The 72,089-nt window shown below is 38.7% G+C and overlaps 1 protein-coding gene and 1 pseudogene across 3 annotated transcripts; both read right to left on the reverse strand.

Moving 5' to 3' along the window:
* Window positions 1–2,127: 2,127 nt before the first annotated feature.
* FEM1C (fem-1 homolog C) lies at window positions 2,128–40,671 on the reverse strand. Of its 3 annotated transcripts, XM_036279322.1 has the most exons (4): window positions 40,522–40,642; window positions 39,353–39,686; window positions 38,958–39,139; window positions 2,128–6,810 (listed from the first exon to the last, which is right to left on the reverse strand). In XM_036279322.1, exons 2-4 carry the CDS (start codon window positions 39,499–39,501, stop codon window positions 5,501–5,503), a joined length of 1,641 nt encoding a protein of 546 aa, XP_036135215.1. In that variant the 5' UTR covers window positions 39,502–39,686; window positions 40,522–40,642; the 3' UTR covers window positions 2,128–5,500. The 3 variants fall into 3 exon arrangements, with proteins under 3 accessions (XP_036135215.1, XP_036135213.1, XP_036135214.1); XM_036279320.1 differs by having other exon boundaries at window positions 2,132–6,810; window positions 38,958–39,686; window positions 40,522–40,671; XM_036279321.1 differs by lacking the exon at window positions 40,522–40,642 and having other exon boundaries at window positions 2,132–6,810; window positions 38,958–40,415.
* Window positions 40,672–54,975: 14,304 nt separating this feature from the next.
* On the reverse strand, window positions 54,976–55,670 carry LOC118642060 (annotated as a pseudogene).
* Between the last annotated feature and the right edge of the window lie 16,419 nt (window positions 55,671–72,089).

Here is a 72,089-nt window from a genome sequence, read left to right on the forward strand (position 1 = left end):
AAACTCGTCATGCTCTCCCACCACCACACGGACACCAGAGTCACTTCCGCCTAGACATCCTGGAGGACAAGTGGTCAGCCCTGTGTATGACATCAGAACCAGCCTGCTCTGCATTCAGGTCCTGCTGGGGAGAACTCAACATCAATAGCTCTTTGAACACACATGCAGCAGTTCTGGAAACACCCACAATCTTTGAAAACCTGCAAGAGACCTACTCAGAGCAGGTCTCCCTCCAAGAGCCCTGACCAGGCTGCCCAGACTGCCTCCCTGTGTTGTCTTTATTTTCTCCCCAGATGGTCTCTCCTTTCTTTGATTTCTGTGTAGGACTCTATTATATTAAGCTGTGGTGTCATTTTTGTTTTGTTTTGTTTTTTAAATGTCTCCAATTGAGCCCTTGTAACAAAGACATTAAAGTTTTTAAAAAATCTAAGTGCCTGCTAAATTTTACAACTAATCACAAGTTTTATAATCTACAAAGACATTCAATTATAAGGATGAAAGGATTTTAAAAATAAACATCAATTCTATGATCAATCAGCACAGCTTATGTAGTAGACAAGGGGGTAAACCTCCCAAAGTTATATTTGGTCTTTCAGAAAAAAGTAAATAAGGCTCAAATATGTCTTTAAATAAATCAAGTAGATTTCACTTTGTAAGGGACTATTGACTGGAAAGTTTTAGAAATAACTTTTTCTATAATAGACTGAAACTTTTTTTCCATTTTTATTTTTGGCAATAATGTCAAATACTTTAAACCACTCCACTCCTTGACTTACACCAAAGTATACAGTGGTTAATAAGCACTTAAATTGTTTTAGTTTAACTACTACTTATCAAATACTTAATTAATGTGAATGTGTCTTAAATGTATTCCTTTTATGAGTTTAAAATTTCAATTTTTAAGGCAGAGAACCATATCGTTTCATTTTTATATCAAATAAGAAAGTAAATTATAGAATTGAGATAATTATATAAAGCTGTTAATTTTACTAGAGAAAATCGTATTTAAATCTTTACAATACACAAAATGTAACGTAACATGGCACCAAGGAACCAATTATTTCACAATTCCCACAATCCAGAATTACTCAAGAAACTGCTGATAGTACAGAAATTGGAAAAATAATAAAAAAATTTTTTTGAGAATTAGAGTATCTTGAGGACATAAGACTTTTCTTTGTTCAAATCCTTAAAAATACAATATCCTTATCCTTTTAAATATATTGATGTTGGTGTTCCGGGACAACCACAGAACCAAGGGTAAAGAAGACTAAGGTTTAAAAGGGTCCTGTCAAATGTTATGCAGCCTCAAGAAAGATCTCTTACTCCTTGAGATGACTTGGAGGGACCTGGAGAGTATTATGCTAAGCGAAATAAGCCAGTCAGAGAAAGACAAGTACCATATGATTTCACTTATTATGGAATACATGAACAAAATAAGCTGACGATCAAAACAGATCCAGAGACATGGAAGTAGGAAACAGATTGACAGACCTCAGAGAGAAGAGGGATGGGGGTAGAAGGTTACAGGAAGAGATAAACCAAAAAACTTATATGCATATATGCATAACCAATTGACACAGACAATAGAGTGGAGTGGAGCGGGAATGGGGAGGAGGGGGTCAATGAGGTAAAAAGTGGTGACCTCAGTAATACTTTCAATAAAGGTAAAAAATAAAATGAAAACGTCCTGTCAGAAGGATGACAAAGCTTGTACTTGGTTATGGATACAGCAGGTTAATGATTCAAAAGAGGAAATTCTACCCAATTGGATATTTCAGTCTGTTTGGAGTTTAGAAATTACAGCCAGCATTTTCTAAACATATTAAAGCTTTTTGTATTAGGAGCTTACATATAGGGAAAAGACAAGAAACACTTAGATTTTATGATTTAAAAGTGATAGAAATAAATTTATAAAACTTACCTTCATAGTAATATAGTTATGGCATGCTTCTGATATTTAATACCAAAACAGTTTAAAAAGAAAAACAAGAACAGGAGTTAAAAGCGATCCCTGTATCAAGCATTTGACAACAAAAGTCTTCCCATCTTTAGTTTCTATGATCTTCACTGGAAAAAAGTTCAGAATGAACTGTACCTAAATCTTCTTTTTTATAAAGAAGAATTAGTAATAAATGATATCTCTTAAGTTCCAACTGACTATAAATTGTTTTTTGAAGCAGGAGTCTATCAAAAGCATTAAGATAACATCAATAAAATATTAAGAGTTAATAAGAATACACTTGTATCTGGTGCAAATTTAATTTTATTAAACCTTACAATGAATGTTGTGGCATATCATTTTCCATTGTGTGACAATTTATTGGCTGGCACCTGAATACAGTACTTCTTCTGAAAAATACACAATGGGAACTGACAAAAGGGAGAGAAACTAGTTGTTTAATGACATATAAGGGGGGAAAAAGGTGATGACCAATTATTTTAGCTTCCTTAGTATCTAACTCTAAAATGGTTAAAGTTCCAAGCAATAATGCTGTTACAGTGCACAAGAATGGTTATCTCATTCAGCCCCAACAATGCTGAGAAATTAATTTACAAGGATTATTATACCTGTAAAATTCAACCAAAGGTTTCTGCTGGGCAATATGATTTTAAAGAACTACTTTTTCAAATATAGCCTTAACAATTTTCCAAAGTCACAGTAGATGGGGGGGTCTCTAAAATATTATGCATTAGGTAGTCACTTAAAAAGTGAGCAATTACTGAACTTCAAAATCATACCGGGTAACAAATCATCTCTTGCTGATTTGGGCTTATGAGCCTGTCATATTTATAGATAAGAAAATGACAGTCTTTTACATCTATAATCCACTTGTCTTTATAAAGTAGATTAGTATCAAATCTGAGTTAAGTGACCACTTCTTCTACAGTAATGATTACTAGTGGAACATCTAAAATTCAGCAGGCCTTAACAGGGCATTTTTATAGAAATGTAATAAAAACTTACATATTAACTCCAGCCAACATCAACATGCTACAGTGTAAAGTTTAGATGGACTCAAATGAGTACAATTAGCTCATTAAGTATTAAATTACTCATCTGTGGTTTAAAAAATTTTTAATTTTATTCAGTCTCAACAATTTTAAGAATATTTTCTGACAAAGGCCTAAACAGTGTCTGAGGTCACATTTATTAACCAACCGCCTCTAAAAATCATGGACAATTTTTAGCTATTAAACGAACTGATTTTTCAATCATTCCTAATGGCATTTGGGGAGATGGCAAACAAAGAATTGCATCCTAAGTGAAATAAGGCATTTCAGTTATCAAGACTGAGAAATAGTTCTAAGTTATCTATATTTAGTGGTGGAAAATGCTAAGTAAAGAAATTCTTATTTTATACTCGAGTTGTACAATTCAAGTTCACCTATAAAACAGTGTGAGATGTGCCTTACTATATATAAGAGCATGTAGGCCCTCCTACCCCCTCCCAAAAAAAGAGGAAATAGTAAATCACTGAAAAATCTAATTGCTCACCTTTTACCCCAAATTACTGAGATCAACCAATGCAGATTTATTTTATTGGCAAAGGTTTCCTTTTTTTAAAAAAGGTAGCACATGCAAATATAATTCTTAATATATGTGGCAGTTCAAATATTTCATCAAATGTGCCCATGGTAAATATTAAAATCTCTTCATCTAAAGGTTGGCGAGTGACCATTTAAATCCAATTCACTTTTTTTTTAGTGGTGAGATTAAATTTACAATCTAGTAAAACAAGTCAGGATATCTTCTTAAAAATTAAACCTCAATTATTTAGCCACAAAGTCTAACACTGTTTTGTTTACTACTCTCCATCACAAGTTTTTTTTACTAAATAAAGATGAGATAGAAATAAACAGATGAAATAAACCTAATGTGACTATTTGCAATGATGACTCCTCAAATACCATTACATCAACCCTCAGAATAAAAATGTCAACACAAAAAGCCAAGTGATCCAGCTCACTAAACTCACAGGTAAACTGAGTTTTTCTCAAACCAATAAGGAGTTTTTATTTATCACAATTTCATTAAGTAAGACATTTGCAGGGCAAATATGCCATCATAAACTTTATTCTGAATAACAATAAAGTGCTGAATGATAATTACCTGAATCTTTTTTAGTACTTTTTATTTATCTTAAGTTAAAAGAGCCCTTTCTGTGGCATTAGCAAAGCTGTTTAAAAAAAACATAAAAAAAAAACAAAAAGGGGAAAGAAAAGTTCACTTTCAGTAAGGGAAAAAGGAAGCGCTGCAACCTTTTGTGTTTAACTATGGTGACAAATAATTGAGACCAAAATAATTCATGCAAGTTATCTTTAAAGGTATACTGAAGCTTGAAGAAAGAAAGAACACTGTTACTGACCATTGATACTATGGCAGTAAATTGCATACTAAAATACCTTAATTATCCTAGATGTCTAGATCTGGCTTGGCAAGCATCATGCCACTGACATGCTTTAGCTCTTTTTGTAACTAAAAGTAGTTTGCAGTTCAATTACTGAATATTTCAATGTGGCTGATTAAGCTGTATGATAAACTTCAGGTTAAATTTAAGCGAATTCTCTACACCTAATCACATCATCAGCACAAGCAGAACAATGCTGGCGCAGCATGAAAGGTGGGTCGCTTTAAAAAGATTCTTCCTTTTACTGCATGATATATTAAGATGACAGACCTAAATTTCAACTGGGTTAATGAGTTAGAATAGATTTGTTTCCCAAATTTAGCACACAATAATTTCAGTGGATTAGAGAAAGAAATCTCAGATGTAAAAAAATAAAATAAAAATAAAAAGCTTGAGTTCAGGTAGCTAACCAATAGCTCTAAAAATCGTCATGCTACAAGAGTACTTTCATAAAATGAACTTTGTGACAAACTCAACAGTGTTTTGAGTTGAAGTTGACCAATTGCTGCATAGAAAGTATGCTAACATACAACAGTCAAGTTTAAGCCGGTGCGTAGAGAAGATAAAGCACTTATGGTAACTGCATATGATAACAAGTCCATAAAGTTTGTACAACCTAGCATGGGTCCATAAAGGGGTAGGGGGATGGATGATAAGTAGAATGGTTAGGGGGAAAAAAGTGGAAATGGGAGAAGCTTGGAAAAGAGAAGGAAGAAGCAGAAAAGAAAGACCTTCAATTGTATAAAATTCACAAACCAAAAGAGTATAATGATACCACTGAATGGTTAACTCTGTCCCAAACACCCAACAGCAAACAAAACCAGAATGAATAAGCCTTTGGCAGACAATTTTAGAAATTTGAATTATGACATTACATTTCTCAATAATTCACAAACAATATATTATATGGTACATTTATATTAAATACTGGGAAACCAATCCTGTAAATTTGATGCTTATAATGCTTTAGCCAATGAGAGCACGAGGATATCAAGCTAAATGAATGCTGGTGTTATCACAACAGTGCTCATTTATGAAACAACTGTTAACAATTCGTGCTTTAACAGTGCTAAAATACAGTCAAATTATCATCTATGAAGTGAAACAAAGGTCTCTAGCTTTTCTGGAATATGCCCCTTATAATATATTCTATGATTCACTATGACACGAGCAGCAAGACACTGCAACGTGGTATGATTTATGGGCTGGATCAAATTTTTAGCTATTTCTTTCTCGTCCAACAAGTCACTAGCAGTTTGTTTGTGCAAGTTTGTGGCATCAAAATGTGCACCTGATTTGATAAGGAGATTCATGATGTCTGGATGGTTGTTCAAAGCAGCAATATGTAAGGGACTGTTGTCATCGGAGTCTCTGACGTTCACATCAGCACCACATTCTATCAGTATGGCAGTAACTTGCAGAGATGGAAACTTACAAACAGGGTAGCGCCCTACACATGTAGTATTCTTGTCCACAGCCAGATGAAGAGGGCTGAAGTTATTCTTTCCCCTTGGATGCAGCTTAAGAAATCTGTATATAGTCTGCTTTTTGAAATGGTCCTGTTCTAGAGTACAAGGAACTTTTTCTAACAAGCAAATTAAGTGCAAAATGATGGAAAGAGCTTTATTTAACTGTAATGGGTCAGCTGGACACTGAGTCTGTTTGATTGCTCGCTCTATTTCAAGGACACTTTTGCACAATATGCCCATAAGATCATCAAATGTAACAGTGGTGCCCAGCAGGCCTTTAGCCCTATCCTGTAGCATAAAAGAGAACAGTTCTGCAAAAGATAATAAGCTGCTGGCGGTCATGGGGCTTAAAGGGTCCAAATTGTTCTGCTGCATATCCAAAGCATACTTCCAAAGGTTGATGCATCGTTTGAAATTTCCAGAGTCTGCATAGACAGCACCTCTATATCTAATATAGTAAGAGGTATCAGGATGAGAAGGACCAAGAATACGTTCTCTAATTAATAGTGCCTGCATTCTCATCTCATCAGGATCAGCAATAAGACCTTCTAGCTCTTCTGAACTGTTTACCTCCTTGGCATAATCATAAGCCATTATTAGTGTCTGAGGCACTGGTTTGCTAATTATATTAGTCCGATCACTGTACCTCATGTTCATTGCCTTTTTCCAGTATTTTAAAGCCCCAAGTAGATCTCTTTTTTTGTCTACAAATGTAGCTCCCAGAAGCTCTAAAGCATTGATCCGCTCTGTCTTGCTGGTCTGTGCATGGTGAGTCAGAAAATCCACAATATTTGTGTGACCGGTCACACTTGCTGAGAGAAGGGGAGTCATTCCATAACCATCCTTTTCCATCTTGGCACAATACATAAGAAGCATCTTCATGATGTCCAAACTTCCAGATTCTGCGCAATCATGCAATGCAGTATTACCTTAAAGGGAGGAAAAGAGAAAAAATACTTTGAGGGACCAGGATTCAGTGTAATACATGCATATACTTTAGAACCTACAGAACAACAGGCAGCTCCAAGCCATCCTAGATGGGACATACTTTAATGTGATTACAAATAAAATAAAAAACCCAATACCCAGCACCTAAAACTAGTGTCTGACACAAAGCAACTTGTTAAATTTGCTGAATAAATGAAATGACCAAATTAGGCATGAAAAGATATCTAAGGATGAAATTCAAAATTAATCCATGGCCTCTTGGTATTTTTAAATAATGTTTTCAAGTGCATATTCTATAACTAAAACTTGATGAGGTGAAATTAACCAGAAATTCAGTTTTACTGATAGTCGCTTAACTTCCTGGGTCAGCTTCCACATTTGGAAATGAGAAATCTAGTCTATAATATCTAAGATTATCCTATTTGATTCTAATAGGAATCAAAATTATTTTTTCATCATTTCTGATTGCCAAAAGAACTCACTATTTTAGTAAAAATTCTTCGTAACCAAGTACTTTCCTCAAAAGCTTCCTAAGAAAAACAAGTCCACTGAAATCTGAAAAATGTGTGGGTGGTTCAATATGAACTTTAAAAGGAGACATCTGAAATGTCCTTTCATAATAGATTATTTCCCATTGTAACTTAATTTTTAAACAATCTTTTTGGATGTACTGAATGTTCTAACACTGTCTTGTTCTTCCCACATAATAAACTGACAACAGGCACTGGCACATTGGTAAAAACCTACATGGAACATATTAGACATTATCACCACCCAAGCATTTTAGCTACCTAAGTTTAATAATAGCCCTGGCCGGTTTGGTTCAGCGGTTAGAGCGTCGGCCTGTGGTCCTGAGAGACCTGGGTTCGGTTCCCGCTAGGGGCACGTACCTCGGTTGCAGTTTGTCCCCGGCCCTGGTCAGTTGTGTGGGTGGCAGCCACTCGATGTGTTCCTTTCACATCGATGTTTCTCTCTCTCTCTCTGTTCCTCTCTCTCCCTCCCACTCTACCTGAACAAAAAATGGAAAAATGTCCTCGGGTGAGGATAAAAAAAAAAAATAATAATAATAATAATAAAAAACATTTTACTAATTATCAAACAAAAATCATCATGCAGACCTTTGACACTCACATACAATGTTTAGAGAAAATTTCAACAGTCATTTTAGGTATGTATGTGGAAAAAAGTTAACATAGCTGACTGAGACAGCTATCCTTAGAAACAGCTGCCTATAAGGCCACTGGCTGGCATCTGAGAACCACCTGGGAAACAGTTCCAAGACATAAAACTTTTCCTAAATGATAAGGGAGGCTTATTGTGTAAATAATGCAATTTATGCTGAACACCTGCATTCCTTCTGGGAGTTTAGAATTTTGAATATGTGCTCAGGAAAGAGTGCCTATATGACCAGCACCTAATAAAAAATCTTGGGTGCTGAGTCTCTAGTGGGTTTCCCTCGGCAGAAACATTGCACACGTGCACTTGTGTTGCTAGGAGAAGACTATGACCTCTCATGAGGAGAAAACACAAGAAAGCCTGCACACAGATGCCTCTAGACCTTACCTGTGCCTTTCTCATATGATCCATCTGTATCTCAGACCTTACCTGTGCCTTTCTCATATGATCCAACTGTATCTCAGACCTTACCTGTGCCTTTCTCATATGATCCAACTGTATCTCAGACCTTACCTGTGCCTTTCTCATATGATCTATCTGTATCTCAGACCTTACCTGTGCCTTTCTCATATGATTCATCTGTATCTCCTTTTTACATCACTGTAACAAATCTTAGTTGTGAGTACAATTAAATGCTGCCTCAGCTCCAAACATGGGGGTAGCCCTGGGGACCCCTGACAAAGCATGTATACTAGAAAATGGTTTAAACTTGAACACTTCACATAACAAATCTACAACTAAAATTCCAAAACAGTAAAAGTAATAATACGCTAGGACTTTAATCTCTCCATAAGTTTATTCTGTTTAGTCTTCCATAACATCTACAGAGACTAAATAATTATCTAGATATGTTTATTCTGACCCAGGATCTCAGTGGTCTACAATGGAATGGTGTCTGATAGAAATGTTTTAGCAATATGTATGGTAACCAAGTACTAAAAGAGACCAGAACTTCGGACTACTGATGTTCATTTGCTCCAAATAATTTCAATTAAACATGACTACAACACTAAGTATATTTTTTAAACTCTTAAATGAAGAATTCCTAATATTCTCATTTTTCTCTAAGAAATAGACAATATAAGAGAAATATAAATTCAAGGGTGGTCAAAAGTAGGTTTGCAGTTGTTCATATGGAAAATAATATAATAATTAATAATAATACAAGAATAAACTGTGTTTTGTTTATACTCACAACTGTAAACCTACTTTTGCCCACCAAATATAAAGAGAAGGCTTAAATGGCATTCTTTTTTTTTTTTAATCCTCACCCGGGAATACTTTTTTCATTTTTTGTTCAGATAGAGCAGGAGGGAGAGAGAGAGAGAGAGAAATATCGATGTGAAAGGGACACATCGAGTGGCTGCCACCCGCACGACCCAACCAGGGCCAGGGACAAACTGCAACCGAGGTACATGCCCTCAGCGGGAACTGAACCCGGGTCTCTCTGGACCGTAGGCCCACACTCTAACTGCTGAGCAAAACCAGCCAAGGCTTAAATGGCATTCTTTATTCACAGTAACAAAATCAATAATAATAATAATACATCAAAAGCCAGTTTTTTTGTTTTTTTTTTCAATGAACTGAGTTGAATTATTGGGAAAATACTGAATATCTATATTGTGAATACCCCACATATTTTTAAAAAAATGGTAGTTTTAAAAAAAAGGATAAGAAAGACGTTCACATTTAGAACTGGCAGAGGTAATATGATTACCCTCCCACTAAGAACTATAAAAGCAAAAAAATGTAGTTTTCAAAATCTGTTTGACACTATGTAAGAGCTAACAAGGAAACAACATCCAGGAAAATAAAGAAAATTAGAGAAGTCAAGACCACAATTTGGGGAAGCTTCCCCCAATGGCCTCTACCAATTCTAGAGGCAGGTGAAAAACTGAGTAGAGCTTTTGACAACCTTACAGGGCTAGAGAAGAAAACTGGAGTCCAGAGCCCATTAAGAAGGGAACTTTGAAATCCCCCGATACTTTGGATTATAGATCTGAAGGTCTACACTCTAAAAGTTACGGTGAACTGCAAACAGACCAGCCATCATAGGAACTAAAAGCCAATTTTAAATCATCTCAATATGAAAATAATCCAGGATTGCTCATATACATAATCAAAAGCCAAAAGCAAATACAAATGCTATTTAGAAGAAGATATTATCATACTAAGGCTCAAATTATATTCTTCATATATAACGTTTGGTATCCAATAAAAAATAATGGACAGAAAAAAAAAAAACAAGGAACCATAATAGAAAAACCAAAAGAAATAAGAACTGACAGAAAACCCATCCGAAGATCCAGATAATACACTTATCAGATATAAACTTTAAAATACTTTAAAATAACTATGCTTAGCATATTTGGAGAAATGAAAAAACAATTTTGAGAATTAGACGGAAAATTGGAAACTACAAAAGAAGAAACCTTTCTAGAACTCAAAAACTCAGTAGGTAGCTTTAACAGCAGACTACATACAGCTGAATAGAGAAGTGGTGAATGAGAAAATAAAAGAAGCATAGAGGTGAAAGGAAGGCAAAGCAGGAGACTGTAAGAAAAAGAGGAAATGTTGTCAGAAGGGTTAACATACTTAAAACCAGAATTCTAGTGGAAGAAAGTTGGTCCAAAGCAATACCTAAAATGATAAAGTCTGAGAATTTTCTGAAGCTTATCAAAGATTAAATTATAAATTTAATACATCTTAAAAACATCAAGAGCCCTGGCCAGTTTGGCTCAGCGGTTGGAGTGTTGGCCTGCGGACCAGACAGTCCTGGGTTCAGTTTCCGCTAGGGGCACGTACCAAAAAAAAAATTAATAAAATAAAATAAAAACATCAAGATACATTTTTTAAAAACCACTTTGAGGCACACTACTGCAAAATTGATGAAAACTAAAGATAAAAAAGAATCTTAAAATCAGAGAACAGGTGGAAATAACCTGCAAAAGAGCAACAACTGGATGATGGGAAAGTTTTCATCAGGAAAAACAGAAGCTAGGAGTCAACATAAAAGCAAAAAGGGAAGGGGGGGACATCTGTAATACTCCCAAAAAGAAAAGATTAAATAAATAAATGCAATAAAGGAAAATAACTGCCCACTTAGAATTCTATACGCACATCAAGAATAAGAAATAGTCTCAAAGGATAAGAGATCTTTCTTTCTTACAGCTGCGTAGTACTCCATTGTGAGAAAGAAAGATCTCTTATGCTTTGAGACTACGTGGAGGGACCTTGAAAATATCATCCTAAGTGAAATAAGCCAAACAGAGAAAGACAGGTTTCATATGATCTCACTTATTTGTGGAATATAATGAACATAACAGTCTGAGGAATGGGGTAGTCCCAGAGACGCGGAAGTGGGGTACAGACACAATTCCCTAAAGAGAGGGGTGGTGGGGGAGAGATAAACCACAGAACTTATATGCATGTATGCATGAACAGTGGACATGGACAACAAACTGGGGAAAGTGCAGGGAGGGAGAGGGAGGGGAGAATCAGTGGGGGGAAAAGGAGAAACATCTGTAACAAAAATTAATTAAAAAAAAAAAAAGAATAAGAAATAGAGACTTCCGCCCTGGCCGGTTTGGCTCAGCGGTTAGAGTGTCGGCCTGCGGTACAGAGAGACCCGGGTTCGGTTCCCGCTAGGGGCACGTGCCTCGGTTGCAGTTTGTCCCCGGCCCTGGTTGGTCGTGCGGGTGGCAACCTCTCGATGTGTCCCTTCACATCAATGTTTCTCTCTCTCTCTCTCTTCCTCTCTCTCCCTCCCGCTCTGTCTGAACAAAAAATGCAAAAATGTCCTCCGGTGAGGATAAAAAAAAAAAAGAAGAAGAAATAGAGACTTCCGGTCTAGATGGCAGCATATGTAAACACTGTATCGTCTCCTCCCACAACCACATCAAAGTTACAACTAAACTACAACACAATCACCGTTCGGAACTGCCTGAAAACCAGCTGAATGGAAGTCCCACAACTACAAAATTAAAGCAGCAGCCACATAGAGACTGGTAGGAGAGGTGGACGAAGGGGCAAGTTGGTCCCACACCCACATGTGTCGGATAAAAATCAGGAGGACACCTCAGCTGGGAAGGTCCCCCCTGAGGAGTAACGGGTCTCTATCTCACAGCAGGAGCCCAGCTCAGGGTCCCAGTGCCAGGAAGAGAAGTCCCCATAACTTCTGGCTGGAAAAACCAGCTGGAACTGAGGCTGAGGGGGGGAGCAGCTGCTGCTGGAGCCCCAGGCAGTTCCTCTTAAAGGGCTGGCACACAAACTAACTCATCGCTCCCTCTGAGCTCAGAGGAGAGGCAGCTTGAAGGGCAGCAGAGATATACAGGGAAGAACTGAGCTGTTTGGCCTCAAGAAGAGGGCTGGAGAGGCTGCTTTCTCCTGGACAGACAAGCTGGGGGGGAGGGGGCATTGTTCCTTTGGTGAGCCCTTCCTGGGGCAGCAGACAACTGCCATATCTGGGATTCCAGCAACCTGACTCACACTGTTTGCCCCGCCCTGGTGATTCTGAGTTCCTGCCCCACCCAACTTTCTGGCCCACCCAAGCTGTTTCCAAAAGCTTTACCATAGGATTGACTAGTCTTGGACCCTGCTTCAGAGTTTCCTAAAATCTCTCAGACAAGCGGCATCTGGTCTCAGCAAGCCCCATATCTCTCGTTAAGTGGCCCCAGGCCTGGGACTAGAAGCAACCAGCCTTGGTTCACAACTTGGTTTTTCCTAGGCAACTCCAAGCCCAGCACAACAAGCAGCCATCAGCAGATCACTTCGTAGCTTATGCCAGGTAATCCCGGATAGAACACAGGCAGAGGCTGACCTTGCCCCAGAGCCAGCACACCCAGTGGATAGCTTCAGACCACACTGAAAGACCACCACCCAACCACCTCCACAAGTGACACACTCAATGAGCGGACTCAGTGGGTACCAGAACACTGATGAAGTAAGTCTTGCTCTGTTTGATGGGCCCCTACACAGCTGATCCTCCAAGGGAGTCATAAGCCAGTGTTCAGTGGGCACAGCCAGTCCTTGCAGCTGATCAGCCTGAGTAAATCCCTCCCATTGATGTGCCAACAGCAATCAAGACTCAATTACAATAGAAGGGTGTACAGTCCACACTAGGGATATACCTCAAGAGCCCAGCAGGAGTGATCAAAAAGGCTGTGCTACTGGATCCTACAGGACACCTGCAACAACAGGCCACCCTACAAAGCCTAGCAACTCTACCTAATGCACAGAAACAATCACAGGGAAGTAAGCAAATGAGGAGACAAAGAAACATGTCCCAAATGAAAGAAAAGAACAAAACCCCAGGAAAAGAATTAAACAAAATAGAGATAAGCAATCTATCAGATGCAAAGTACAAAACACAGGTTATAAGGTTGCTCAAGGAACTTGGTGAGACATTCAAGTTGCTTAGTGAGACCTTCAAAAAACTTAAGGAGACCTCCAAGGAACTTAAGTGAGAACATCAACATAAAAAAGGATTAGTCAGAAATGAAGGATGCACTAACTGAAATAAATAATAATTTCTAGGGAATCAATAGTAAAGTAGGTAAAGAAAGCCAAGAAGCAAACCATTGATTTGGAGTTTAAGAAAGCAAAAAAAACACCCAATCAGAACAGCAAAAAGAAAAAAAGAATCCAAAAAAATGAGGATAGTATAAGGAGCCTCTGGGACAACTTCAAGCGTGCTAACATTCGCATCATAGGGATGGCAGAAGAAGAGAACAAATAAGAAATTGAAAACCTATTTGAAATAATGACAGAAAACTTCCCTAACTTGGTGAAGGGCACAGATCTACAAGTCCAGGAAGCACAGAGAGTTCCAAACAAGATGAACCCAAAGAGGACCACACCAAGACACATCATCATCAAAATGCCAAAAGTTAAACACAAAGAGAGAATCTTAAAAGCAGCAAAAGAAAAGCAGTTCATTACCTACAAAGGGGCTCCCATAAGATTGTCAGCTGGTTTCTCAAAAGAAACTTTGCAGGCCAGAAAGAAATGGCAAGAGATATTCAAGGTGATGAAAAGCAAAGACCTACAACCAAGACTACTCTATTCTTCAAAGCTATCATTTAGAATAAATGGACAGCCCTGGCCAGTTTGAATCAGTGGTTAGAGCACTGGCCTGCGGTCCAGAGAGACCTGGGTTCGGTTCCCGCTAAGGGTGCATACCTCACGCTGGCCAGTCTGGTTCAGCAGTTAGAGTGTCAGCTCGCAGACCAGAGTGTCCCAGGTTCGGTTCCCGCTAGGGGCATGTACCAAAAATAAGTAAATAACTAAGGGTGCATACCTCAGTTGCAGTTTGTCCCCGGCCCTGGTTGGGTCAGGGCCATGCGGGAGGCAGCCACTTGATGTGTCCCTTTCCCGTCAATGTTTCTCTCTCTCTCCCCCTCCCTCCCTTCCTCCCTCCCTCCCTTCCACTCTATCTGAACAAAAAATAGAAAAATGTCCTTGGTGAGAACAAAAAAAAGAATCAATGGACATATCAAGAGTTTCCCAGACAAGAAAAAGCTAAAGGAGTTCATCACCACCAAACCAGTATTATATGAAATGTTGAAGGGTCTTCTTGAAGGAAAAGAAGAACAAAAATATGAACAATAAAATGGCAATTAATACATATCTATCAATAATTGAATGTACAAACAAAATGAGCAAGCCGAACAGAAACAGACTCATAGACAGAGAACTCTTGGTTGGTTGTCAGATAGGAGGAGGTTTGGGATGGGTGAAAAAGATGAAGGTACTAAGAAGTACAAATTCGTTGTTAGACTGACATCCTCAGAGGGAAGGGGAGATGCTGGAAGAGATAAACCAAAGAACTTATATGCATAAATGGACACCGACAATAGTGGGGGAAGGCTGGAGAGGGTGGGATTGGGGAGGAGAGGGTCAATGGGGAAAAAAAGGAGGGGACATCTGTAATACATTCAACAATAAAGATGAGTTATTTTAAAAAAAGAATAAGAAATAGCCCTGGTGGGGTGGGGCTTGGTTGGCTGGAGCATCATCCTGTACATCAAAAGGTTGCAGGTTCAATTCCCAGTCAGGTCACATACCTAGGGTTTGGAAGCAACTGATTGATGTTTCTCTCTCTCTTCCATCAGTGAACATATATTCGGGGGAGGATTTAAAAAAAGAAGAATATAAAATAAAGGACCATTTCAGGTGAAAAAAAAACTAAGATTATTTATTACCAGCAGATATAAATTAAATACTATAGGGTGTTCTTTAGGCTAAAGGAAGATGAGCTACATGGAAGCCTAGAAATGTGATCATAAACATCAAAAAAAAGAGTAATTTGTAAAAATTCTAAATAAATACTGACTTTAAAAATAATGTCTTATAGGGCTTGAAATATATATGTAAGTAAAAGGTTTGACAGCAACAGCACAAAAGTAAGGAGGGTATTTGGAGTTAAACTACAGTGGGGCAGAAGTAGATTTATAGTTGTGAATACACAAAACACAAAGTTTATTCTTGTACTGTCATTTATTAATTATTGCATTATTTTCTATACAAATAACTATAAAACCTACTTTGGCCCCACTCTGTATTCTAAGATTTCTGCATTGCTTAGAAAGAGGTTAAATTTGAAATTTATGTTAGTCTTTGGTAAGACATAATGTTATCTAGGGTAACCACAAAAGAGGGTATACATATAATTACTCCATATTGTCTAACATAGAGAAAAAAATAACAAAAAATAACCCAAACAAAGACAAAAAGGGCAGGCAAAGAATACAAACAGGTAGGACAAATAAAAACAAAAATGTAGCTAGAAGATTAAAACCCAAATACATCAGTATTTACATTAAATGCATGCAAACTACATGTTCCCATTAAAAAACAGAAACTGTCAGACTAAAAATACAAATACATAAAACTCAACTGCATGCTGCTTATAAGAGACACATTAAATATAATGAAAGAAGGTTGAAGTGGAAAGATGGGGAAAAATATATGCCCTATGCAAAAACTAATCACAAGAAAGCTGTCTGATGCTGCAAGTAGCTTTGCTAACATACTCCTGCAGTGAGCACTACCCAGCCTTGACTCCTGCAAAGCTGTCCATAGAGATAAAATGAAGAGGGCAAACTGATATCAATTTTGAAGATAAGATTTTTCAGGAGCCACTGCATTTTTTCTTTTTTCCCTCATGTCAATTCCAAAGAGTCTGTAATGGGGAAAACCCCTGAGGGGCGGGTCATCTTTTGTTGTCACTTATGACAGTTTCCCTAATTTTGTGGTAGAAATAAAAACATGTTGACTCATTAAAAACAAAACAAAACAAAACAAAACAAAAAACCAGCTAATATTAAATTATCGGACCAAGTAAACTTTAAAATGCATGATTAGAAAAAAATTTTTTTATAATAATATGAAATTCAAAACAACATAAAGGTAAAATTTTACATTTATTTTCATCTAAAAACACAGGTTTGAATTATATAAAGCAAAAATCAACAGAATTACAAGGAAAATCAGACCAACCCACAATCACAGTACATTTGAACATATCTTTCTCAGTATAAAAGACCAAAACCAATAAGGATATAGAAGATTGAACACAATTAACAAACTTGATTTAACTGACATACATAAATGAACACTGAACTCAATACCTCTTAAATGCCATTTTTTCCCAAGGATACATGAGTGTGTATAAGCACTGATCATATACTCTGGACCATAAAATGAGTCTCACACAATGTCAAGAGACAAATCGCTGTATGTTTTAAGTTCACAATACAAGTTAGATATCAAAATCAAACAAAAAACTAGAAAGATCTCCATATATCTGATATTTCTAAATAACCCTTGGGTCAAAGAAGTCCCAATGGAAAATAGAAAATATTTTTTACTGAACGATAATGAAAACATTAAGTAACAAGTCTTATGGAATATGGCTAAAATTGTGCTTAAATGTACATTAGAAAAGAAGAAAGGCTTTAAAAAAATTACCTATTTCCATCTCAAGAAGTTATAGGGGAAAAACAGTAAATTAAACCAAAATAAGTAAAACCAAATAATAAAACTCACTAATAATGAAGAAGAAAAAGGTCATCAGTACGCTAGCTAGCTCAGCATTTTTAATTTTCCTAAATTTTATTTAACTATTATGTCCTTTGTAATCTTTTTTTCATCTAAAAACATAGGCTGTTTTTTTTAATCCTCACGTGAGGATATTTTTCTATTTATCTTCAGATAGAGTGGGAGGGAGGGAGAGATGGAGAGAAACATTGACAGAAAAGAGACACATTGACTGGTTGCCTCCCACACAACCCAACCAGGGCCAGGGACGAACCACAACCAGGTACGTGCCCTTGACCAGAATGGAACCCATGACTCATTGGTCCGTGAGCTGACGCTCTAACTATTGAGCCAAACCAGCCAGGGCCCTTTGTAATCTTTTCAATAACTACACAAAGTAGACGAGATAAACTTACTCTACAAATAGAGAACAGAGACATTAGTAGTAAAACATAAATCCATGTTTCTCAACTGCCATTTCAGAGTACTGCTCATTTCTGAGGACCGGTCATAATTTAAATGTTAGTCGTACTAGAGTCTAATGAATACGTTACACCTAATATTAGTCAAACCTCATAATAACACTCATCAATTACATTACTTTCCAACTCAAAAGCTTTCATGATTCCGCTAAGGAAAAAGCTGAATATCTTTAGGATGGCTTTTGAAATTCTACAGCATCAATTCTCAAAGCACCATCTATGTGGGGGTAGGAGGGCAATAAGGTAGAAATCTATACTTTCAGAATTCATGGTATGTGAACTAAAGATTAATTGTGATTAGTGGGAATACACATTAAGATGTACTATGGGAAATGGATTGCAAAGACTGAAAAATATGCCCGGCTGGCATGGCCCAGTACATTGAACATCGTCCCATGAACTAAGAGGTCCTTGTTCAATTCCCAGGCAGGTCACATGCCTGGATTGCTGGCTCCATCCCCAGTAGGGGGCATGCAGGAGGCAGCCAATGGAAGAGTCTCTCTTACACTGAAGGTTCTCTCTCTCCCTTCCTATCTAAAAAAAAAAAAAAAAAGTCAATAAAAACATATTTTTTAAAAAAGACTGAGAAATATTTCCCTACCCTACCTCTCTAGCCTCATTTCTTATCACCTCCAGTATGAATCACTGTGAATATAGCCCAAGAGTTGGCCAAGTTTTTTTGTAAATGCCTACGTAGTGTTTTTTAGGCTTTGTACACCATAAGAACAATTGCCATATAGTGAAGAGGATCCATAGGCAATACAGTAGTCCCCCTTATCTGCAAGGGATACATTCCAAGATCCTCAGTGGATGCCTGAAACCGAAACTGTGGATAGTACCAACCCCTACAAACAGGGTGAGGCAAAAGTAGACTTACAGCTGTTCATATGAGAAATAATACAATAATTAAGAAATAATAATATGGAGAATTCCAAAATGGTGGTGGAGTGAATGGAAGCTACACAGACCATCTTCCAGGACCAAACTGAAATTACAACTAAAATAAAGACAAATCATTGGGAAAAAGCAACAGAAAAGCAGCTGGTGAGGGCCTGTATAACCACGGACAGAAAGAGAACACTAAATCAAGCCTGGTAGGGACTGCAGAGGCATGAGAGGGTGGGCTGGGAGCCCAAGGACAGCAGGTGTTTTAGCTGTGAGCAGATCCCTCAGAGTTAAAAATCCCAAGGCCGTTCCACAGCACAGAGGGCCAAAACAGCATGAATTTAGCTACAGACACTCACCTTGGGTTCCATCAGAGGGAGGGCAGACTGGACTGGAACTGTGTAGAGAAACTCAGGATTTGGAGAGCTAGGAGGACACTGGGAGTTTTGTGCTGAATCACGCCCTCCTAGGGTAGTACCCATCTCACTCAAAGAGCCCCTTCCCAGAGCAACAGCCCATCCCTCAGGAATTTAACACAACCCTGACAGGCCAGAGAAATGCAAATTGAGGCTCATTAACAGCCAGAAAGCATCTGCCCCACCCGCTGGAAATCCTCTTACCCTGAACACCTGTGGAATTTTTTTCATTCAGTTGAGGGCTACAACCCAAAGCTCATCAAGTAACTGAGGCTACTAGTCTACAGGCAAAAAGCTAGAGGAGAGCTGAACCTTTCCTGGGCTTGCAAATCTACCCAGGAAAGTTAGGACTTGAAAATGGTGTTAAACGTGGGTCTTTCCACACTCATCCAAACCCAGTAGAGGGAATCACAAACAGCAGAATACCAACACCCACAGGGAAAATTTGACAGGCTCCAAAACCCACTGAGACAGCCACAATGGTGAAATAAAGAAACAAATCCCAAATGAAAGAACAAGATAACTCAAAAGATGAAATAAATGAAAGAGAATTGAGCGAGATATCAGAGGGAGACTTTGGAGTAATAATCATGAAGAAGCTCAACAGCATGAGTAATGATATAGAAACACTGAAAACCAACAAATTGGAAATGAAGAATGACATAGCAGAAATAAAGAACACATTGGAAGGAATAACCAGCAGAGAAGAGGAGGCTGAGGATCAGATCCGTGAATTAGAAGACAGGGTAGAAAAAATCGCCCAATCAGAGAACCAAAAAGAAAAAAACAATTAAAAAACAGAAAGACAGTTTAAGAGAACTGTGGGACAACATGAAACATAACAACATCCACATCATGGAAATTCCAGAATAAGAAGAAAATGGGCAAAGCCTAGAGAACATATTTGAGAAACGGTAACAGAAAACTTCCATACCATGGTGAAGGAAAAAGGCATACAAGTACAAGAAGCACAAAGAGCCCCAAGTAAGAAGAACCCAAACAAGCCAACACCAAGACACATAATAATTAAAATGGCAAAAATTGAAGACAAAGAGAGAATCCTAAAGACAGCAAGAGATAAGCCACAGGAACCCCCATAAGGCTATCAGCTGACTTCTCAACAGAAACACTACAGGACAGAAGGAAATGGCATGAAGTAATCAAGGTAATGAAAAACAAGAATCTGAATCCAAGACTACTCTATCAGCAAGTCTATCATTTAAAATAGAAGGTGAAATAAAGAGCTTCTTGGATGAACAAAAAGGCTAAGGGAATGTATTAGCACCAAATCAACACTGCAAGAAAGAGGAAGAAAAATATAACCACAATAATAAAAAAAAAGGCAATAAATAACTACATATCAATAACATTAAAAGTAAATGGATTGGACCTGGCCGGTTTGGCTCAGCAGTTACAGCATCAGCCCATTGACTGGAGAGTCCTGAGTTTGGTTCCCGCTCGCTAAGGGCACGTGCCTCAGTTGCAGTTTGTCCCCGGTCCAGGTTGGGGTCATGTGGGTAGCAGGCACTCGATGTGTCTCTCTCACATCGACGTTTCTCTCTTTCTTCCTCTCTCTCTCCCTCCCACTCTATCTAAAGATAAATGCAAAAATGTCCTCGGGTGAGGATAAAAAAAAAAAAAGACTATGGATTGAATGTTCTGATCAAAGACCATAGAGTAGCTGATTGGATAAGAAAGCATGACTCATATATATGTTGTTTACAAAAGACCCACCTCCCAACAAAAGACTCACACAGGTTGAAAGTGAAGGGATGAAAAAACAATCTTCAGCCCTGGCCGGTTTGGCTCAGCGGTTAGAGCGTCGGCCTGCGGTCCTGGGAGACCCGGGTTCGGTTCCCGCTAAGGGCACGTACCTCGGTTGCAGTTTGTCCCCGGCCCTGGTCGGTTGTGCGGGTGGCAACCACTCGATGTGTCCCTTCACATCGATGTTTCTCTCTCTCTGTTCCTCTCTCTCCCTCCCACTCTACCTGAACAAAAAATGGAAAAATGTCCTCGGGTGAGGATTAAAAAAAATAAAAAATTTAAAAAAATTAAAAAAAATTAAAAAAAATCTTCAAAGCAAACCAAAAAAAAACAACAACAAAAGCTGAGGTAGCAATACTCATATCCAATAAAATAGACTTGAAGGCCATAACTAGAGACAAAGAAGGCTACTACGTAATATGGAAAGGATCTATCTAACATGAAGATATAACCTTGGTAAACATATATGTACCAAACACAGGAGCACAAAAATATATTTAAAAACTTCTAGAGGACTTCAAAGGAGAAACTGACAGCAATACAATCGTAGCAGGGGACTTCAACTCCCCAATGACATCAATGGATAGATCCTCTAGACAAAAAATTAACAAAGATACAGAGACTCTAAATGACGCAATAAGTGAAATGAATTTAATAAGATATCTACAGAGAATTACACCCCAAAACTGCAGAATTCAAATTCTTCTCAAGTGCACATAGGACATTCTCAAAGGTAGACAACACGTTAGGACACAAACTAAGTCTCTACAAGTTCAAGAAGACTGAAATCATAACAAGCATCTACTCAAATCACAGTGGCATGAAACTAGAAATCAATTACAGCAAAAACATTCAAACACATATAGGCTAAATAACATGTTATTAAACAATGAATTGGTTACCAGGAGATCAAGGAAGAAATTAAAAACTTCCTGGAAACCAATGAAAATGAACACAACAACACAAAATCTACAGGATGCATCAAAAGCAGTTCTGAGAGGGAAGGTCATAGCACTACAGACCTACCTCAAGAAACAAAAAAAATTTCTAGTAGACTATCTAACTTCACAACTTAAAAAACTAGAAAGTAAACAAAAAGAAAACCCCATAGCAAGTAGAAGGAAGAAAATAGTAGAGATCAGAGCAGAAATAAATGACATAGAGACCAAAAAAAAAAAAAAAAAAAATCAATTAAACAAAAAGCTGGTTTTTCTAAATAATATACAAGATAGACAGACCCTTAGTTAGACTCACCAAAAAAATAAAGGAGAACCCAAATACACAATATCATAAATGAAAGAGAGAAGTAACAACTGACACCACAGAAATACAAAGGATCGCTAACAAATACTATGGACAATGATATGGCAACAAATTTGACAATCTAAGCGAAATGGACAAATTTCTAGAAACACACAGTCTCCCAAAACTGGACTGCGAAGAGATAGAAAACTTGAACAGACCAATAACAATTAAGGAAATTGAAGATGTAATCAAGACTCTCCCAGCAGCAAACAAAAGCCCAGGCCCAAACGGTTTCATGGGGTGGTTTTACCAAACATTCAAAGAAGAACTAACACCCAATCTCCTCAAATTATTCCAAAAAATTCAAGAAGAAGGAAGACTTCCAAACTCGTTTTATGAGGCCAACATAATTCTAATTTCAAAACCAGAAAAAGACACTACAAAGAAAGAAAACTACAGGCAATATCCCTGATAAACATAGATGCCCAAATCCTTAACAAAATACTAGCAAATCGGATCCAGCAATACATCAAAAAAATTATTCACCATGACCAAGTGGGATTTGTCCCAGGGATGCAAGGCTGGTACAATATTCGCAAATCAATAAATGTGATACACCACATAAACAAAATGAAAGATAAAAACCACATGATCATAACAATAGATGCTGAAAAAGCATTCGACAAAATCCAGCACCCATTTCTGACAAAAACACTTAGTAATGTGGGAATAGAGAGATCATATCTTGACATAATAAGAACCATATATGAAAGACCTACAGCTAACATCATACTCAATGGGCAAAAACAAAAAGCATTTCCCTTAAGAACAGGAACAAGACAGGGATGCCCACTTTCGCCACTCTTATTTAACACAGTACTGGAAGTCTTAGCCACAGCAATCAGACGTGAAGAAAAAATAAAAGGGATCCAATTTGGAAAGGAGAAAGTGAAACTGTCATTATTCGCAGATGTCATGATACTGTACATAGAAAACCCTAAAGATTCCATCAAAAATCCACTAGACTTAATAAATAAATTTGGCAAGGTAGCAGGATACAAAATTAATGTCAAGAAATCGATGGCATTCTTATACACCAATGATGAAGTCACAGAAAGAGAAACTAAAAAAAAAATCCCATTTACCATTGTGGCAAAAAAATTTAGATACTAGGAATAAACTTAACCAAAGAGGTAAAGGACCTATTTGCGGAAAACTACAGGACATTGAAAAAAAGAAATAGAGGAAGATATAAGAAAATGGAAGCACATACCTTGTTCATTGATTGGAAGAATTAACATCATTAAAATGTCCTTATTACCCTAAGCAATCTATAGATTCAATGCAATCCCCATCAAAATACCAACGACATACTTCACAGGACTAGAACAAATACTTCAAAAGTTTATATGGAATCAAAAAAGACCCCGAATACCCACAGCAATCTTAAAAATGAAGGACAAAGTAGGTGGGATCACAATACCAAATATCAGGTTATACTATAAAGCTCCTGTAATCAAAACAGCCTGGTACTGGCACAAGAACAGGCAGATAGACAAGTGGAACAGAACAGAGAACCCGGAAATGGACCCAAAACATTATGCTCAATTAATATTTGACAAAGTTGACAAGACCATACAATGGAGTAAAGGCAGCCTCTTTAATAAATGGTGTTGGGAAAACTGGACAGCTACATGCAAAAAAATGAATCTAGACCATCAACTTACACCATACACAAGAATAAACTCAAAATGGATAAAAGACTTAAATGTGACTCATGAGTCCATAAAAATCCTAGAGGAAAATTTAGGAAACAAAATTTCAGACATCATACGCAGCAGAATTCTCACTGATACATCACCTAAGGCAACAGAAACAAAGGAGAAAATGAACACAATGGACTACATCAAACTCAAAAGCTTCTGCACAACAAAGAAACAATCATCAAAATGGAAAGGCAACCCACTGTATGGGAGAGCATAAGTGCCAATGATATATCAGATAAGGGGTTAGTCTCCAATATATATAGAGTTCTCATACAACTCAACAAAAGGAAGACAAAGAACCCAATTACTAAATGAGCAGAGGAACTAAATAAACACCTCTCCAAATAGGACATACAAGTGGCTAAGAGACATATAAAGAAATGCTCAACATCACTAATCATCAGAGAGATGCAAATTAAAACAATGAGGTATCACCTCACACCTTCAGAATGGCCGCCATCAACAAATTATCAAACAACAAGTGTTGGCAAGGGTGTGGAGAAAAGGGGACGCTAGTACACTGCTGGTGGGAATGCAGACTGGTGAAGCCACTATGGAAAACAATATGGTGTTACCTCAAAAAATTAAAAATTGAACTTCCATTTGACCCAGTGATCCCATTTCTAGGAATATACCCTAAGAAGCCTGAAACACCAATCAGAAAGAATATATGTACCCCCATGTTCGTAGCAGCACTATTTACAATAGCTAAGATCTGGAAACAGCCCAAGTGTCCATCAGTAGACAAATGGATAAAAAAGTGGTGGCACATATACACAATGGAGTACTATGCAGCTGTAAGAAAGAAAGATCTCTTATCCTTTGAGATGACAAGGAGGGACCTGGAGAGTATTATCTTGAACGAAACAAGCCAAGCAGAAAAAGTCAAATATCACATGATCTCACTTATTTGTGGAATATAATGAACATACCAGTCTGAGGAACAGGGTAGACCCAGAGACATGGAAGTAGGGTACAGACTGACAACCCTCAGAGGAGAGGGTGGGGGGGAGGGAAGAGATAAACCACAGAACTTATATGCATGTACACATAACCGATGAACATGGACAACAAAGCTGGGAACTGGAAGGAGGGTGTATGGGGGGAAAAAGGAGAAACATCTATAACAAAAATAAAAAAAATAAAAAAAATAGAAACTATATATAAACCATTTCTTGGATCTCAGCTAATCCAAAAACAGGGAGTGTTAAGGATCTGACCCATCAGCCATAGTTTGCCAACACTTAACCCTAATCCAAAAGACATTATCAATACTTGCCATAAATACCGCAGATATTCTGCTTATGCTTTCACATCACTCCATCCTAAGTATCTCTCCCAGCACCAGGGACAGTCTATTTACTTCCATCTTCAAGCCTCTGTTCTTAATTTTCCTCTAATACACTCTTCTGTTTATCTTTTTAAACTTTTTGTCCAATTTCACCAAGAATTTTAGCTGCTCAAAGAGCCTCCTTAGTTATACCATATCAATTTGCCATCTTGAAAATACCTGGCAAATAAATGTATCACTCATCCTGGTAGGTATTCATATTGCATCTACTATTATATTATGTAATAACTTACAATGGTATAATGTCAATGCTTCAGAAATAGGTTTTCTGCCCTAAACTGACAACATTCCTAAAGTACACACATCCTATATTTCCTTTATATTCCAGATAGCAGTTAACACACTGTTAAATGTAGATTCTTATACTTTTAATACTTGCTATCATAAAAAGTAATTCAAATTTAGCCTCTGAAGATAAATAAGTTTTTTTGTTTTTGGTGCATGCCCCTAGCAGGAACCGAACCAGGACTCTCTGGTTCACAGGCCAATGCTCCAACCACTGAGCCGAACCAGCCAGGGCTGAAGATAAATAAGTTTAAAAAGTAAAATCTCAGAAGAAGGGGATCTTATTAATACTCTAACAACGTAAGTATATCCAACCACAACTTTCATGCCCTGGAAGCCCTACATATTCTGAATTATATCCTAGAGCATTACTGAAAAGTTTATAAAATAGAGGCTTTAAAAAAAAAAAAAAAGCCTGATTTTCAAGCAACTAAAATTTTTGTGTTGTGTCTCCAAGTCTCTTTTACATAGTATGCTTTGACAAAGTTCTAATCAGTATATATATAACTGTTGCCTGCTTTTCACCTACATCTTGGTCATTTTGTCATTATATTACTACATGGTCTACATGAACTACATAGTTACTACTTAGTCATTCTTTTTTTTTTTTTTTTGACATTTTTTTTCTTTATTGATTTTATACAGGGAGGAAGAGAAGTCGAGATAGAAACATCAGTAAGAGAGAACATCGACTGTAGGCCTCCTGCATGCCCCCTTACTGGGGATCGGGCCCACAGCCTGGGTATGTGCCCTGACCGGGAATTGAACCGGTGACCTCTTGGTGCAATGGGTCAATGCTCAACCAATTGAGCCACACCACCTGGGCTAATTAGTCATTCTTAATGTCTTTGGGGTGAAAGTTCAAATAAGGAGGCATGTCATAATTTACATACATATTTCCCTGTTAATGGACATCTGTACTGTTTTCACTATTAGAATTAGTGCCTAAAAAACTAGAAGGCCAGATAACAGACCAGTGATTGCCAGAGGGGTGTGTGTTGCAAGAGGGGTTAACTGCAAGGGGGGAATGAAGGAACCTTTTGTTCTATTTTTATTGTAACAGTAATTAAATTACAGTATATAATTGTCAAGTTACAGAACTGTATACTAAAAAGGATGGTTTTTATTGTATATAAATTATACTTCAATAAACAAATGACAAAAAAATCAATGCCTACCTTAAAACAGAATCACAAATGTGTGATAGCTTAACACTCATCTTTAATTCACCTTCAAAGGAATTATAAAATAGTTCAAAAGTTCCCCTTACATAGTTTTCTTTCTAGCACTGGAATTAATCTTTGAATTTTAATTTATATTACCTTTATTCCTACATTTTTCCATGTCTGTTTGCAAACTTTTGTTGTTTTTTATGACATGTCTATTTATGTTCCAGTTTCTGGGATTAGTCAGACTATTTTTATGTAAGTACTTTTTAAAATAGCCCTGGCCGGTTTGGCTCAGCGGTTAGAGCGTCGGCCTGCGGTCCTCAGAGACCCGGGTTCGGTTCCCGCTAGGGGCGCGTGCCTTGGTTGCAGTTTGTCCCCGGCCCTGGTTGGTTGTGTGGGTGGCAGCCACTCGATGTGTTCCTTTCACATCGATGTTTCTCTCTCTCTCTCTGTTCCTCTCTCTCCCTCCCACTCTACCTGAACAAAAAATGGAAAAATGTCCTCGGGTGAGGATAAAAAAATAAATAAATAAATAAAATAAAATAAAATAAAATAATAACCAGTAGTCTGTATACAAGTTCGGTTCCAGACCACTGCAATAAAGTATCACAATAAAGCGAGTCACACAATTTTTTTGATTCCCAGTGCATATAAAAGTTATGTTACACTACACTGTAGTCTATTAAGTGTGCAATAGTTTTATGTCTACAAAACAATGTACATACTTAACTTAAAAATACATTCTTGCTAAAAAATCCTAACCATCATCTGAGCCTTTTTGCTGGCAGAGGGTCTTGCCTTGATGTTGATGGCTGCTAATTGATCAGGGCGGTAGTTGCTGAAGGTTGGAGTGACTGTCAATTTCTTAAACAAGACAACAGGCACTGGCTTCTCTCTAGCTATGAAAGTCCTAGAGAGCATCTTCTTCCAATATAAAACTGTTTTGTTTAAAATGAAAATCTGTTGGTTAGTTAGTGACCTTCATCATCTTAGCTAGATCTTCTGGATAACTTGCTGCAGCTTCTTTATCAGCATTTGCTGCTTCACCTTGCACCTTGTTATGGAGACAGCTTCTTTCCTTAAAACTTATGAACCAATCTCTGCCAACTTCCAACTTTTCTTACACAGCTTCCTCACCCTCTCTCTCTTCAATTAAAGAGAGGTTAGGCCTTGTTCTAGATTAGGCTTTGGCTTAAGGGAGCATTGTGGCTGGTCTGATCTATCCAAGCCACTAAAACTTTCTCCATATCAGCATTTAAGGCTGTTTTACTTTCTTATCATTCGTGTTCACTGGAGTAGAACTTTTTATTTCCTTCAAGAACTTTTCCTTTGCATTCACAACCGGGCTAACTGTTTGGCACAAGAGGTCTCACTTTCAGTCTATCTCACCTTTTGACGTGCCTTCTAGCTTTTGATTTAAAGTGAGAGACATGTGACTGTTGCTTTCACTTGAACTCTTAGAGGCCATTATAGGGTTATTAACTGGCCTAATTTCAATATTGTTGTGTCTCAGGGAATAGGGAGGCCCAAGGAGAGGGAACGAGATGGGGGAATAGCCAGTTGGTGGAGTAGTCAGAACACAAACAACATTTATGGATTAAGTTCATCATCATATGAGCATAGTCCATGGCATCCAAAAACAATGATAATAATAACATTAAAAACCACTAATCACAAATCACCATAACAAATATAATAATGAAAAAGTGTGAAATATTAGAGAATTATCAAAATGTGACACAGAGGCACAAAGTGAGCAAATGCTGTTGGAAAAATGACACCATCAGACTTGTTTGATGCTGGGTTGCCACAAACCTTCAGTTTGTAAAAAACATAGTATTTGCAAAGTGCAATAAAGTGAAGTGCAATAGAAACAAGATATGGCTGTATATTTGCTGTATCAGTTGTTTTGTTTCATTTAAGTGTTAGATGCTATAAGTATTAATGCAAGTTCTTGTGAAAAATACAACAAACTGAATAAGTTACTATGTTGTGACCAGTCTACGCTAAGTTACATGCCAAAGACCAATAAAATCATATTTAATTTTTGCTAGGTAACTTAATTGATTTAAACTTTTGGTGCATAATAATATATACCAAGCATTTTTGAAAATTCAACTCAGGCACTTTTTCTGGTTTACATGCCCCTTAAAAATGTTCCCATAGTACAGTAATTGTACTTTCAAAACTTTTCCCTCTCTACCTCTTAATGTCTTATGTTTGCATCCTCAGAATAAGAAAGGCAATGAAAATAGAACACAAAGTTCAAAAATAACTTACTACTAGGCATCTTAGATACAATTAAGTAAATTAAGCAATAATATTAAATGGATTTACCTTTAGCTGAAGTAAAAAAGTATTGTATTATATAATTCTCAATGACCAATTAAGAAAAAGTTAATTTGGAGAAAAAAATTAAATTTCTGAAACTGAATTCATAATGGAAAATGTTTATGATTTCTCAAAAGATATATCTGTTAAATGAACAATTCTTGAAACTCAAGATAATAATAACCTAAACATCAATTCAGTTAAAGTACTGTTGCAGAAGTTAAAATAATATAATCCAAATACATTAATTTTCACCTGTATAACTAAACATAGAAATAATGCTAGGAAAATTAAGGAAGATAAAAAAGTACCCATATTCATTGGGCTGGTTCTGGATGGCTATTAAGGGAAGGAAACTATGGGGAGTGCTCGTGATTAAAGCATGGTAGTATTCATTAAGAAGACCCAAAGTGCCAGTGTTAGTTGATATAATTTTAAAGAGACCTGTAATCTTTTGATGGCAGGCACATAAAAGATAGGACTTCAAGCTCAACTGTGATAGTTTAGGTACAGAGCAATGGGGTCAAGATTTCTTAAAAATAAGCAATCTGAAACATATTAGTATTTTAAGTAAAAACTATTTTGAGCCCCAAGAGTTTCCTGGCTCCAAACCAGATGGTTTGAGTTTGACTATAATAAATAAGTGATTGTCTGCAAGTGAATGTTATCAATCAACCACTTAAATAATAAGGAACTTCAATAGAGAATTTATAAATATCTCAATTTGGGTAAGATTATTCAGACTCACCAGGATCAGAATTAAGTCAGTTTCTAAACCACTCCCAAACAGCAAACAGAATTAATTTATCTTTTTAATGAAACAATACTGTCCTCATAAGGGGAGTAAATATTTAACAAATACAAAACGTTTGTTATAATTTAAATTACTTTTTCTAGCAATATCAATTCAACAGATTCCAATGTCTGTAAAGTCTTCACATAGTTCAAGCTTTGTGTGTTTTTTTAATATATGTCAAATAAAGTTGTGGTTCTCAAACTTTAGTGTACAAACACCAGAGGATCACATTAAAATACAGAACTGATTCAGTTAATCTAGGAGTGCCAAATGGTGCCTATGCTGCTGGCCTTTGCTATTTTGAGCAGCAAGGAAATAGAGAAAGAAGGGCTCTTTTTTTGTTTGCTATATAGCAGGTCCTCAAATAACATCATTTCATTCAGCATCATTTAATTATAACGTTGATGAGATTTTGTAGGAACTTAACTTGTTTATAACAGTTCGCTATGGTAAAATTGGTTTCATTATGTGTCGTTTCACTTAAAGTTGCTATCGACAATGTTAAGTGAGGACTTCTTATATAGATATTTGCCATATACTAACATATCCAATAGCTACATTAAGTAATATGAATATATGTTTAAAAGGAAAGTTAGGTCACAGCCCTGTTTTACACTATAGAGAAACAAAACCTCACTATTCCTCTTTACTCTAAATTTAAATATTTATATACCATAGCAGAAACAGGTGTGTTTTACAACTAGGTTACAGAGATGATCTACAGAAAAGTTTATGTTTATGTAGTAAAGGGTAGACCCTGATGTCTATTCCTAACAACTTTCTTGTTTAAGTGAAATCTAGGTCATCCACAGTCTATTTTTTAAAAATTAGTTTGTAAAATGTAATCCAAACTGCTGTGAACAACACCATCAAAAGAGTAAAAACAATCCACAAAACGTGAGAAAATTTTTGCAAGTTATATATCTGAAAAAGGACTTGTTTTCAGAATATATAAATTACTTTTACAATTCAGTAATAAAAAGATAAATAACCCAATTTAAAAGAGTGCAAAGGACATTTCCCCAAAGAAAATATACAAATGGCCAATAAGCACATGAAAAGATGCTCAGCATCATTAGCCATTTGAGAAATAAAAATCAAAACCACAATGAGATTACAACGTCACACCCACTAAAATGGCTATCTTAGACCAGCTGGTGTGGCTCAGTGGACAAGAGGTCTCAGCTGGATTATCAGTCACTGGCTCAATCCCCAGTAGGGGGCGTGCAGGAGGCAGCCGATTGATTTTTCTCTCTCACATCGATGTTTCTATTTCTCTCTTTCTTCCTCTCTAAAAAAAGAGAGAATAACAGAAAGAAGGGGAATAACAAATGTTAGTAAGGGTGTGGGAAAAAATGGGACCTTCCTACATTGCTAAAAGTAATGCAAAATGGTGCAGCTGCTTTGGAAAACAGTTTGGCAGTTCCTCAAAAGGTTAAAAAGAGTTACCATGTGACCCAGCAATTCCACCCCTACCTATGCTGGAGAGAAATGAAAATATACATCCTCAGAATTTCTACATGAATATTCACAGTAGCAGTATTCCAAATAGCCAAAAAGTGGAAACAACCCAAATGTCCATCAACTGATGAATGAATAAATGTGGTATATCTGTAAGTGGATTATTCAACAATAAAAAGAAATAAAGTACTGACATGCTACAAAATGAATGAACCTTGAAAACATGCTAAGTGAAAGAAGCAAGTCACAAATAACCCATATTATGATTTCATTTATATGAAATGTCCAGGACAGATAAATCGAGAGACAGAAAAATTACTGGTTGATTAGTCTATTTGGAGATGAGAGGGGAGGGGGAAAATGGGAGTGAATATTAATGGATATAGAGGGTTTTTTGCAGGGGTGTAGGTGGGGATGAAAAGGTGATTGTGGTGATGGTTGCACAACTCTGTGAGTATACTAAAAACCACAGACTTGTACACTTTAAATCAGTCAATGTTATGAGAAAGCTGTTTTAAAGTCAAAATACTTGCATTTTGGTAAAACTGTAAGCTTTGACTTATAGAAGCAGCAATTAAATGTCTTTTATTGTAACAGATTTGTCTGGAAATGCCCAAATCTCTTATAAGAGGATCTCTTTAGCCCACTGTGTTTGGCATCATTCTTATTCAACTTTGTAGCTGGGACTAAATTGAGTCCATAAAGAGGTCTACTTGTAAAGATGGGGAAAGGGTAAGCAGTTTAAAAGGAAAATTAGGCCACAACCCTGTTTTACTCCATACAGAAACAAAGCATAACAATGCTGATTCCAAGTATTTTATTCCCAGAATAACTAACTGGTATGTGTGTTAAGGGAGGCAGTAAGAAGGGGGTAAAAAAACACTTTAGGATATCAAAAGAGCACTAGAAAGTTCCTCTGCTCAGAATGTTTCACTTCCCCATGTATATTCTCAGATACTCAAGGACAGGAGCTGGGGGAGAGGGGAAGGAATCAAAAATAGAATCCAAGACTAACTGTGCCAAGATTACCACGTTCCATCCCTCCCTTAATTTTTTGTATAAGGCACTGAGCTAGGAGCATACAAAAATTTAACAATACAGGTCAATGAGCTCATGACAAAGTTACATGCTAGAAAATACCTGCACCCATAGAGGTAAGATGCGTTCTTAAGACTCAAAAGGGATAAAAAATTGCCTTTGAAATGGCTCTTGATATTAGTAGAATGTTCAAGGCTAAGGGCACTTGAGATAAGGAATCAGGACTAAAACAACTAATAATAGGGTAATTTGATGAAAATTACATAATATAAAGTTGATAAAAACACCAACATTACAATTTGGACTTCATGAAAATATCCTTTCTGGCCTCTCTAGTTTACTGTATTCAACTGCATCTCTTTCCAAAAGAAAGGAAAAAAAAGAGAAAGAGCCCTGGCCGGTTTGGCACAGCGGTTAGAGCGTCGGCCTGCGGTCCGGAGAGACCTGGGTTCGGTTCCCGCTAAGGGCACGTACTTCGGTTGCAGTTTGTCCCCGGCCCTGGTTGGTCGTGCGGGTGGCAGCCACTCGATGTGTCCCTTCACGTCGATGTTTCTCTCTCTCTCTCCCTTCCTCTCTCTCCCTCCCTCTCTATCTGTACAAAAAATGGAAAAATATCCTCGGGTGAGGATAAAAAAAAAAAAGAGAGAGAGAAAGACACGTTTTAATCAGATTTGCATTCTTGTGACGACTTTACTTGGGCCTCTGCCCACCATTTCCACCTTGACCTTCCATCACCTACATTCTTGACGTCTTAACAGCATAAATCTCTAGAATGCCAAGGGCTTCCTGAATTTTGTTTTAAACAAACAAACAAATTTAATCAATCTAGAAAAATCTGATACAGATGAACTCAATGAAAGAACCACATGTACCCACAGGTCATTAAATAAAATTTAAACTCTGCCTTAAGTTCGTGGTACTGCCTACAGTTCTTCAAATAGCAGTAGTGCAAAGGATCTATTCATTTCAATTCTATGAGAACTCACATTTCAAAATCCAACTCCAGGGATGGAGGATACACTATTTTCCTACTGCACTCAATTTACACATCACCTACAGCTTAGCTTCTCCAACTAGGATACCAAGTCCCCTGTGGATACAGAGAAGTGAGCGAGGAAATACAAAAGGGAAAAGAATGAATGTGGAACAACTTGCAGGAGCAAATTAAATTGATGATCTGGGATCAAGATGTTAATGAATTCAACTAGTCAGTTATTTAAACATTATTAAATCAAAATAAATACAGATATGTTACAGAATAGAATAAAAATTTAAGTCTCTCCCTTTTACTCTAATCTGCAAGTAGGTATGTTGAGGTAGCCTACAACTACAAAGTCTAGAAGGAAAAGAGAACTTCATCTTCCAACACTCTCACATAGTTCAGGTAGTACACTGAAATAATTTATCTATACGAGAACAATCATTATCTTGGGCCATTATCTTAATATTAATATTACCTTAAAAGGGTAGATTTTCTTATTTGAAATTCATTTGTATTAACAGTAATATATATGTAATTTATTTCTTTTTCATATTTTCTTGACTGCAATACCCTAAAATGCCTATACTATGGGAGAGAAATAATGTATTGCCTGAGGTTTGCTTTAAACTACTGCAGAAAGCAATAGGAGAAGAAAAAAATATATTTTTAGAAGTCTGGCAAATGTGGATAATTGTTGAAGCGAAGTGATGAGTACATAGTGATTCAATGTATTCTTTATATTTACACATAAGTTAGAAAATTTCAATAATAAAAAGGCAAATAAACTGCTTCAACTAGCTCTCTCTCAAAACCTTACATGCTAGCTATACTTAACATGAGCCTACATGGATTTCTCCCTTTTCTAAACCCCTATAGGGTTCCTATTTTTCACAAATATTGTCAATTCTTCACATATGTATTTATTTCCTTTCCAAAAGGACTACAAAACACAGTCCTTGCTATCAAGGAGCTTATAATCTTTCCTCTCTTAAATCCCAAGACATTCATTCAACAAGCCTATTTCCTAAATACTCACTATGGGCCAGATACTCTTTCTAATGCATGGATACAAACACCAGGTCTCTTGCCTCAAAAAGCTAATTAGAATGTAGTTAGATGGGTTTCTCTTAAAAAATCCCAGTTATTCCTCTGCTGAAAACTTTCAGTAGCTTACCACTCTAGTAAAATCAGCCCGGCTGGTTTGGGGCTCAGTGGACTGAGCATCTTCTCAAGGACTGAGAGGTCCCGGTTCGATTGTCTGTTTGGGCACAGGTTGCAGGCTCAATCCCCAATGGGGGGTATGCAATAGGCAGCCTATCAATGTATCTCTCTTACATCAATGTTTCTGTCTTTCTCTCCCTTCCTCTCGCTCTAAAAACGATCAATAAAAACATATTTTAAAAAATTATAAAATCAAACACCTTTACCTAGAAGTCAATGTCCTTTATAATTTAGACCTGAGTGACCTTTGGTCCAAACAGTACACCTACTTTCCAATTCCTGGACCCTATAAGCACATTTCTTTCTTTTCTTTTTAATCCTCACCCAAAGACATTTTTCCATTTTCTGTTCAGATAGAGTGGGAGAGGAAGAGAGAGAGAGAGAGAAACATCGATGTGAAAGGGACACATGATCGAGTGGTCACCACCCACATGACCAACCAGGGCCAGGGACAAACTGCAACGGAGGTATGCACCCTTAGCGGGAACTGAACCCGGGTCTCTGGACCACAGGCGGATGCTCTAACCACTGAGCCAAACCAGCCAGGGCCTAAGCACATTTCTCAATCTGTCTTTTCTTATGCTGTTTCCTAAGCGTTAAAAAATTGATTAAATTCCTTCTGCAGATTTGAATCCCAACAATCCTTTCAAGGTCCAGTTCAACTTCTCCATTAAGCCTTCTAGTAAGTATACGTTTATAAAATCCTACAAAATAGATTTATACTATTCCTTAGCAATTACCAAATGTGATGTCCTATATCTTCTCATAGCCGCACAATGTCCAACACAATGCCTTGCCTACAGAAAATGCACAGTAATTATCTTATTACCAATTTACATAATTCCCTTGGATGTCTAAAATGACTGATCCACGTGTGAGAACAGTGTATCCTCTAGGGCCAGCATCCCCAATCCCAACTCAGAGCTGTTCCATTGGTCTGTAGCACTCAATCACTTTCAGCAGCTCAATTAAAGTTGAATTTTAGTATAAAAGCAGAGTTGAAGAGCTTTAAGTAACTTTACTATAAATCTGCAAAGTCCTATTCTAAGTTTAAAAAACAAAAAACAAAAAACAAAAGCAAAGATGACTATAACTATAAAGGGCTGAGATCAATGCGACAACTCTAAGGTTGGCCTGTGTAATCACGTCTGATTTGGTGTCTATAGTTTTAAATAGCAACCAACCCTCTCCTGTCTCAAAAATCAACTGTGTTAAACTGGAGAAGTATTTCTAAATATCTAAAAGTCCCAGTCACCCCCTCTTTGAATGTCATGGGAAAAGAAGGAACCACCCACTGTCCCCTCAGGTAATGAGCTGTTTAGGGATAAAGTATTTCCAAATATCTAACAGAAGAAAGCACTAATGTTGCACTTACCATACTGTGGTTTAAGTATCTGCTTATGAACCTGCCTCTCCGATCAAACCAAGAGCTTCCCTAGGACAGGGAATCAAGGACTGCCTATCTTGTTTCATTCATCTCTGTATATCCCAAGTCTAACAGCCTGGCACACCAAGGGACTCAATAAATGCTCTCTCAATTAATGAATGAATTCCATCTTACGTTAAAACATGTTCAAAATGCCAAAAGCCTATTAAAAATAATGGAATGTAGAAGTCACATACATTTCATATTTAAGCAGACCAAGCATAATCTATTGGCATTTTCTTTCTTCAGAACCATTTCCAACAGCTGACATATAAAATTTCCTAAGAAAGTATTCCATTTTGCCCAGCCAGTGTGGTTCAGTGGATTAGGCATTGTCCCATGGACTGAGAGGTCCCAGTTTAATTCCCTGTCAGGGAACATGCCCAGGACTCTGGCTCGATCCTCAGTAGGAAGCATACAGGTGGCAGCCGATTGATGTTTCTCTCTCACATTGATATTTCTATCTCTCTCTCTCTCCCTTCCCCTCTAAAATAATCAACAACAAAATAATTTTTTAAAAAAATAAGAAAGAAATTATTCCATTTTTATCTCTAGTCTTACCAATCTTTTCCCTTTTTTGGATGAGGGTTAAAATGTGGGGAACAAATTCTTCTTGATGCTCTATCAGATCTTTCTCCAGTGTTCCTGCCTCAGTTTCAACTGATCCCTGCTTTCTTATTACCCCTTAACCCATAAAAAAATCTGAAGACTCAATGAGAATGATTATCAAAGAATGGAAATTTCAGGATTAGAGATGGGGAGAGTGCAATGTACTTTAATCTGCCCCAACAATCATTAAAAATCATTATCGAAATTACAATACACCATGCAAAGGTGAGATATGAAGTATATGTGAGATACACACACACACACACACACACACATTACACATATATGTATGTACATAAAATTGGGTCTGTGTATATTTTTTTAGAGACATAAATATCTGATACTGACACTGGGGGTGGAAATGACTCTAGAATAAGCAGACTATTGGCCAAAAGAGGGAGTAGACACATCCTCACATACACAGCTATATGATGATAGTAATTAAAAAAGAATATTCTTCTAAAATAGCAAAGGTAATCAAATTAAATACTATTTACAGTTTATTAAGGAAAATGCTCAGACAAAAATGAGTTATTTATAGTATAGTTCTCTCAAATATTGTATCTCCAGGAGTATATAAAGCAGCTTTGAAAAACACAAGGGAAATAGTACCAGTACCATCTCTCCAATGACATATTAAGAGTTTAAAATATCCCCCAATTTTACTTAAATATATGAACAACAATCTGTCCATCATTAGGCTAATAAATAAAAAGCCCAAAACAAAGAAACAAAAAAAATCCAACAAGCCTAAACAAGCAGCCATATCTTCTAACCCTCTCTCTTTTAGTTATGATTTCAAAGCATCCCTAGTTCTGACCCTACAACCTATCTCAAAGACAATCAGGAACAGTTGAAAACATTCATAAGAAAGAATGCTTACAGAAACATTTTATCATACCGAAAAGCTAGAAGCGACATAAAACTCCATCAGTAGAATATGCAGCTACTGAAATTAAAGAGCTAAAATTAATGTTGTTAAAGATAACATTTATTAAACTAGAAACAGGTTATAGAAGAGCACATAAAAATGCATATATATCAATTATATATATGTGTGTGTATATATGTGTGTGTATATGTGTATATATATATATTTTCACAAATTCAGAAACATCTTTGAAAGGATTATCTCTAAGCATCTCGACTTTGTGATATTTTTATATTTCCTCTGGGGAAAAAATTTTCAGAAAAATTACAATGAACCTGCTTCATTTTATAACAGATCTTTTTTAAAAAGGTGATACTAACTTTAACAAATATATATAGTAACTATATACCCCATAACTGTGTAGTTTAGCATCTCTGAAAGGCAATCAGACACTATTTCAAATGATAAATGAACATTTACTCTTATTCAGCAATTCCACCTATAGGTATTAATACAGTTATTTTCACACAAGTGTGCAATTCTTTTGTTCAAGGATATTCACAGCACCATTGTTTGTATTGGATGTGACAGAACTGTCCATCAATAGAGACTAGATAAATAAATTATGTACAATGAAGTACCGTGCAGCTATGAATCAGACTGAGGTAGCTATGTGTGTTGGAATTGAATGACATTCAAGATAAATAAAGATTAAATATATATATATTATATATATATATCAACTAACAGGAAAGGTGAGATTGATTGATACAGAGAAATATACTTCTATTTGCAAACTATCTCTAGGACACACACAAAAAAACTGTAAATAGTGGTTGCCGGTGGGTTGGAGGTCTGTAAATCAGGGGTGACTAGACTTAATTTTCATTATAGACACTGTAAACCAATCTGTACTGTTTGAATTTTTTTATCATGTATGTATGGTACTTTTAAGTTTTAATAGTTTTTTAAAATAAGGTAGTGAATTATTTTGCTGCTGTATATATAAATATGTTTAATAATAGGTTTTCACGTATCAAAATTATATTATAAAAATATATTTTTTTTTAAGAATTAAAAAAACTCTAAACTATCATTTGCTGCTTTACATGTATTACAATGGCTGGAAATTATACTCCATTGTAAACCTTAACTCTTCTGGACAAAGGTTGTTTACATTGTTGCTAGTCAACAAATCCCATTTGTTTAACCTAATCCTTGTTTTGCTCTCAGTACTGTTAGCAGTTTTTAAAAACCTGTTTTCTTTCTTGCTATATTTAATACATGTTCTATATAAAAAGATTTTCTATTGGCCACACAGTAAATAGGGAATAAGGGAACAGAGTTTTCTTTTTCCATCTATATTAATCCTTCCAGGTCAGTTTGGCCTAGCCTTCCATGACAGCAACAAAATAAATGCCTACCTAAGATAAACAAGAAAATGATTCACTAAATATAGCAGTTTCTACTCCAAGGGTGTTCTAAAAATATTAAAGCTAAGAAAAATATATTACATTGAAGTATATTCTGAAGATTAAATACAAGCTAAGGGCTCAGATTCAACTTCAACTAACATGTTCTATAACTTTTAAGAACCCATTTCCCAGCAATTAAAAGTTACTCCACATAAGAGACAGAAAATGCTGCTTAACATAGTAGTAGAGGTCTTTTTAACACTCTTGTTCAATATTATCAAATATCAGAGAAACAACAAGGTTATATAATGGCTTACTCAACACCATAGCTTATAGTTATGTATCAAACTTCCAGAAAATAATGGTAAACAAAAAATTCAAATGAAGAAGTGGAACTTACCTTTAACACTTTTTCTGTTAACATCTGCTCCCTTTTCAAGTAAATATTGAGCAATCTCCTTGTGTCCTTTGTAACATGAAATCATCAAGCAGGTATGCCCATGTCGGTTTGACACTTCCAAATCAGCTTTGTGTTCTACAAGGTACTTCACAATTTCCAAATGGCCATCAAAACAGGCAGCTCTAAGAGGAGTTGAATTGGTTAAAGTCGTGTTGTTGACAGATGCTCCATGATTTAACAAAGACTGAACCACCTTCAGATGTCCTGCTGCAGAAGCGGCCCACAAAGGGGGAGCCCCCTCAATGGTTTCACCATCAAAATTGACCGAGCCCCCAATTTCTATGGAGGCACTGCACTGCTCTAGGAGAAACTCCACCATGTCAAGGTGTCCATACCTGGCCGCCATCAAGAGTGGCGTGGCCCCATTTGTTTTTTCAGAGATCAAGGAGGAAATCTCCTCTTTGGATTTGCTTGCCAACAACTTGGTGAGAAGCCGGAGTTTGCCATCCCGAGCTGCGTTAAATACTGCTGTCTTTAGATCCATTTATGTCCAGGTGAGAGGCTGTGCTTTATTTATCCCTCAAAGCAAAGCTCCAGCTTAACTCTATGGACAGAGAGCTACAGGAACCAAAGTTCACTTTTAATCACTGAATTCCAGGACGGATAAAAAACCACGGAGAGTATGTTCTGTCCTATTGCCTTCCAACATCTGATAACTGGAGCACCAAACTGGAGAAAAGAGGGAAAAAAGTAGCAGTTCTTAATTTTCCGTAGGTAAAGGCAAAAACATTATTTTGGTTTTTCTTCATTTCTACTCCTGTGGAAAGGGAGGAAAAGCCATACTTTAGGGACTACCCCGCCCCCAAGCTCCAAAGTGAAAAAGGAGAATACAAAAAGGTACACACAGACCCAAATGTTTTGGCGGAAGGCGGTCTCTTCTCTTTAAATTTATAAACACTACAGGCCACCGGTTAGCTGGCCTTCTGACTAGCCAAGCTTCAGTTCTAGTTCTGTTCTGCACACGCCCAGGGAGAGTACACCGAGAGCCACACACGACGCGGGTTCGGAACTGCTGCTTTCTCACATCTGCAGAGGAGAGCGGACCAAGGGCGCGAGGCTGGAAGGCCTCACCGTGGCCAGAACGGGTTTCGTGGACGAACAAAGTCAGACACAACAAACCACTGCCAGCCAACGCCAAACCCTGGTCGGAAAGGTCCTCTTTCCTTTAAGACTGCTGGAGGCTCTCAGGAAATCCGGCCGCCTTTCAGCTAACTTCGCCCGCCCCGTTTTGATCCCCGCACCCCCAAGAGATCGCAGGTCCCCAAACTACGGCCGCCCCTACAGAACCTTCACCTCTACCTTTTCCAGACACAGGCAGCCCCTCCTCAAGGTCCTCCATCGACCACGACCTCCCTCCCGGCGGGCCGACAAGCCTGTGGCCTCCAGCCCGCAGCCACCTTCAGCTGCCCGGGGCGCCCTCCTTCTCCTTCCCCTTCCCGCCCCGGCCTCCCCGCGGGCGCCTCAGGCCGCGGCCCGGGCTCGGGCAGGCCGCCGCCGCCACTACCTGCCCGTGGGCTAGTCCTTCCAGCCGCCGCTGGCCGCTCGGGCTCCGGCCGCCCCCTTCAAATTGAAACCGTTGTCCTCGCCGCCGCCTGAGCCGCCCTGCTCCGCCTGCGGCCGCACAGTTCCTCCATGCCCCGCGCCCCACAGGAATGAGTCCGGCCCGCCGCTCGCCCCGCCCCGCCACGCTGAGCTGCCTCCCGCCCTCTTAGTCTGCGCGGGCTGCGGCGGCTGCAGCGACTGCCGCGGCGGATGGTGTAATGGGCTGCGGGCCCGGGGCCGGACGAGCCTGAGCAAAGCTTCACATCACTGACGCGGCAGCCGCGCCATTGGGCCGGGAGAGGGCGGCGGCTGCCGCGAGCAACCGCCTAGGGGCGGGGCGGCCGGCAGGGCGGGCCGGCGCGAAAGGGGCGGGGCCACAAGCCCGGCGGAGGACGCGCCTGCGTGTGGCGTGAGGCGCGCGGGCGAGCGAGGGCATCGAGTGGGTGGACAGAGTGCCCCAAAGGGCTGGCCCACGCAGTGCCGGGGCAGCTGGAGGTCAGGGGAGGGGCTGCGGACCTCGCGCGCGCTCCTCAGCTCTTCAGCCTTCTGAGCGCTTGTTTCGGGAAACCTTTGGGTCCCACTGCCTTGAATCCCAGGGGGGCGTAATCATTACTACTCTCACGCACATAAACTCCCTTGGACTAGCCTGTTCTCTCCTTCCTTTGCGGGCCCTAGAATATACCGAGCTCATAGTTAGGTCTCAAAAAAGAAACAACAAAAAATACCCCACAAAGAACAAATTTGAGAAAAAGATTACTTTGGAGGCTGCCAAACATGGCTTTTTTTAATACGGACTTTAAAAACTATAAAAGCTATGAGGAATGGTGAAACTTAAGAGCAGTACAAGTCAGCAAGGTCGACTTCTTGAACTCTGAACAACCAGGAAGTGAAAGCTAAAAAGTTAATATGAATGAGATTACTGTTTCATATAGCAGGAAATAAACTTCTGGAATTCGTCACGTTAAGACATGGGATGCATTAAATTAAAGAAAAGTTTAAATATATTTGGGGAATAATGGATCACGATGAGAAATTAGTTTTTGAAAAAAGGATCCTCAATCTCTTGAACACTTTTTGGGGGAAACTTAAACTCACACACAGTTTTTTAGTACTATTGGGAGAAGGAGAATATTAGATTGGACAGATTATCTGACAGCATCATAATAATTTAATCATCATTATTTTGAATCACGCAACACTGAAGACATTTTACCAAAAAAAAGGCAACTCTTCATTTTTACATATTTACTAAGAGTGTTGTTTAGAAGGTTATGTAGTTTTGCATCATTGAAATCGTAAAGTGTCATACAACTATATATTTGTTTATAACCCTTACCATACTCTAAAGATTTCTCATCTTTTTAGTGGCAATAATTGTGAAATCTGAAGGGGGAAAAAAGACACCTAACTAATAAGGGGTCCTGGTGGCTAACTGGGCTCAAATTTTTAAAAACATACCCTAGCAGCCATTTCTGCACAAGGGCCTCTGACAACAAACTGCACTTTAGGGAGAAGCATGCACTGAACTACCAGCCTCTACATTGAACTGCCTGTCTGCACTGCATTTCTGCCCTCTGAGCCAGTTACAAAGGAGTTCTTGGAATCTTATTTCAACCAATTGAGAATTTTCTCATCCAATTACAGCTGCAAAGTTCCAAGCAATCAGAGTGCCTCTATTCTGACCAATCAGGATAGTGCCTTTTGGACCAATCAAACTATGAAGATTTGGAGTCCTCATTTTCAGGAGGATACCAGTCAGGGGCCAGGACAGGGACTTCTGTTTATATAAACCAGCTCACTCAGGCTGGGAGTGCATACTTTCCCTTTCCACTGAAGACTGGCTGAGCTAAAACATCCACAGATGTGGCCCTGGCCAGGGAGCTTAGTTGGTTAGAGCAAGTCTGATCTCCAACAACCAACCCCCAGCCAGGGCACATACAAGAATCAATCAAATCTCTCTCTCTCTCTCTCTCTCTCTCTCTCTCTCTCTCTCTCTCTCTCTCTGTCTCTCTCTCTCTCGTCAATTAAAAAACACCCACAGATGTGTCACCAGTGCAGTACAAAGCAGACCCCTAAATATATCCCTCTAAATATTCCATATTCCTGAGCAGAACACAGCAAACAATCCAGGAGCAGGGCAGATCTGTCTAGCTGGAGAGGGGCCTGTCTCCAGAGCTGTTGTACAGCTGTGCTATTTTCACAGCAATTTGCACTGAATAAAGTTTCCTTCTTTTCACCAGCACCCCAAATTGGGGGTTCTTGCTGGTGTTGAATTGGCACCAACAACCATCTGTTGACATAATCATTTTTAAGTAGGGCTTAATATTTCCATTAGGTAGTCAATATATAGGCTCAACATAAGTACCCCAAAATTAAAGTTAAGGTTACTACCACTGATAAAAAATATATAGAACAGAATATAAAGGATGAGATCAGCCATCTATAAAAATGAAACAACCAAGAGGACTGGCTGTTTTATCCCTAGTGTACTGGTCACAGTTTTATATTCCCAAGGTATAGACACCAATGCACAGTGACCCAACCAAGGCCCATCCTGAGCTGACCTGTCTCTCATCAGATTCAATAAGATGATGTAAAAGTTTATATCAGTGGTCTTCAAACTGAGATGTGCATCCCCGAAGAAATTTTGGAGGGTAGGTGCACACTTAGTTTTAAGGCCACCACTTTCTGAATCTTCAATTTGCATCAGTATGTAATATTCCCTAAAACTGATTTGCTGGTGAAGGGATGAAGTTAAGGTGGTGTCTCCCTGTTTCATTTTCCAACTCTTACACGACAGCCATATATTTGTCAGATTGCAAAAAAAAAAAAAAGGCATAATTTGTAAAAACCTCAGGCAACTCACGTCAGTTCTTTATATATTTAGAAGATTAGGCTGTATTGAGAATGACTGGATAACAAATACTTTTACAAGTCCGATGATTTACATGTAATAGCTTTCAACAAGGTATTACCTCAAAATCACTAAGTGAGTTTATAAATTAGAAGGGATTCAAATAATTAAGTGACAGTGATACAATAAAATTTCTCACGGCTCCATCTACCTATTAATGTAAAGACATTTTCTCAGAATTTATAAAAATAAAAGTTGAGCCTGGCTGGTGTGGCCTAGTGGATTGAGCATTGTTCCATGGACAGAGAGATGCCGGTTCGATTCCTGGTTGGGGCACATGCCTGGGTTTCAGGCTCAATGCCCATTAGGGGGCGTGCAGGAGGCAGCCAGTGGATGTTTCTCACATGGATGTTTCTATCTCTCTCTCCCTTCCTCTCTAAATAAATAAATAAAATAAAAAATTGAGAAAACATTAATGCTAAACTCTGTCTCATTCTTGTAAGAAGTGGTACTTAATAAATGCAATTGTAAAAAAAAATTACATGTTTAATGACTATAAAAATTTGTAATATATTTTGCATTATTTTGAATGCTTAATTATTACTAATAAATATAGATATTTCAATATAGAAGAAAATGTTTCAGCACTTACAGTCTTTTGGTTATAGAAAATTTTAAAAATTTAATTGAAATGTATAGATATTTTCATTGCAGAGGAATATAATAGGGTGATTGATAAAATATTAAAATAATAAAATACAATAAATTAGGATATATTCTTGAGGGGTGAAGATGTGGAATGGAGTTATAAGTGTAAAGAGAAAAATTAATTAGTAGGCATAATTGCTATGGTATTTAGATTTCATTGGATTCATTAAAAGAGTAACATTCGCCCTGGCCGGTTTGGCTCAGCGGTTAGAGCTTCGGCCTGCGGTCCTGAGAGACCCGGGTTCGGTTTCCGCTAAGGGCACGTACCTCGGTTGCAGTTTGTCCCCGGCCCTGGTAGGTCGTGCGGGTGGCAGCCACTCGATGTGTTCCTTTCACATCGATGTTTCTCTCTCTCTCTGTTCCTCTCTCTCCCTCCCACTCTATCTGAACAAAAAATGGAAAAATGTCCTCAGGTGAGGATAAAAAAAAAAAAAAAAGTAACATTCTACTTTAAAATGGCAATGTTTACAGTATGCAGGAAATTTAAAACTACTTAAACTTATGAAAAATTTTAGATGTTAACCTAGAACTATGTAAGAGGATAAACAATATTTGATGTATATGAGCAAAAATGTTTAAAGACCACTGATTTACTACTCCTCAACCCCCTCTTGGAGGTTGTCTCTATTTATAAAGATTTTGGCAATATTTATTCTTCTAATCTTTTGTGTAGTTTCTTGTTTTCTTAAATAGAAACTCAACCAAAATTCCTTTTTAATTTTTTCTGAAAGAACTTACATTGTTTTTCTAAACACCTATCTCCTCCCTACCCTCTATGAATGGGAAGGGAACTTTTTTGTTTGGCATGTTTGTTCACTAAGGTTTTGGACTCTGGTTTAATCAGCAATTACTGTCTTCCAGAAAGCCTTGGAATAATTAGGGGGATATAACAAGAAGAACCATGGACTCAAGTTTAGGGAGTCTGCAGATGGTCCAGGTGGAAACTAGATGACTGGAAAAGGGGAAAGGGAGCTGAGGGAGCCTCTGAATGACCCTTGCTAGTCAGTGCCCAGGGATGGCAGACAAAAAGGAACCATGGCAAGGAGTCAAGGCAAATAGCCAGTCTACCCTTGAGGGGAAGCTATGTGTCACTGCATCCACAGCTCTGACTCATCTGCCTTGCCTGATACCCAAGGCTTCGTAAGTGCCTGTGAGGGTACCTCTCAGCAAGGCCCCTAGAGGGAACTTGTAAGCCCAGAGGGGACACTACCCTATACCTGAAAAGTGATTAGACTAGCAGAGCGGAAAAGGGCCCTTATTACTAGAACAATGAATATTTTCAAATGTGTAAGTTGTTTCCTTCTTCTTATATATAGCTTTGGGATAAATTACCAGGAGTTGGATCATAGAACATCTTTCTGGCTTCTCATACACATTGTCATATCACTTTCCCACAGAGGCCAATTTCTTATACCAGTAGCAAAGGAGTGTGCTGAATTCACTAAACCTTGTCCCCACTGGATATTTTTAAAATTCTTGCCAAGCTAGCGGTATATAAAAATAATACATCAAATTTTCCCAAAGTTGCCTTGCTACTCTTGTGATTTTTTTTGGAGGGGGGCATATGATCTCCTATAATTAGTATAGTATTCCTTCTACAGTTTCCCTTCTGGGGATTTTCAAATCTTTAGTTCTTGCTAGTCTCTCTTTAAACCAGAAACCTCAATGAAACAGCTTGCATGGTTTTGGTAAACTTTGTAACTTGGTCTAACTTTGGGAAAGTACAGGATGAATGAAAAAAAAAAACAAAAAAAAAACCTTTTGTTTTTAGTACTAACTGGGCAACAATTTAACTTTTAAAAGTATGAAAGGGAACGACTTTAATGAATATAAAATATTCATAAAATAGCATAGCAATGTGTATGCTCTGCACACTATTTAGAAATGTCTTTCTTATACATGGACTCTTTTATTAACACTGATAATTTGTTTAGCCAAGGTGAAGTATTTTAACTGTCAGAAATTTATTCATCATGTCAATAGTTATTGAATCCTATTGTGTTCTATGTTAGATACACAATATGAATATGATCCCTGCTTTCCAGGAATTTATGGTCTGTGGAAAAAATCTAATTATAAACAGATTAGAGTCAAATGTGTATATAAACAAATGTGAGAGCCCAAAGGATGGAGCTTCTATCTCTCCTTGGGCAACTCTGGGAAGGAGGTGATAGTTAAACTAAATCTTAAAGGGTTAGTGAGAGTAGGCCCAGTCAAAGGGCAGAGAGAGAAGAGGAAGCCAGTGGAGAAAGCAGGGGCTGAAAGAATATAGATGGCCCCCTCCCTTTTTCTCACTTACCCCCCAGGTACAGGGCAGTACCCTACGCGACTTTCTGAAGATACAAAATCCCCCTTCCCCTCCCTCAAAGTGCATAATTCGCCATTTGCCATTTCTGCAGCTCAACCAGAATTCACATTCTCTCAGTACAGCTGCTCTCTTAGAGATTATAGAAGTGTGACCTGGTGAAACTAATCTACTTCAAGGAAGAATACATCCTTGGGTACTAGCCATTTTTAAAAGGAAACTTGCGAGCTCAAATGACTCTTAAACTTGTAGAGGTATGCAGGGCAGAATTCCTTCAGCAGGGAGATTTACAGATTCCCGTTGTCTTTTGGTGTAGCCCCTCTTTACTTCCCTGAATAATACAAATGAGGAGGCAGCAACTTGGTCACCAAATTCTGGTAATTTTCTCTTGACACAGTCTCCCACTTTGGTATGGTTCTATCATTTTACTCTTCACATTATCACAAGCTAGAAATCTTGTATCATAAAAGGATGTTTCTTTTCTTTGTTATCTCATTTCCTGAAGTTTTGAGGGCCGAGACCCTAGCTCCGTATGAACAATGGATGAGAAAGATTCTGAAGTCTTAAGAATTGGCTTCCGCCCTGGCCGGTTTGGCTCAGCGGTTAGAGCGTCAGCCTGTGAACCAGAGAGTCCCAGGTTCAGTTCCCGCTAAGGGCACGGACTCAGTTGCAGTTTGTCCCCGGCCCTGGTTGGGGTCATGTGGGTGGCAACCACTCAATATCAGTCACATCAATGTTTCTCTCTCTCTTCCTCCCTTTATCTCTCCTGCTCTATCTGAAGATAAATGCAAAAATGTCCTCGGTGAGGATTAAAAACTAAAAAAACAAATTGGCTTCCACCTATTGGTATCCTCCCGCCTCATATCCCAATCCAGTCCATCCAATATTGTCCAGCAATTCTGGCACATAAGTCCAAGTTTCTTGGAGAGATGAGGATATACTTGGGAACTCAGTGCAGGGAATCTGTTCTGAGGAAATTTTTATAGCTTAGAAGAGTCTCTTAGGTGTGGGACAGATGGAGAAGACCAAAGTCACCTCAGATATGAGACCACTGTCAGCAGTATACTCCTGTCAAACATCAAGAACAGTTGAAAATGATCCCTATGTGTTGATGACCTTAGTTACAGCTTCAGTCTCGGTCCATGCCCCTGACTGGCTGCCCATGCTTGTGAGGGTGTCTATCCAATCACCAAAGAATACCTCCAATCTCACCAGTAACTCCTTAGCCACAGCCCCAGTCAACCTGACGAGTCTAGGAATTACCCAGCTTCAACATCTATCCATCGTATATAATTTTTACCAAATATATGTGGTCATCAGCACTACCTGATGACCACATCTCTCCCAAACTCCTACATCTACATCTACATCTACAACTACATCTAGACCATCATGAGTAAGCCAAATTAGGGCAATTTTCATCCAACCTTCATAAAATAAAAAATCCATCTCTACTTGCTACAGCAGAATAAGCCTTCACGTTAATGTTTCTTCTAATGTGGTCTACAGATCTCAAGCATAAGAACCACCTAGGAAACTTATTTAAAAAGATTGCTGGGACACTGTCTCAGAAATTAAGATTCACTAACTTTGATGTGAAACATAAGTCTGCATTTTAAATAAGTCCTAGAGATGGTTCTTATGCCCATGAGAACCATGGTCTTATAGATCCTTGCCCTCCAACTTTCCAAAGAGAAGGTGACATCATGGGTGTGGATCCCAGCCATGTTTCCTCCAATTACATTAGTGTCTGCTCCATTGTACACATTGGACAGAAACCCCAAGACTGCTATAGAACTCTTTAGCCCAAGGACATAGCTTTACAGCTGATGGTTTATCCTACAAATGTTGTTAGATTTGCTTATTAGGGATTTGCCAGTCTGGTTGACAGCCTGATGAGTCACATCCCAGGTGAGGAACCATGATGTTGAGTTCTCTAACACTGCCCAAACTGATGTGAGATGGGGCAGGCTCTCATCAGTTATACAAGATCCCAGCAGCATACAAGATCCCACTCTTAGGAGCCACACTTTATTAGGAGGAGCCAGATTGCTTCCAACCCAGTAGCACATTTAGGTCCCCTATTGCCACCCCAACCTGGGTCTAGGGCACTCCTACCCCCTCTCCTAGCTCCGGTGACAATGCCTCACGCAGCACTCCAAATCCCCTGTTGGCCAGGCCCTAAAAACCCAAATGACCTTCTGGTGCCTTACTTTTTACAGAGCCCAGGAAATAAATTTTGCTTTCACAACCTTCACTCCTTTTATGTTTTCACATCCTCCCTCAGTTCCAGACTCTACTTCAAAGCTGCCTGCTCTCACACCCACCTATGTATACATCCCCACACAGGAGCTCTCAGCCACCTCCTGGGACACTCAGCTCGAAGGCCCTCTTCTTCACACATAGGGATGAATCCTCACTGATGATTCTCTCTCTGCCAAGGTGACCGCCCCACATTCCAGAGCTGCTTCAACACCTCCCAGGTACTCACAGCTCTAGAAACCTCATGCCATTTGTCCTCCTAGTGAAATTCACTATGTCCTAGTGTGGAATTCTGTAAGGTGATTCAGCTCCACCTCATGTCCTATCTTTCTGACTTCCTGAACATCTAGTGACTTTGTCCACTGATTTTGTGCCTCCCACTCCTTCCGTAGGTCCTTTCTACATGGCCCCAGTGTGTTCCACTGCTGACCCCTCTCTGGAAAGGGCAGTGCTGCAGCAGAGTCACTTTCTCTGACCCCAATCCCACTTGTTCCTGGCTTCTTTTTCTTGCCACCAACCAGCAGTTCCAATATGCCCTGTGTCTACCATAGCTTTGACCTCAACCATGATGGTGAGGATGCTGTAAGGTTGACTCTGTCTTGCTAAAGCCACCCATGAATACATCTTCAATCTCCCAATACTTCTGATTGGAAACCCCTTGTCAGCTGTTGCCTGCATTGTGACTGGGGCAGCTGTATTTCTTGATAGTAGTGGCTCCTGTTTGGCTTCTTCTACTGCCATTATTCTCTGCAACTAAGTTAGTGTTTTAAAGCCTGTCCCATGCTAGGAGGTAGGTCTCATGCTAAATATCAGCCTCTCTTCCTGGCTTATAAGGCCAGAGTAGCCCACCATACTTACAATCCAATCTTGACATAGGATTCCCAGTCAGAAGGGGATAAACACCCATACTGTCAGTTTTGTAAGGCTAGTATTCTTTAGAGTACCCCTGAAGAACCGTCTGAAGACTTACATTGGTGGTAGGTTTGGGTTGTAGACATAAGGTTCTTCCCTTGAGAAATAGAGATCAAATCCTTAGGAGCAGACAGGCAGATATATCCTTGAAGCTGAGTACTACTGTGCTTAGTACAATCTTATTTAGGCTCAGTACAATCCGCTTACTATGATATGGCTATATCAGTACATTATTTTTTTTTTTTATTTATTATTTTACCTAAGTGTTTTTCATGCCTTTTGGACAGGCTTCAATTCCTTAGTCTAAGGCACTCAATCCAAGAACACCAAAAAAATCCTTCACCTTCCAGGCCCCTGTTCATAGCAACCCTCTGATTGGTCATTTGCAGAGGACAGGCATATTTCACCCATCCATTCATTTACTGATTCAGTCACTCATTCTTTCATCACATTTTTTGCTGACTCTGTGCTATGCCCAGCGATGAGGCCTGGGAATGCAGTGTTGACTGTGTCCTCCCAGAGCATGTGAATCACCTCATCTGGGCAGTGATGATTAGGCAGAAGTCTGCACAGATGAAGAGATGATATGAATAAAGTTCTAGGCAAAGGGATGGACTCAAAGGCAAGAGAGTGTCTGGCAGCTAATGAGTTGAAAGAAGTTCCATATGACTGAGAAACAACCTGCAATGGGAAGTGGTGAGAAATGAACGCAAAGTTTTGAAGGGGTCAGGTCATGGAGCATCTTAGAAAACCACCTAAAATAATTTGAACTTGATGTCATGCAACTTTCCTCAGGTGGAATTCAAACCAGAGCAAATGGGGCAGGACCTCCACTTAAATATCCTTCACATGTTCCCAAACCCTAAAGACTAACTTAGGTCTCCCTAATATGTATTCCCATAGGTCCTTGCTCCTCACCATGATCAGGCCTTGGTTACTGTGTGCTAATCTGTAAGCTCCATGGGCCTGTGCCGCATTCCTTTTTGTTACCTTGTGCCAAGCAGTAGTGCCAAAAACATAGGAAACATGCAATAATTGTGTGTTCAATATTCTCTGTGCTCTGGGAGGTGGGGTGGAGGATGGAGAGGAAATTAGAGGAAGAAAGGATTTCTACAACAGTTTTCTATGTGTTGTCAAAGACTACAGTTTCTCATCGTCAACAAGAATTTGCATGAACAAGGAATTTTGAGAATGAATTTTTCTAAAGAGAAGGACATAGGCCATTTCTAGAAGGCCTTCTAACACTAAAACTTTGCACTCTCCTTGCCTTAATTGTGTCCCTGCCACATTTGTATAATGTTCTTACAGCTACTAAGCTTAGGTAGATGATATAAGCATGGGCTTTAGTGGCAGGCAATTCAGTTCAACACTCATTTATTGCCTGCACTGGGTTCAAAATAAGACCAAGTCCCTTTCCTGGTGACCTGACAGTCTGGTGTAGGCAAAAGACACATAAGCAGGTCATTTCAATTTAATGGGCAAGCTATGAGAAAAGTATTCCGAGTGCTTCAGAGGCAACCACCACTTATAATTGTGCCCTTGGGCAAATAGCAAGCTCTCTCAGGACCCCAATTTCCCCAGCTATAAAATGGAATGACAGTTCCTACTGGCTAAGTATTGCTTTGAGAACTAAATTAAGTGACATCTGTAAAATACATAGCACAGTGTTTTTACACATAGGAGGCACTCAATAAATGGTATTTATTCATTATGTAATAAGCCAGGACTCAAAATTCTTGTTCTATCTGTGCTGGCTAAATTTGTATGATTCTCCCACCACAAGATGAATTTTCACATAACCCTATACACTGTAGTAATTTTAACAATAACACACTGTAATACTTGTCCTTACTCACAGTAGAGTCTGGACAAGAAATGATGACTATATTAGCACAAACCTATGACTGCTACTCAAAAAACACTCAGAGAACATCCTGTGCTGACAGTGAGCCCAAACCATTGTTTTAATATGTGAAGAACAAAATGTTCACATTATCACTGTAACTTCTTTCCCCATCTTATTCTCAATTCTGTCCACTGGTCCATTTTTTTATTCTATTGCCAATGTTATCTCTGATCTGGTGTTCCAACAACATTAACTCTATTCCCTCTATTTAGGAATCTCAAAGATTCCCTCTAAATCAGAATCAGACTCATAATTATGTTCTAGGCTTCCCCTTCTAGGTGGTCCTTAACTCACCCCCATCTGCTACAAGTTATTAAACTAAAGATCTTCTCTGCCTTTTGCCCATATAAGCCTTCTCATGACTTTGTCCAAGGGTCCCACTCAGGACAGCCTTGCATGGAAACGTTTTCCAAGACTGCATGATTGAAATGCCAAAATCTCCCCAAAGAGTCTTCCATATACTGGTTGCTGTGCTCTAGATTAGGTTTTGGGAACTACCCAAATGCAAATGAGATTTGGTTGGCTTTTTCTTATTGATGAGATTTGACTATTCTAGAGAAACTTTGGCTTAAAGAAATGTTCATGGCCTTTGCTTAAGTCATTCATTGTGATCTTTTTTCCCAGTTCTTCAATGTCCTCATACTTCTTACTAGATGACCATCTATCAGATGACCATGCCCAGTGTGTGCTCCTTTCTTTTAGAAGTCATCATCTTATCAGTATGATCTCACTGCTGGGGAGAACAACCCATAATCTGCTGTATGATGGTTAATACCATTGTGTTTAAAAACTTGGAAGCTATATTATTAGCTTTATAAACAAGGTCACATATATACATAGATTCTTATGTACCTGCCATGAATTCCTCAAGATACCTAAAATATGGGCTATACAAAAAAATCTAGTAATTGCTACAGTAGCATTATTGTAATAATGGCCCTCACCCAGAAGGCAGAACCAAAAGCCAGGAAAGAGAAACCCAGGAGCCTAGCGAGTGAAACAAAGAGTGAGGTGAGGGGGGAATATTCCCAAGGCTTGGAACCTAGTGGAGTTGGCCCAGCTGGATATCAAAACTGGTTTGGACTGATAACTCCTTTGTACCTTCCATTTACTCCCTTTTTCAATGGAAATGCCTGTAACTGTCACCTTATTGTATGTTGGAAGTGAGGGAGGGGACAGATAACTTGTCCCTTTAGTTTCACAGGTCTACAAATAGAGAGGAATTGTGCCTAGAAATATGTACCCAGGAGCCTCATCGGTGCCTGATTTATATGACAATATTTTGGGCTTTTGAACTGATGATATTTAGATGAGAGTTTGGACTTTGAACTGATGCTATATAGGGATATGGCCCTTGGGAAGCTTTGGAGGAGGTACATGTATTTTTCATGTGGAATAGACATGGATGACTGGTAGTCAGCAAGTGGACTGAAGTAGTCAGAATTCTACCCCATTGTCTGTCAGTTCTGTATAATCACCTTCCCTTTGAAGCCTGTGAATATGATGATATAACTCCTATGATTGCGTCACATTAAATTTCAAAAGGGAGATTATCCAGCTAGACCTAACTTAACTATGTGAGCCCTTCAAAGGAGAGAGTTTTCTCTGGCTGGTGAAAGCAGAAAAATCAGAGAGATTCAAAGCATGAGAGTATTCAATGTGAAGAGATTCTCCTGCTGGCCTTGAAAGATTCTGTTGCAAGAGAGCCTGTGAAAAGGAATGTCAGTGACCTTTGAGAGCGGAAAGTGGTCCCAGCTGACAGTCAGAAAGACAACAAGGACTTTAGTCCTACAGTCACAAGAAACTGACTTCTGCCAACAACCTGAATGAGGTTGGAAGCAGATTCTTCCTCAGTCGAGCCTCCGGAGGAGCGTGCAGTCAGCTGAAACTGATTTCAGCGCTCTGCAGCATCACTGCTGAACTCAACTCTTGCTTTCCAGACTTCTGACAGACAGAACTGTGAGCTAATAAATGGGTGTGACACCAAGACTGTGGCAATTTTATTATGCAGCAAGAGAAAACTAATACAGTCCTTAAATATCTATGACTATGTTCAATGTAAGTTTGCCTTTGTATAACTGAAGTATATTATTCAAATCATCTACTGTTCATTCTCCTTTTAGTTATAATTCAACTGCTGACAATCACGTCCCTACTCTACTTTCAAACTCATTCAAATCATACATTTCTATTTCCCTTTAATCCCCAAGGAAACTCTAATTCATTGTATTAATTATAGCAATGGAACTGTCCTAAATAAAAATTCTATAGGTGGTAAGTTTCCAAGGGACTTGGGTGATAACAAAACATGTGAGGCCAAGAATGGTTAATGCAGGCAGAGGATGGGTTGGAAGGCACTGCAAGTAAAGCCAAGAGATGTTTTAAGGATGCAGAGCCCAGGCTAAGATATCAGAGAAACAAAGGGTCAAGCACATGAGCAAAGAGCTTGCAAAACTGGCCTTAGAAGACTGAGATCCAGGACTCCGGATCTACACAAGAGTCCAGGAAAGAGACTTGCAGACTAGCAACAAGAGGAGAACTGAGACTAGGCTACCCTGAACTGCTTTCAGTATGTTGAAAGGTAAATCTGAAAAAGGAACATATAACCTACAATCTGGGGGTTCAACAGATAGAAATATACTAATAAAGTAAAGGTTTTTTAAATGTGGCTTCTGTATCAGCAGTATCAGCATCAGCCAGGAGCTCATTGGAAATGCATATTCCTCAGCCCTACCTGAGACCTCAGGATTCAGAAACTCTCAGGGATGAGGCTCAGAAATTGGTGTTTGCAAACACCCTCTGGGTCATTTTGATGTGAAATAAAGTTTAAGAACCACAGCAATAGTGTCTTCACCCTTATCTTCCACCAGCAAGCACTTTGAGAACTGCAAGACCAGCCATTAGCCTAGCTATCATTTTCCTCATCGGCCTGCTCCCTCTATTTTCACACTAGAGCCTTTCTGTCAGGACATGTGGAAAAGAAGCAACAGTCAAAATGCTGCCCATCTTGCTTTTCATTTTGGGAATATCATAAAGTAGGTTATTGTTGAGCTGCATATATGCATATTAATTGAAGACAGGTTTATAATAGATTATAACTACAGGGTGGGGCAAAAGTAGGTTTATAGTTGTGAGTATGCAAAACAGTTTATTCTTGTGTTGTTATTTATTTACTTATTTTTTTAGGTTTCAAAGCAGATACATCCAGTTTATTTTTTAGTGTCTTCCAGAATCTTTACTTGCCGCATTTTAAAAACACTGACTTTGTGTGGTCCTTCCCCAAACCCTCAATCCTGCCAAGGCCCCTTTAACACCCGAGGTCCTTTCAGGATCCAAGGCCTGGAAGCTGTAGGAGAGACCACTGGATTTCCCAAGAGCCAGAGAATGGTGTCCCTCGCCCAAAGTTTCTCCAGGCAGAGCCACCTGCTCCTCCAGACGGGTGAGGCTGGTCTGGTGGGGCTGTCAAATCTCACCCCCAGGAAGTGGTACCGGTAACCCTGAGGGACATACTTGGAGGGAGGTGCCTGCCTGGTGGAGGTTTCGGGCTAGCCCTCCCCAGACCCTCGCGAGCATGCTCATCACCGGCCCCAGAAGTCAGGCCGCCCAAGCATTCCTGCAGCTCACGCAGGGCACGGAAGCGATGGGAGATGGCATTCTTCTCAGCTTTGGGGATCTCTGCATATGTTTGCTCATATCCATCAGGCTGAAAGCAGGGGTCCCAGTCAAAGTCCTGGCAGCCTCGTGGTGCCACAATCCGGCCCGAGGTCCGGCCCCTGAACAGGCGCACCGGCTCCCTCGAGTCCCTAGTGCTGAACGCAATTGTGCAGAGTGCATAGGCCGACTTGTCCTCGAACCCGGCCAGGAGCTGGTGGAGACCTTCAGGCTTTAACTTCTCCAGAAACCACTTTGTAGGGGCCAGGGAGGCCCCCAAGGGCACTGAAGCACAGACAGGTGCCCTCAACCAGTACAGGCCCCTGCACCTGGCGAGCTGCCTCTTGACACTTCTGTATGGAAATCTCATCAGGCTCTCCCTGGTACTTGGGCAAGTCAATTTTCCACCAAAGTACATGGAAACTTGTCTCCTAGAATCTGAATGACCTCCTCCAGCTTCTTGGCGTTCCCCGTGACAAACACAATCTTCTTCCCGGCCAAGGAGGCCGCCATGGTGAGCCAGTTACCTCGCGGGACCGCCGGAAGACCTATTCTTGTGTTATTATTTATTATTATAACATCTCTCCTATGTACAACTGTAAACCTACTTTGCCCCACTCTGTGTTACCGCAGGAACAAGTCTATGTGGAATATGATCCAGAAGAGAAGGGGGAAAAGGCAAAAAGTACCTTACTTTAGCCAGACACAAAAGGAAAAAAAAAAAAAAAAAACAGTAAGAAAGTTCCAAGGTACTTCTCACTCTTGATATTGCTCACATGAAAAAACAAAAAGATTTTAATTTTTTTTTATCCTCACCCGAGGACATTTTTTGCATTTATAGAGCAGGAGGGAGAGAGGGAGGAAGAGAAAGAGAGAAACATCGATGTAAGAGAGACACAGAGACACATCGAGTGGCTGCCACCCACACGACCCCAACCAGGGCCGGGGACAAACTGCAACCAAGGTAGTGCCCTTAGCAGGAACCGAACCTGGGACTCTGGTTCGCGCAGGCCAATGCTCTAACCGCTGAGTCAAACGGCCAAGGCAAAGCAAAGAGATTTTAGAATATGGGTGTTTACGTAGTTTTTCTGAGAGAAGAAAATGTTTTTTGCAATGAAAATAGAGGACATTAACATAATACCCTCAGTGTGTATTATGCTAAGTGAAATTAGTCAGACAGAGAAAGACAAATGCAGTATGATCTCACTTATATGTGGAATCTAAAAAACGAAACAAATGAATAAATAAAACAAAACAGAAACAGACCCATAGATATAAAGAACAAGCCAATGATTGCTAAAGTAAAGGAGAGCAGGGGTGGGTGGGTGAAATGAATGAAAAACTGAAGTAAGAAATAAGGTGCTAAGTTAAAATCATGTATATTAAGGATGTTGCATGTGTGAGAGTGACAGTTTTGCACTTATTTGGGTCACTTTATTATCCAAGTACTATCACTGAAAAAAATTTAAGAAATAATATTTACTAAAATGCTCTCATTGTTTCCTTGGCTTTTTCTTATGTAATGCATTTTCCAACTTATAATCCAGAATCTAATTGCAACTTTTATCATTATTTCTAGTCCTGTATTTGTATGGTTTATTATTGCTGTGCAACTAGCCACATAGCATTACAATATTTCTAGAACTGAAACACATCAACTGAAGCTTAAATATGACTTATAATACCATTCTCTATACATTAATAAATTATTATCATGATCTTTTTGTAATCTTTTGTTAAATATATAAATAAGAATAGATTAAAAAACAAATCAAAAAATAGTTAAAGGGTTTTTTAAAAACTAAGAATGATTGCTGGGATTTGATTGCCAAATACAATAATAATAGTAATAATAAGTGTGGATGAATAAACCATAAAGTAGAAACTTCTTTATTTTTTTTATCTTTTGTACTGGGATAAAGGATATAGCCAGTCTGAGATACACCCTTCTTAGGAAATATATTCCTACTATTGTTGGGATCCTCCCAGTCTAACTTCCTTAAATCAGCCAAAGAGAACTATAGAATTTCCACAACATGAATCATTGAAAGGAACAACAGCATTTTTCTCCCTTTTTTTAAAGTACCATCACCTTATTGACTTTAATTCTGAATTTCAAAACACAGCATTACATATAGAAATTATATGTGCATCTTACATTGTTGCACTTGGCACTACGAAAGAAAACAAAATGATAGTCCCTGACATTCAGAAGCTTGCTTTACACTCACAACTAGGCCATGTTATTCTCTTATTAGACATAAATCATCTTACAGAACAACAAGGTTATTCTAAGACCATGATAAAATGAGACAAAATAAGTCCCCTCCATACTTTTGCATAAGACAAAAAAAAAAAAAAAGGCAGCATGATGTGTACAAAATACCAAATATCCCCTCACTTGGCCAAGATGATTCCTACTTATTGGTCATTTACAACTTTATCCATGCCCTAATCTCCCCTCTCTACAGGCAATATTCATTGATCCCAATTATAGAATTGCCTCTGCTTCCTTACATCATCTTATATAGAGCAACGCCTGCCTCCTTAGACTCTCATCCAAATTATCCAACCAAAGCCCCAATCCTCTAATTCATTCTTTCTAATTTCCCTTTACTGAGATGCTCGATAATTCTTGTTGATATATGATCTCCCTGTCTGCTGTAAGTAATAAACCCACCTTGTCTAACTACAGGCACATTCTCTCTTTTTTGCTCATAAACAAGAAATTTATTTTTCACAGTCCTGGAGGCTGGACGTCTGAGATGAGAGTACCAGAATGATCAACTTCAGGTGAAAGCCCCCTGTGAGCTACAAACTGATGACTTCTCGGCATATCCTTACATGGCAAAGAACAGAGGGATATATGTGTGATTGATAATTAATTGTATGTTATTCTCATTTTTAAAAATGAAAGCCTCTTTCATGAGGATCCTTTAATGCAGCTTATAGAATGGATCTGGAAAGTAATTGATTGATCCAGAAGCCCATCTAATAGTTCAAAGTTCTGTGCCAACTCATCTAGTTGTTACTTTGCACTATGTTTAATCTCTTAAGAAGTCAAACATCAACTATTGAGTTTATATGTTATTTATATGCTTAGATTTGGTCAATTTAAACATGGTTATTAAAATATAGTATAAAACTCCATGTTACTAATGATCAAAAGCTAAAAAATAAAAATTATATTTAGATAACTTTGGCCAAGAAGATTATAATAGCCTCTATTATTGAGCATGTACTATATGCAGGTATTATACTAAATGCTTTATACAATTTAGCTCATCTAAAACTCAATAAATTTCAAGTATTTATGAGTAACAGAATATCCAATTATAGAGAGACCCAAACAAGATGAACCCAAAGAGGCCCACACCAAGACACATCATCATCAAAATGCCAAAGGTTAAAGACAAAGAGAAAATCTTAAAAGCAGCAAGAAAAAAGCAGTTAGTTACCTACAAGTGAGCTCCCATAAGATTGTCAGTAGATTTCTCAAAAGAAACTTTGTAGGCTACAATGGAGTGGCAAGAGATATTCAAAGTGATGAAAAGTAAGGAAGACCTACAAGCAAGATTACTGCAAAGCTATCATTTAGAATCAATGGACATGTAGTTTTCCAGACAAGAAAAAGCTAAAGGAGTTCATCACCACCAAACCTGTATTATATGAAATGTTGAAGGGTCTTCTTAAAGAAGATAAAAAATATGAACAATAAAATGGCAATAATTACATATCTATCAACAGCTGAATCTACAAACAAAATGAACAAGCAGAACAAAAACAGACTCACAGACAGAGAATTTTTGTTCGCTGCCAGATTGGGGGGAGAGGGGGGTTGGAGGGATGGGTGAAAAAGGTAAAGGAATTAAGAAGTACAAATTGGGGGTTTTCCAAAATGGCAGCAGAGTGAACAGAAGCTACACAGACCATCTCCCAGGACCAAACTGGAATTACAACTAAAACACGGACAAATCGACAGGAAAAATCAACAGAAAACCAGCATGCGAGGACTATATAACCAGGGACACTGACTCGATCCTGGTAGGATTGCAAAGGCTAGAGACGGAGGCTGGGAGCCCACGGTAGGCAGCTCCGCAGCGGCCTTAGCTGGGAGCAGCACCCTTGGGTTACACTTCCAAGCGGCTCCACAGTGCAGAGCTGGGACTGAGGCTAAAACAGCCATAGCTACTCACCTTGGGCTCCAGCAGAGGGAGGGCAGACTGGACTGGAACTGTGTGGGGACACTCGGGATTTGGAGGGCACTCAGAGCTTTTGCTGAGTTGCAGCCATGCAGGATGTTTGCCATATTCCTCCTTCCCAAGGCTCTGGGGAGAGGCAGCAGCCCCTCCCTCAGACATTCAACCCCACCCTGTGGGCCATTGAAATGCAAATTGAGACCCATTAACAACCAGCATCTACCCCACCCTCAGAAAATCCCCTTATGGTGAGCACCTGAGGGAGTTTTTCAATCAACTGACAGCCCAAAACTCTTCAAGTAACCTGGACTGCTAGCCTCTAGGCAAAAAGCTAGAGGAAAACAGTACCTTTCCTGGGCGAGCAACTCTAACCAGGAAAGTAAGACCTGACAGTGGCGTTTAACGTGGGTCCTCCCTTGCTCATCTAGACCCAGGAGAGCGAGCCACAAACAGCAGAACACCAATACCCACAGGGAATACTTGGCAGACACAAAAGCCCACTGTGATAGGCAAAATGGTGAAACACAGAAACAAAACCAAATGAAAGAACAAGAGACCTCCACCAAAGATAATATCAATGTGGAGCAGTTAGGCATGTTAACAGAGCTAGAATTCAGAGCCATGATCTTGAGGAAGCTCAACAGCATGAGTAAGGACATAGAGAGGCTGAAAATAAACCAATTGGAAGTTAAAAACCACCAGGAAGAGATCAAGAGTGGCATATCACAAATAAAGAACACATTGGAAGGTCTAAAGAGCAGAGTATAGGAAGCTGAGGACCAGATCAGCGAATTAGAAGACAAGGTTAAAAAAAAATTAACCAGTCAGAAAACAAAACAAACAAACAAAAAATGGTTAAAAAACAGGAAGACAGCTTAAGAGAACTGTGGGACAACTGGGAATGTAATAATATTCACATCATAGGAGTCCCCGAAGAAGAAGAAGAAAATGAGCAAAGGTTAGAGAATATATTCAAAGAAATAGTGACAGAAAATTTTCCTAATTCGGTAAAGGAAGAAGGCATTCAAGTTCAAAAAGCACAGAGAGTCCCAAGTAAGAAGAATCCAAACAGGCCAACACCAAGACACATAGTAATTAAAATGTCAAAAACTAAAGACAAAGAGAGAATCCTAAAAGCAGCAAGAAAGAAGCAACAGGTTACCTACAAAGGAAACCCCATAAGACTCTTAGCTGACTTCTCACAAGAAACACTACAGGCCAGAGGGGAATGGCATGAAATAATTAAGGAAACAAAAAACAAGAATCTGAATCCAAGAGTACTCTACCCAGCAAGGCTATCATTCAAAATAGAAGGTTAAATAAAGAGCTTCCCAGACAAAAAAAAAGTCTAAGGAAATACATTAGCACCAAACCAGCACTACAAGAAATGTTAAAAGGACTGCTGTAATTAGTAGAAAAAATAGGGAGAAAATTATAACCAAATTAAACAAAAATGGCAATAAATAAGTACATATCAATAATCACTTTAATGTAAATGGATTGAATGCTCTGATAAAAAGACACCAAGTAGCTGATTGGATAAGAAAGCATGACTCATCTATATGTTATTTACAAGAGACCCACTTCACAACAAAAGACTCACATAGGTTGAAAGTAAAGGGATGGAAAAAAGTTTTCCAAGCAAATGGAAAGCAAAAAAACGCTGGGGTAGCAATACTCATATCTGATAACATAGATTTCAAAATAAAGACCATAACTAGAGACAAAGAAGGCCACTACATAATATTGAAAGGATCTATCCAACAGGAAGATATAACCTTGAGAAATATATATGCAACCAATATAGGACCACCAAAATATATTAAAAATCTTCTGGAGGACTTCAAAGAAGAAATCGAGAGCAATACAATCATAGCAGGGGACTTCAAGACCCCACTGAAACCACTGGATAGATCCTCTAGACAAAAAATTACCAAGGAAACAGAGACTCTAAATGAAGCACTAGACCAAATGGATTTAATAGATATCTACAGAGAATTACACCCCAAAACTACAGAATTCACATTCTTCTCAAGTGCACATGGGACATTCTCAAAGATAGACCACATGATAGGACACAAACTAAATCTCTACAAGTTCAAGGAGATTGAAATCATATCAAGCATCTTCTCAGATCATCACAATGGCATGAAACTAGAAATCAATTGCAATAAGAACATGCAAAGACATTTGAACACATGCAGGCTAAATAGCATGCTATTAAACAATGTATGGGTTACTGAGGAGATCAAGGAAGAGATTAAAAACTTCCTGGAAACCAATAAAAATGAACACAACAACACAAAATCTATGGGATGCAGCAAAAGCAGTTCTGAGAGGGAAGTTCATAGAACTACAGGCCTACCTCAAGAAACACGGAAAATTTCTAATTGACTATCTAACTTCACAATTTAAAGAATTAGAAAGCAAACAAGAAGAAAACCCCAGAATAAGTAGAAGGAAGGAAATAGTAAAGATCAGAGCAGAAATAAATGACATAGAGACCAAAAAAACAATTCAAAGGATCAATGAAACAAAGAGCTGGTTTTGCAAAAAGATAAACAAGATTGATGGACCCTTAGTTATACTCACCAAGAAACAAAGACAGAAAACCTTAATGCACAAAATCAGAAATGAAAGAGGAGAAGTAACAACTGACACCACAGAAATACAAAAGATCTTTAACAGCTACTATGAACAACTATATGGCAACAAATTTGACAATCTAAGCAAAATGGACAAATTTCTAGAAATACATAGTCTCCCAAAACTGGATCGGGAAGAGAGAGAAATTTTGAACCGACCAATAACAACTAAGGAAATTGAAGAGGTAATCAAGACTCTCCCAGCAAACAAAAGCTCAGGCCCCGATGGCTTCACGGGGGAGTTTTACCAAACATTCAAAGAAGAACTAACACACATTCTCCTCAAATTACTTCAAAAAATTCAAGAAGAAGGAAGACTTCCAAACTCGTTTTATGGGGCCAGCATAATTCTAATTCCAAAATGAGAAAAAGACACTACAAAGAAAGAAAACTACAGGCCAGTGTCCCTGATGAACATAGATGACAAAATCCTGAACAAAATACTAGCAAATCAGATCCAGCAATACATCAAAAAAATTATTCACCGTGACCAAGTGGGATTCATTCCAGGGATGCAAGGCTGGTACAATATTTGCAAATCAATAAATGTGATACACCACATAAACAAAACGAAGAATAAAAACCACATGATCATATCAATAGATGCTGAAAAAGCATTCGACAAAATCCAGCATCCATTTCTGATAAAAACGCTCAGCAATGTGGGAATAGAGAGATCATATCTCGACATAATAAAGGCCATATATGAAAGACCTACAACCAACATCATACTGAATGGGCAGAAACTAAAAACATTTCCCTTAAGAACAGGAACAAGACAGGGATGCCCACTTTTGCCACTCTTATTTAACATAGCACTGGAAGTCAGCCACAGCAATCAGATATGAAGAAAAAATAAAAGGGATCCAAATTGGAAAGGAGGAAGTGAAACTGTCATTATTCGCAGATGTCATGATACTGTATATAGAAAACCCTAAAGACTTCATCAAAAATCTACTAGACTTAATAAATGAATTTGGCAAAGTAGCAGGATACAAAATAAACTTCAAGAAATCGACGGCATTCTTATACACCAATGATGAACTCACAGAAAGAGAAAATGAAAAAACCGTCCCATTTACCATTGTGGCAAAAAAAAAAAATAAGATACCTAGGAATAAACTTAAACAAAGAAGTAAAGGACCTATTTGCAGAAAACTACAGGACAGTGAAAAAAGAAATAGAGGAAGATATAAAAAAGTGGAAGCACATACCTTGTTCATGGATTGGAAGAATTAACATCATTAAAATGTCCATATTACCCAAAGCAATCTATAGATTCAATGCAATTCCCATCAAAATACCAACGGCATACTTCACAGGACTAGAACAAATACTTCAAAGTTTATATGGAACCAAAAAAGACCCTGAATAGCCACAGCAATCTTAAAAATGAAGGACAAAGTAGGTGAGATCACAATACCAGATAATAGGTCATACTACAAAGCGACTGCAATCAAAACAGCCTGGTACTGGCACAAGAAGAGGCATATAGACCAGTGGAACAGAACAGAGAACCCAGAAATGCACCCAAGGCAATATGCTCAATTAATATTTGACAAAGGAGGCAAGAGCATACAATGGAGTAAAGACAGACCCTTTAATAAATGGTGTTGGGAAAACTGGACAGCTACATGCAAAAAAATGAAACTAGACCATCAACTTACACCATACACAAAAATAAACTCAAAATGGATAAAAGACTTAAATGTGACTGGTGAATCCATAAAAATTCTAGAAGAAAATGTAGGCAACAAAATGCACACATCATACGCAGCAGAATTTTCAATGATACATCACCTAAGGCAATAAAAACAAAGGAGAAAATGAACACATGAGACTACATCAAACTAAAAAGCTTCTGCACAGCAAAAGAAACAACCATCAAAATGGAAAGGCAACACACTGTATGGGAGAACATCATTGCCAATGATACATCAGATAAGGGGTTAATTTTGAAAATATATAGAGTACTCATACAACTCAACAAAAAGAAGACAAAGAACCCAATTAAAAAATGGGCAGAGGAGCTGAATAGACACCTCTCCAAACAGGACATACAAATGGCCAAGAGACATATGAAGAAATGCTCAACATCACTAATCATCACAGAGATGCAAATTAAAATAACAATGAAGTATCACCTCACACCTGTCAGAATGGCCGCCATCAACAAATCATCAAACAAGTGTTGGCGAGGGTGCGAAGAAAAGGAGACTCTAGTGCACTGCTGGTGGGAATGCAGACTGGTGCAGCCACTATGGAAAACAATATGGTGTTATCTCAAAAAATTCAAAATTGAACTTCCTTTTAACCCAGTGATCCCACTTCTAGGAATATACCCTAAGAAACCTGAAACACCAATCAGAAAGAATATATGTACCCCCGTGTTCGTAGCAGCACTATTTACAATAGCTAAGATCTGGAATTAGCCCAAGTGTCCATCAGTAGACGAATGGATAAAAAAGCGGTGGTACACATACACAATGGAGTACTCTGCAGCTGTAAGAAAGAAAGATCTCTTATCCTTTGAGATGACATGGAGGGACCTGGAAAGTATTATCCTAAGTGAAAGAAGCCAAGCAGAAAAAGACAAATACCACATGATCTCACTTATATATGGAATATAATGAATATAATGGTCTGAGGAATAGAGTAGACCCAGAAACACAGAAGTAGGGTACAGACTGACAACCCTCAGATGAGGGGGTGGTGGGGGGTGGGAATAGATAAACTACAGAACTTATATGCATGTATGCATAACCAATGGATATGGACAACAAAGCCAGTGATGGGGAGGATGGTGTCAATGGGGTAAAAAAGGAGAAACATCTGTAACAAAAATAAAATTTAAAAATTTTAAAAATTTTTTTAAAAAAATACAAATTGGTTGTTAGACCTCAAAGGGAAGGAGATGCAGGAAGAGATAAACCAAAGAACTTATATGCATATATGCATAACCAATGGACATAGACAATAGTATAGGGAAGTCAGGAGAGGGGGAGGTGTGTGTGGGGGGTTGGTCAATTGAGAAAAAAGGGTGGGGCATCTATAATACATTCAACAATAAAGATAAGTTAAAAAATAAAAATGTTAATCTCCCCTTTATACTCTTTTGTCTCTCCTCACCCCTTTTCTCTCTTGTAATCATCATACTGTTGCCTGTGTCTATAAGTTTTTGTTTTTGCTAAATTCCTTCACTTTTTCACCCATCTCCCCCTTACCCACCTCCCCTCTGAGAACTGTCTATGAGTATCTATGAGTATGTATCAATAAGTCTGTTTCCGTTTTGTTTGTTAGTTTATTTTGTTCATTAGATTCCACATATAAGTAAAATCATGTGGCACTTGTCTTTCCCTGATTGGCTCATTTTGCTCAGCATAATGCTCTCCAGGTCCCTCCATGCTGTCACAAAGGGATAGATTTTCTTCTTTTTTACAACCAGTGTTCCATTGTGTAAATGTACCACAGATTTTTATCCACTCATATACTGATGGTCACTTAGTCTACCTCCAAATCTTGGCTATTGTAAATAACACTGCACTGAACACAGGGGTGCTAAAATTCTTTCAAGTTAGTGTTTTGGGGATCTTCCAATACATTCCCAGAAGTGGAATCTCTGGGTCATAAGGCCGTTCCATTTTAAAATTTTTGAGGTAACTCCATACTGCTTTCCACAGTGTCTGCAACAATCTGCATTCCCAACAGCAGTGCACAAGGTTTCCCTTTTCTCCACATCCTCGCCAACTCTTGTTGCTTGTTGATTTATTAAAGATAGCCATTCTGAAAGGTATGAGGTGACATCTCCTTGTGGTTTTAATTTGAATTTCTCTGATGATTAGTGACATTGAGCACCTTTTTATATGTCTTTTGGCCATCTCTATGTCCTCTTTTAAGAAGTGTGTATGCAGCTCCTTTGCCCATGTTTTATTTGGACTGTTTTTTGGGGGGTTGAGTTTTATAAATTCTTTTTTTTATAATTTTTTTATTAATTTATTTTTGTTACAGATGTTCCTCCTTTTTTCCCCATTGACACCCTCCTCCCCATCACCCCCACCCCATAACCGGCTTTGTTGTCTATGTCCATCGGTTATGCATACATGCATATAAGTTCTGTGGTTTGTCTCTTCCGTCCCTCCACTACCCCCTCTTCTGAGGGTTGTCAGTCTCTACCCTACTTCCACGTCTCTGGGTCTACCCAATTCCTCAGACCGTTATGTTCATTACATTCCACAAATAAGTGAGATAATGTGATATTTATCTTTCTCTGCTTGGCTTGTTTCACTTAGGATAATACTTTTCAGGTCCCTCCATGTCATCTCAAAGGATAAGAGATCTTTCTTTCTTATAGCTTCATAGTACTCCGTTGTGTATGTGTACCACCGCTTTTTTATCCATTCGTCTACTGATGGACACTTGGGCTATTTCCAGATCTTAGCTATTGTAAATAGTGCTCCTATAAAAATGGGGGTACAAATATTGTTTCTGATTGCTGTTTCAGCTTCATGGGATATATTCCTAAAAGTGGGATCACTGGATCAAATGGCATTCAATTTTGAATTTTTTGAGGTAACACCATAGTGTTTTCCATAGTGGCTGCACCAGTCTGCATTCCCACCAGCAGTGTACTAGAGTCCCCTTTTCTCCACACCCTCGCCAACACTTGTTGTTTGATGATTTGTTGATGGTGGCCATTCTGACAGGTGTGAGGTGATACCTCATTGTTATTTTAATTTGCATCTCTCTGATGATTAGTGATGTTGAGCATTTCTTCATATGCCTCTTGGCCATTTGTATGTCCTGTTTGGAGAGGTGTCTATTCAGCTCCTCTGCCCATTTTTTAATTGGGTTCTTTGTCTTCTTTTTGTTGAGTTGTATGAGTACTCTATATATTTTCAAAATTAACCCCTTATCTGATATATCATTGGTAATAATGCTCTCCCATACACTGGGTTGCCTTTCCATTATGGTGGTTGTTTCTTTTGCTGTGCAGAAGCTTTTTAGTTTGATGTAGTCTCATGTGTTCATTATTTTCTTTTGTTTCTCTTGCCTTAGGTGATGTATCAGTGAAAATTCTGCTGCGTATGATGTCTGAAATTTTGTTGCCTACATTTTCCTCTAGGATTTTTATGGATTCATGGGTCACATTTAAGTCTTTTATCCATTTGGATTTATTTTCATGTATGGTGTAAGTTGATGGTCTAGTTTCATTTTTTTGCATGTAGCTGTCCAGTTTTCCCAACACCATTTATTAAAGGGCCTGTCTTTATTCCATTGTATGCTCTTGCCTCCTTTGTCAAATATTAATTGAGCATATTGCCTTGGGTGCATTTCTGGGTTCTCTGTTCTGTTCCACTGGTCAATATGCCTCTTCTTGTGCCAGTACCAGGCTGTTTTGATTGCAGTCGCTTTGTAGTATAACCTGATATCCGGTACTGTGATCGAACCTACTTTGTCCTTCTTTTTCAAGATTGCTGTGGCTATTTAGGGTTTTTTTTGGTTCCGTATGAACTTTTGAAGTATTTGTTCTAGTTCTGTGTAATATGTCGTTGGTATTTTGATGGGGATTGCATTGAATCTATAGATTGCTTTGGGTAATATGGACATTTTAATGATGTTAATTCTTCCAATCCATGAACAATGTATGTGCTTCCATTTTCTTATATCTTCCTCTATTTTTTTTTTTTTCAGTGTCCTGTAGTTTTCTGCAAATAGGTCCTTTACTTCTTTGGTTAAGTTTATTGCTAAGTATCTTAATTTTCTTGCCACAGTGGTAAATGGGACTGTTTTTTCATTTTCTCTTTCTGTGACTTCATCATTGGTATATAAAAATGCCTTCAATTTCTTGACGTTAATTTTGTATTCTGCTACTTTGCCAAATTCATTTATTAAGTCTAGTAGATTTTTGATGGAGTCTTTAGGGTTTTCTATGTATAATATCATGTCATCTGCAAATAATGACAGTTCCACTTTCTCCTTTCCCATTTGGATCCCTTTTATTTTTTCTTCATTACCAGACATGAACATAGACTTCTAGCTCTATGTTAAATGAGAGTGGGAAAAGTGGGCATCCCTGTCTTATTCTTAAGGAAAATGCTTTTAGTTTTTGCCCATTGAGTATGATGTTGGCTGTAGGTCTTTCATATATGGCCTTTATTATGTCGAGATATGATCCCTCTAATTCCACATTGCTGAGTGTTTTTATCAGAAATGGATGCTGGATTTTGTCGAATACTTTTTCATCATCTATTGATATGATCATGTGGTTTTTATTCTTCATTTTATTTATGTGGTGTATCACATTTATTGATTTGCAAATATTGTCCCAGCCTTGCATTCCTGGGATGAATCCCACTTGGTCACAGTGAATAATTTTTTTGATGTGTTGCTGGATCCGATTTGCTAGCATTTTGTTCAGGATATGGGCATCTATGTTTATCAGGGATATTGGCCTGTAGTTTTCTTTCTTTGTGGTGTCTTTTTCTCATTTTGGAATTAGAATTATGCTGTCCTCATAAAACAAGTTTGGAAGTCTTTCTTCTTCTTGAATTTTTTGAAATAATTTGAGGAGAATGGGTGTTAGTTCTTCTTTGAATGTTCGGTAAAACTCCCCCGTGAAGCCATCGGGGCCTGAGCTTTTGTTTGCTGGGAGAGTCTTGATTACCTCTTCAATTTCCTTAGTTGTTATTGGTTGGTTCAAATTTTCTATCTCTTCCCAGTCCAGTTTTAGGAAACTATGTGTTTCTAGAAATTTGTCCTTTTTGCTTAGATTGTCGAATTTGTTGCCGTATAGTTCATAGTATTTGTTAACGATCCTTTGTATTTCTGTGGTGTCAGTTGTTACTTCTCCTCTTTCATTTCTAATTTTTTGTATTTGGTTTTTCTCTTTTTGTTTCTTGGTGAGTCTAGCTAAGGGTCCATCAATCTTGTTTATCTTTTCGCACAACCAGCTCTTTGTTTCATTGATCTTTTGAATTGTTTTTTTGGACTCTATGTCATTTATTTCTGCTCTGATCATTACTATTTCCTTCCTTCTACTTATTCTGGGGTTTTCTTCTTGTTTTCTTTCTAGTTCTTTAAGTTGTGAGGTTAGGTATTCTATTAGAGATTTTTCCGTGTTTCTTGAGGTAGGCCTGTAGTGCTATGAACTTCCCTCTCAGAACTGCTTTTGCTGCATCCCATAGATTTTGTGTTGTTGTGTTCATTTTCATTGGTTTCCAGAAAGTTTTTAATCTCTCACTTGATCTCCTCAGTAACCCATTCATTGTTTAATAGCATGCTATTTAGCCTGCATGTGTTCAAATGTCTTTGCATGTTCTTGTTGCAATTGATTTCTAATCTCATGCCATTGTGATCTTAGAAGATGCTCAATATGATTTCAATCTCCTTGAACTTGTAGAGATTTAGTTTGTGTCCTATCATGTTGTTTCAAGAGACCCACCTCACAACAAAAGACTTACATAGATTGAAATTGAAGGGATGGAAAAAAATCTTCCAAGAAAACAGAAAAAAAAAAGCAACATATATGAGTCATGCTTTCTTATGCAATCAGTTACTCTGTGTCTTTTTATTGGAAAAAGATGCTCGGGAGGACTTCCGGTCAAGATGGCAGCATAGGTAAACACGGTACTCACCTCCTCCCACAATCACATCAAAATTACAACTAAACTACAGAACAACCATCATTCTGAACCACCTAACATTGAGCTGAATGAAATTCCTACAACTAAAAAATTAAGGAAGCCACATGGAGACAGGTAAGAGGGGCAGAGGCACTAACTGGCTGGTCCTACACCCACATGTGGCAGATAAAAATCAGGAGGGTACCTTGGCTGCGAAGGTCTTCCCTGAGGAGGAGCAAGGGGTCCTTGTACCTCACCAGACTCACAGCTCAGGGTTCCAGTGCCAGGAAAAGAACTCCCCATCACTTCTGGCTGTAAAACCAGCAGGAACTGAGGCTGAGGGAGGCTGAGACTTCAGGAGTCCCAGGCAGTTCCCCTTAAAGGTCCCACACACAGACTTACTCGGATTCACTCCTTCTGGGCTCCAGCATTGGGGAGGCAACTTGAAAGGAACCAGAGACAAATGGGGAATAACTGAGTTGTTTGGCATTGGGGCAAGAGCTGGAAAGGCAGCTTTCACTTGGACAGATTTGCTGTGGGAGGCTGTTGTTCCTTTGGTGAGCCCTTCCCTCGGGCGGCAGACAGTCGCCATATCTGGGACTCCAGCAACCTGGCTCACACTGTTTTCCCCACCCTGGTGATTCCCTGAGGCCCTGCCCCACCCAACCTTCTGGCCCATTCAACCTGTTTCCAATGGCTTTACATAGGATTGGTCTGTCTTGGATCCTACTTCATTTTCCTAAATTCTCTCAAACAAGCAGCATCAGCAAGCCCCATACCTCTTGTTAAGTGGCCCCAGTCCTGGCACTAGACGTAGCCAGCCTTGGTTCACAACTTGGCTTTGCCTGAGCACCTCCAAGCCCAGCACAATAAGCAGCCATCAGCAGATCACTTTGTAGCTTATGCCAGTTGTCCCCAGATAAAACACAGGCAGAGGCTGACTTTGCCCCAGAGCCAGCATACCCAGTGGACAGCTCAGACCACATCAAAACACCACCACCCAACACCTTCACAAGTCACACACTCAATGAGTGAACTCGGTGGGTACCAGAGCCTTGCTGAGGTAAATCTTGCTCTGTGTGTTGGGCCCCTAAACCGTTGGTCCTCCAAGGGAGTCAGAGGCCAGTGGTCAGTGGGCACAGTCCTTGCAGCTGATCAGCTGAGTAAATCCCTCCCATCGATGTGCCAACAGAAATCAAGACTCACTTACAACAGAAGGGTGTACAGTCCATACTAGGAGTGCACCTCGAGGGCCCAGCTGGGGTGATCAGGAAGGCTGTGCCACAGGACACCTACTACAATAGGCCACCCTAAGAAGCCTAGGAGACATAGCAACTCTACCTAATACATAAAAACAAACACAGGGCAGCAGCCAAAATGAGGAGACAAAGAAACATGTCCCAAGTGAAAAAACAGAAAAAAAATTCCAGGAAAAGAACTAAACAAAATGAAGATAATCAATCAGATGCAGAGTTCAAAACACTGGCTATAAGGATACTCAAGGAACTTCATGAGACCTTCAAGGAACTTAGTGAGAACCCCAAGGAACTTAGTGAGAATATCAACAACATAAGAAAGGACCAGTCAGAAATGAAGGATGCACTAACTGTAATAAAAATAATTTACAGGGAATCAATAGTAGAGTAGGTAAAGCCAAGTAGCAAACCATCGATTTGGAATATAAGGAAGTAGAAAACACCCAATCAGAACAGCAAAAAGAAAAAAGAATCCAAAAAAACGAGGACAGTGTAAGGAGCCTCTGGAACAACATTTGCATCATGGGGGTGCCAGAAGGAGAAGAGAGACAGCAAGAAGTTGAGAATCTATTTGAAAAAATAATGACAGAAAACTTCCCTAAGCTGGTGAAGGAAAGAAGGAAACAGACATACAAGTCCAAGAAGCACAGACAGTCCTAAACAAGATGAACCTGAAGAGGTCCACACCAAGACACATTATCATCAAAATGCCAAAGGTTAAAAACAAAGAGAGATTAAAACATTCTACAAGAGAAAAGCAGTTTATTACCTACAAAGGAGCTTCCATAAGACTGTCAGCCGATTTCTCAAAAAAACTTTGCAGGCCAGTAAGGAGTGGCAAGAGATATTCAGTGTTGAAAAGCAATGGCCTACAACCAAGATTACTCTATCCTGCAAAGCTATCATTTAGAATGGATGGACATATAAAGAGTTTCCCAGACAAGAAAAAGCTAAAGGAGTTCATCACCACCAAACCAGTATTATATGAAATGTTGAAGTGTCTTCTTGAAGGGGAAGAAGAACAAAAATATGAACAATAAAATGGCAATAAATACATATCTATCAACAATTGAATTTACAAACAAAATAAGCAAGCAGAACTAAAACACACTCATAGATACAGAAAACTTTTCGTTGGTTGCTAGATGAGAGGGGAGTTGGGTGAAATGGGTGAAAAAGGTGAAGGAATTAAGAGGTACAAATTGGTTGT

The sequence above is a fragment of the Molossus molossus genome, unplaced genomic scaffold, assembly GCF_014108415.1.
Source record: "Molossus molossus isolate mMolMol1 unplaced genomic scaffold, mMolMol1.p scaffold_m16_p_3, whole genome shotgun sequence".
Taxonomy (NCBI): Eukaryota; Metazoa; Chordata; class Mammalia; order Chiroptera; family Molossidae; genus Molossus; species Molossus molossus.

What these genes read in the sequence shown, in the direction of transcription:
- FEM1C (XM_036279320.1), bottom strand. Translation starts at nt 39,501, where the DNA reads ATGGATCTAAAGACAGCAGTATTTAACGCAGCTCGGGATGGCAAACTC. An exon ending in TAACAGAAAAAGTGTTAAAG is followed by an intron (nt 6,811 to 38,957) that starts GTAAGTTCCACT and finishes CCTCCCTTTAAG; the next exon opens with GTAATACTGCATTGCATGAT.